We start from the raw sequence: 72,089 nt of genomic DNA, 5'->3' as shown, positions 1-72,089 counted from the left end.
GTTGTTGTTATTGTTACTAAGGGTGAATTGAAAATTACTGATAAAACATTTTCCCCACTAAACACTGAGCTGGATTATTATTATTATTATTATTATTATTAAAGTATCAGTCTTGGTATACTTCCTCTACTGGGAACATAGTCAAATACATCTTTTGCATTTCTTCATCTGAGATTAATGTTTGGTTTTAGATCAATATCAAAATTTGTATCTTCTTGAGATACACTGTGATGTTGTAGGAAATGAGCAGATTGCATTGTGAGAGAGCTAAACTAACTGGCCAATGTACTGGGGCCACGTTTTAGCCAGGCCAGCACCCTCTATGTGACAGCCTTAAAGCGTAGGTCAGAAAGGAGATTTCAAGTGCCCTGCCCAAAAAATGTTGTAGTAAATGTTGGCAATGAAACCATTCATCTCTGAAAAATATTGTAATTACAGGCTTAGCTACATTAATATAAATTTAATCAGGATTTTCTTTAACTGTATTTTCACCTTTACACCCTGCTCACATCAAATAATAGATATTTTGATGCCAGATCTTTTCTTGAGAGAGAATTTTTGGTTTTCAATAAACTCTTTCAATGACATCCTGAGCTGTTTCTGGATGTGTAACAAGGGGATGTCTATTCCCTGAGGATCTCAGAGATTAAAAACAGGTTTGTGGAGAGAAGAAATGATGAGGTGGCTTTCTATACTATGGAGAAAGTTTACCTCTTCTTCGTATTCATGGAAAGAATAAGTAAAAAGAAGTAAATGGATTTACAGCTTCGAATTTGTAAAGTTGTTACTTGTTTTGTATTCAAGACAGTAATGTAAATTACATGATTTGTTCAGTGTGGTTACAAGAATCAGTACTTTTTTGTGAGAGGCCGATTAAACTGAATGGTTCCATTTGCCCTTAGCAATGGCTGTAATGAACAATAATAGAGTGGGCTGAGTTTGCTGTAGTTGCTGTTGGTTTTCTTTTTTTTTTTTCTTTTTTTTTTTTAATCCACTTTGTGACAAATAGTTTTGCTTGAAAAGCTTGCCTTGTTTGGTTTGATTTGTGTCCAGACTGAGTACATTAGGAAGTGATGATACTTATCTGTGTGGTTCACATGCTAATTAAATTGACTTTACCAAAGCATACAAATGTCTCCCATTATTTTCTGTTCTTTTACCTTGTGTCAATATGTTTCTATACTAAAGAAGAAAATCTTTATTTAGCAGGAAGATTGTATTTGAGAAGTGTAAAAAATGCATCCATTTTGAGGGTTTTAACTTTTTTTAGAGACTGTCTTGTAAAGACAAAAAAGTATCAGGAGAGAAAAGCTTTCCTATCCTGATTTCTTTGCTTTGGACATCATGCAAAGAAAAGATAAATTGATGGGTTACTTTTTCATAAATTGAAAATGTAGATTTATATGACAGCTTAAATGAGGTCTAGCAAAATCCACTATTAAACTCAGGTTTGTACTTTTTGAGAGCATTTTGACTAATCAAACAGAGGTGGATGTATAATGAATAATTCATGGAATACGGTTCCAGTGAAGAAGCAGGCTGTAAACACCTGGAGATGGGCTCCATTGACACCGTAATTAGTAGCCAGTGTTGACTGCTTTATGATGTCACCATTGCTCTAAGGTGTAATTATAACTTCTAACTTGCTGGTGATGTTGTCTGTATGTAGTGTTTCTCCTTGCCATTTGGCACATAGGTTTTTACAGACACAAAGGAGAGGGGGTGGCCATTCCACCCATCACCTCCCAGCCTCAGCCAATCACCCCTGGCTGCACCCCTTACTCATCCTGCATTCCCTTTTTTTTTTTCTTTTGCTTGCCATGATCTTCTTTCCTACCTCCTGATGACACCACCAAGAGAATTGTAATTGTTGCTGTTCCCACACATGATGGGAAGACACGAAGGGCCCACAGGGAAGACTAGCACTCTGCTAGGCACACTGTTGGGTGGTCTCTTCCTTCCTAATGTCCCATGAGTGAGTGGACAAGACAGCACTGTACCTTTAGAGACACGTGTTCTGCATGGTACAGAGCTGAGAAGGTGTAACAAAGGCAATTAGGACCCCTTGTTCCTCAGCTTTCCGGTGCTGTGGCTCTCTGTATGATTATGGCAGCTGTGGCACATACCAAGAATTTTTTAAGCTGCTCTTTATTTTAAGGTGCAAAACTCTACTACTAAAACTCTAGCTGTTAGCAGAAAGGTATTGGTAGTCTAGCAGAGTGAGGAGGAAATCTATCATCAAAACTGGGAATAAAAGCAGGGAAATAAGGGGAGAACATGCATCCTCCAAGGCAGCTTTCATCAGATGTCCAGCAGATCATAGAATCATAGAATATCCTGAGTTGGAAGGGACCCATAAGGATCATCAAGTCCAACTCCTGGCACCACACAGGTCAACCCAAAAATTCAGACCATGTGACTAAGTGCACAGTCCAACTGCTTCTTAAACTCCGACAGGCTTGGTGCAGTGACTACTTCCCCAGGGAGCCTTTTCCAGTGTGCGACCACCCTCTCTGTGAAGAACCTCTTCCTGATGTCTAGCCTGAACCTCTCCTGCCACAGCTTGACACCATTCATGGATCAAGTATTTTCTTCAGAAAAATGAGGTAGAGTTTAGGACAAACACAATATTTTTTCAGTCAATTGGATATTCTGGAAAGTTTTTCATTAATAATAGAAAGTCTCTTTGGTCTTCTTGCTCAACATGTGACAGAAAAAATGTTCCTGTGTAGTTCTGGAAGACCCTATAAGGGACTGCACCAGAGACTGAACATCTCTGTCTATTGCAGCATTCTTATAGCACATTCCTATTGTCCCAGTGATGTCCCCTGAGGATGCTGGTCAACACCTCTGTACTGTCAGGCAGCTGTGTATGTTTGGTCACTGTGAGAGCCCTTGATTGTATCAGGACTGGTAAATGAGATGGGCCCTGGTCTACAAAGTAGGGACTCATCTGTCTTTATACAGAATTAGAGGAAGCTCAGCAGGGGTCATGTTCTCTAATACAAAGCTAAAAGTTGGAAAAGATAGCTTTTCTTTTCTTTTCTTTTCTTTTTTTTTTTTTTTAAATAAATAAAGATGGATAAAAAACAGCCTAAAATAATTTAATCTCAACGCGTGTACATATCTATATATCTTTATATATACATAAAAGTGCAACCTTTGAATCCTTCAGAGGTAGTTTTTAAAACATCTCCAGGTAATGTAAAGTTAAGGCTTATATATATCTACTTGATATGACTGGAACCAAAATTCAGAGATACCCTTGCTTCTATAGAAAGACACACGTAAGCAAGTAGACATCTACAGCACCTTGCAGAGAGGAGCCCTGTCAGACTGCTAAGAAATCTTGCTGAGATAGCTGGTGGTGAAGAAAGCATCTGGGCTGGTAAAAACCTCATGATTCCTCTCAGAACACAGGTTTACAGATGTATATCTGTAGGCATATCCAAGTTCATTCTAAAAGGCATACGTTTTTTCTAATCATTGGGATAAAGTGAGGGAGAAAAAATATTCCCTCCTTCCCCCTGTGGATCTGCCCAGTAACTCTTGGGTTTTTCAGCCCAAAATGTCCAAAGTCCTGCATCTGGTCCAGGGCAATCCCAAGCACAAATACTGTCTGGGCAGAGAATGGATTGAGCAGCTCTGAGGAAAAGCACCTGGGGGTGCTGGTTGATGAGAAGCTCGACATGAGCTGGCAATGGGCGCTTGCAGCTCTGGAGGAGAGAAGGCTCCAGGGAGACCTTATGGTGGCCTTCCAGTATCTAACAGGGGCCTACAGGGAGGGACTCTTTATCAGGGAGGATAGTACTGGAACATGGGGTAATGGTTTTAAACTAAAAGAGGGTAGGTTTGTATTAGATATAGGAAGGAAATTCTTTACTATGAGGGTCATGAGGCACTGGAACAGGTTGCCTAGAGCATCTGTGGATGCCCCATCCCTGAAGGTGTTCAAGGCCAGGCTGGATGGGGCTTTGGGCAGTCTGATCTAGTGGGAGGTGTCCCTACCCGTGGCAGGGGAGTTGAAACTAAGTGATCTTTAAGGTCGCTTCCAACCCAAGTCATTCTATGATTCTATGAAATATCCTAATACAATTTCTTCAGGTGCAATATGAAAATTAGTGGTCAAAACTTTGTTAGTTGTTTTTTAATGAGCCATATTGCTATCTTTACTTGTGAAAGGTAAAAAGTGGATGAAGTAAAGATGAAGTGGATAAGCACAACAATTTTATCTCTCTAGCTTTAACAGAGTCATGGTAATTGGTGAACCAGCAATTTCCTTTCTCTGACTCTCAGAGGTCTTTGCACTGCAGTGAATTGCTCATGTGTGCTGTAGCAGTTTCATGCAAGGTAGTGTCCTGGTCATTATGTGCTCAGTTATGTCTTCCATAGGTGTTTGGGTTTGTATTAGTGCCGGTTAGTCTGTAATATGTCTTAATTTAGAGGTGTAAATATTGGCCAGAGTTTGGTATTTTAATTGAATGGCACTGTGGGACTGATCTCACATTTGTTCAGTCCTGCAGTGAGAATGCTGTCCATGGAGCCACAATAATGCATAGGCAAATGACAGTTTGATAAAATGGCACAAATAGAATTTTTCTGTTCAGTACATTTTTATTTTTATTTTTTTTCAATAGAGTAGGATCTGTGTGTTTATACTTAGAAAGGAATGTTAGCTATTAAAAGAGAAGAAAGGAAAGCTATTCCTCTGCCTGCCATTCTAGTATTTCTAGAGATTAAATTTTCAATAACGACATTATGTCAGGTCCTTGTTTCAAGGTTTTGAAGGGATAGGAGATCTGTTTCCTGTGTCAACAGCTCTTTTGCATTGGATCAGTGGAACACCCTGACTGGACTTTCTGAGTCAGTCAGTGCTTGAAAATAGGAAAGCAAGAAACTCTCAGACCTGGAGGAGAGAACAAAATTTGCATCTCACAGAAACTCACAAGTTACAGGACTGAGTGTAACTTTGAATTTTGTGCGGTATTGCTGAAATGCTATGGACAATTCCTCTACCACACATGTGGAAGTGTCATGCCTGATATCTGGCAAATGACACTTTGCAAGCTTAGTGCTAAAGATAGTGATGCCTCTGGCTAATGTTGACCCTGGAAAAATAATTTTTGCTAGTCATTTCCCATTTACTTTCATCCTGTAATTCAGAAGCCTTTTAGGGGCTTTTTGAGAAGTTTGACTTTATTGTTTATGCCATATTGACAAAGGATTCCAAGGAAAAGGCCTTGAAACTGGGTAATACTGCCTGTCTGCTGAAGAGATAATCTGCATTTACACAGATGCCAGGGGATCCAGACACTGTGGATCCAGAGCTCCCAAGATGGAAATCAATATTCATGTGAAGTTACTTGCTTTCATTTTCTTTGCTGGCTAAAGTTCAGTAGGTGTCTACATGTAGCATGGTAGCACAATACTGCAGAGTGCTGTAGGAGACCTGAGGGCAAGTATGGGAGGGTCCTCTCATCTCTGCTGAGATGCTAACAGGAGAATAGCTGAGCTATAGGCAGCCCTTTCCCTTGCATGAGTCCCTGGGCTGTGAAATCAGGTAGTATGTGCACAAATGAATACATGATTGCATCTGAATCTTGTACCCATTGTTGAGGAGTTGCATATTACCATTCTGTGGGCTGCAAGAGTATCTAAGACCAAGAAATAACAATCAGGCAATTCAAATGTCTGCAAATATATTTTTTATGGCAGCAATAAATGATTCTAAACAGTTTTAGTAAAGAATAAATAATAACATTTTTAAAAAAATCAGCAAACAAAATGTAGATAATCTAGCAAGATAATGAATTCTATTTTATGTGGAATCCTGTGGCTAAAAATTCACTAATTGTTTCTTTGGGGGGTAATTTTATATTGACAGAAAACAGAACTTCCTAAAATATCTAATATTTTTACCATAATGGTTTTTTTTTAATAAATCTTTATATTTAATGATCTTGCTTTTACTAACAATATTATTATCTATGTCTCAATAATTTAGCAGTTAATGCAAAATTGAATATTTTTGTTCATTTATCTTTTATAGTAATGTGTTGAAATGCTTTCTTACTTCTATGAAAAAAAATGTAGAAGATTAAAAAAAAAGATACAATCCTAGGTTTAGGAAAACCTCAGATTATCAAGCCTAAATGAATTTTATCTCTATGGAAATTTAAAGATAATGTGAAATAAGTAGGACTGATCTGGGAAACATCGTAGTTTACTAAGGAGAAAACAAAACAGAAAAACAACCGACCAACTAACCAACCAATGAACCAAAAAAAAAAAAACACCACAACACAAAAAAACACAAACTGTTTTCTCCTGAATTTCAAGTTCCTTGTAGCACAGAGGGCTGGAAGCTGGAATGTTAATTACAGAACTCAATTATCTCAAGTTAATATTCTATTAATCACAAAGGAAAGAAATAGAGTTGTCAAGGTAAAGCGGGCTAGTGTTTTAAAAAATGAAAAGTGATGGTAGAGTGGATACGCAGTGTTATCTGTGTTAGCATATTACTACCTCTTCACATAGATTTAAATAACTTTAAATAGTGAGCCGCTTTAATATTAGATTCTGCGTCTTGGATTAATTCATTTTTACAAATTATACTTATTTTTTCTGTTGTGTATAAAAACCTGTTTTTTTGAAAGAGGTAACCATGAATAAATTTATTATTGTTGTTGTTCTTATCATTATTATTGTTATTATCATTAAAGATAATTTTAATTGTTAAATAGTACTGGACTTTGCAATGAACAAATGGTGTATTACTGTCAAATTAAAATATATACCAATACCAAAACAGTCTGATTGTTGCATTTAACTTGTCTAATATGTTTCACATTTTCTAGCATATATTTGGATGCATACTCAAAGCACCAGTTGTGCCAAACTAGTTATGTTTGCTAATGACATTGTTTCCCTTTTTTCTTTAATCTTTTTATAGCTAAAAGAAGGAAAGAAAGCAATTAGGTGGATGCTTTTCTGTCTCTGCTGAATGTGCTGAAAATCTGAGCTGTTTCTTACATAAATAACTTTGCAAATAATATTTTTATTAAGGTATTGTCTAACTGGAATTTCAGAATCTATTAGTAACCTTTAGCTGCAGCAAGCAATGATTACTTAATTTATTTATTTATTTGGTTTTTTGAAGAAAACTGAACCATCAGGGAAAATGAAATATTATTATCCTGGACCTGCAGCTTGCAATGTAGGCTGTAAATGTGGCCTGGGGCCGTGTGAGTAGTTGCCATTATGGGATTGAAGGTCATAGTCTCTGGAAAAAGATTCTGACAAGATAAGGGAAGATGCACATGGCAATATTTTATCCTGTCAAGCTTTGAACTGCTGATGAGACGAAATGTACTATTTAAAAAAACAAAACAAAACAAAACAAAAAAAACCCTAATTGATCTAGGAGCTTTTTTCTAAAGTTAATGGAACCTTATTTCAGTGAACACTGATGGAAGTATGGAAGTGTGGTTGTCTGATCTATTCAGTGTTTTTGTAAATCCTATTTTTAAATGTTTTGTAAATTCGCCTCTAAGATTCTGAAGTCAGAGGCAGCTTCAGAAAGCATTAACCCAAGAAACACCCCTTCCTTAATTCCACAGGAAAGAATTTATTTATTAAGAATTATTTTTAAAGCTACTTAAATGGCTGAAAGAATTATTGTTCTGACATTTTAATAGCAATATTCTTTAAAAAAAAAAAAAAACTTGTTTACTAACTGTTTCAGGAACAATAGCTTTTGGTTTTGAACTGATCAGAGTTTGAAAACCATTTTTGAAATGTGGAAAATTGATCTGAACAATGGAATTTAGCTTTTTTTATTATTTTATTTTACCTTCTGTACTTGTCTGAATTTCTTTCTGACAGTGATGGTATCATTTATCTGTTTTTTATATTATTTCGTATATGACATGGTACTTTTTAAATGGGTGTATAAAAATTCAAAGAGACATGTAATATTTTCTGTGAGAAATCACCAATTCGGATCCTGTAGACTGAAGTTTGAAGTTATGTGTTTTAGATGGTATAAATCAAGCTAGTTACACCAAGTAAGTCTCTTCCTAATTCATTTCACCTGTTCATGCAGATCTTCTGTTAACAGTTTCCCCTGGAGCTAGCTACTTTCCTCCCCTTTCCATCTATCTAGGAATTTCAAATCCTACTTTCTTGGTCTCTAAAGAAAATCAGCACAAACAATTTGTTATGAAAGTGATGACAGGCATTTAAAACGAGGGAAGGTTTTTCTTTCTGAGAACTGGAGCTTGATAGTGAACAAGATGCATTTGCAATTGTGGCTGAAATTCATTAATTCTTTCATTATGCAAGATTTTGCAGGATACCAAGATGTTTTTGGAGAAACCACTCTAGTATCTTAGAGCCAGCTCTGATTTTAAGAAGCAGTCACATCATATGTAGAGATGTGGAAGCTATTTATTATTTACTGGGAATACAATAACAAGAAAGGATACAACAAGAAAGAAAGAAAGAAAGAAAGAGAGAGAGAGAGAGAGAAAGAAAAAGAGAGAGAAAGAAAGAGAGAAAGAGAGAAAGAAAAGAAAGAAAGAAAGAAAGAAAGAAAGAAAGAGAAAGAAAAAGAAAGAAAGAAAGAAAGAAAGAAAGAAAGAGAAAGAAAGAAAGAGAAAGAAAGAAAGAAAGAAAGAAAGAAAGAAAGAAAGAAAGAAAGAAAGAAAGAAAGAAAGAAAGAAAGAAAGAAAGAAAGAAAGGAAAAGAAGAAAGAAAGGAAGGAAGGAAGGAAGAGGAAGGAAGGAAGGAGGGAAGGAAGGAAGGAGGGAAGGAAGGAAGAGGAAGGAAGGAAGGAGGGAAGGAAGGAGGGAAGGAGGGAAGGAGGGAGGGAAGGAAGGAAGGAAAGAAGGAAGGAAAGGAAGGAAGGAAGGAAAGAAGGAAGGAAGGAAGAGAGAAAGAGAAAGAGAGAGAGAAAGAAAGAGAAAAAGAAAAAGAAAGAAAGAAAAGAAAGAAAGAAAGAAAGAAAGAAAGAAAGAAAGAAAGAAAGAAAGAAAGAAAGAAAGAAAAAGAAAAAAAGAAAAAGAAAAGAAAAAAGAAAAAAAGAAAAAGAAAAAGAAAAGAAAAAAGAAAAAGAAGAAAGAAAAAGAAAGAAGAAGAAGAAGAAGAAGAAGAAGAAGAAGAAGAAGAAGAAGAAGAAAAAGAAAAAGAAAGGGAGGGAGGGAGGGAGGGAGGAAGGAAAGGAAGGAAGGAAGGAAGGAAGGAAGGAAGGAAGGAAGGAAGGAAGGAAGGAAGGAAGGAAGGAAGGGTATTTACTTCCAAAATGATAAGATGTCCCCTCTCTCCTGGGTAACCACTCATGCTTGTCCAGCAGTGAAGGAAGGGGTTAAGTTGGAAACAAGCAAACAAACAAATTTATTTCTTAAAACTTTCCCCTGAGCTCTTGTTTTCCTTTTAAATTCCAAGTACACTTGCGTTCCACTCAAATACACTCTTCATACCTATTGCGTACCCTTTCCTATGTACTCATTTCTCACTTCAGTGCTGTCAGGAGGCAACGCTAATTTACTTCTATTTCTTTGTAATTATTCCTCCCTGATTGATATTACTTATTATCAGAATGTTCAGAATGACTTCTTTCTTCGTTTCAGCTGAGAGACACAATCAGATACAACTGATAGGAGAAATTAGCTTTTTTCTTGATTGGCAAAATATTGCAATCCTGAGGTTTAAATTTTGCTTACCAATTAGAATTCATTCCACAGGAGGTAAAAGTATATTTCTGAATATATTCAGCTCACAATATTATTACATACTGAGTTATCTGAGAATGCTTTAATGAGTCAGAAATAGAGATGGTAAGGTCGTCTAATCCAGGACAGACAATATAGATCAGACAAGCATAATATCATCACTGAACAGCTTTGCAGATCTGTTAGTTATGAGATTTGTGGAAGGCATGAGAAAGGAAAGTCCCCCAGGAATCACTGCCATGTTATATTATTTTACTAAAAGCAAACTATGAGCTGAATACAAATCTTGTTTTGGAATTCTAAGTGTTTCTATTGAGTCCAGATCTCATGTAAATCTTGAGTTTAATTTTGTTACATTTTCTTTCTTATCCAGTAGTTTGTTAGGCAAGTATTTCAGTTGTCCTTGTTAATCTTTGACACTACTTATTCTAATTTTATGATGTTATCACTCATTCCCCTGAGATGGTCTCTTATGGCCTTAGTCAGAAAGGAATGACTGTATCACTGGCTATATCTGAAGAACAAAAGGCTGTATCTCCATCTCGGTGGTCACTGATCAGAAATGGATTTCAGGAAAATGTATATGGGAATAGAGTCATAACAATAAAACATACTAGCTTTGATTATCTATGCTTACCTTACTTTCAATGTGTTTTGAAACATTAGCTACTTAATCTTCTATAAAACACATATTATAAAACCACACATTAGCTCTGAAGGTAATAGCAGTGTAATTTTGCAAGAGGATAGGTATAGCTTCAGGAACTGAGATATGACTGGGAGAGTGTTTAGAGAGACATCTAGCACTAATTGTCTTGGGGAGAAAACCCAGTCTGTCTCATATTTCTGGCCACAGCTTACAGCCAGAACAGGCAGCACCTTGCTTTTCCCCACCAGAAAGAAGGACCGTCAGTAAAGACAGGCAATGAAAGCCATGGCCAGCCTGGGCAGACCCACTGCATCAGTTGGACATAGTAGAAGTGTTAATTAAGCACAGTGCAGCAATCTGCACTCAGGACCACATTACCCACACATCCTCCTGAGGATCAGGTCTGCAGCAGTGAGTGTTGAAGATGGCTCCTACTTTCCTATCTTTCCTGGACTCTTCTCTGGAGATGTCAAATACCTAAACTCACTTAGGAATCTTGGTTCAGGGAAACCCCCAGAGCTTATTTGGGTGCTGTTTTCACTTCTAATCCAACTGTTATTTGTATAACAAGAATTAAATTGCTCAACTAAGATGTGGGATGACCAACTTCAACACTCACCTCTGTTAGAAAAAAATTAAATCTAAAAAAATATTAATTTTCCAGGGATGTCTCATACATTCTACATTATATGTCTTACTGGTAGGGAAACCTCCATCCTTCCTATTGGAGCAGCACAACAGAGCAGAAAAGAGTGCAGTAAGGACAAAAAATGCTTGAAAAGAGCCTGATCAATTGCTTTAATTTTTTATTTTTATTTTTTTTTTCCAATGTATGTTTTGAGATCTGAGCAATAACGAGGCATTTCTGTGAGCACTTCTATATTAGGAGTTTTATTATATGCACGTAGATGTTCATGGCCAGAAGGGACAATAATAAGGATCTATTTCACTCCCTCTACAACACAGGCTGTAAAAATACTCCAGTGATTCCTGCATTAAGAATACTGGTTAGGATAAAGCTAGAAACTCCTTTCAGAAGATTGCTTGTTTGTCCCCTGATTGTTTGTACCTCTGAGCTGATTTTTTGCACTGGTTCTTCAGGTAACCTATTCCACTTTACACCACCAGAAAATGCAGACATGAAACTTTGTAATTTTATCAAACAGCTTAGCAAAACACAGTCATGTGTGACAGCACGGGAATGTCTGTATTTTTTGGAAACTGGACAGATTTATTTTTTATTTTGTTTTATTTCAAAAGTCATTCCCAGAAAAGCTTCATTACCCCAGACCTAAGCAAATACGGATATTAATGTCAATATCTTAAGTCATATATATTAATGTACAGAAAAGTTCCAGTCAGGCAGCTGAGAGCATTCGTAGTGATAGAAAACATTTTGGCTTCATTTTGCTAATGCTTCTACTAGGAAACTTATACAAAATATTGTTACTACTTTGCTATTATTATTTTTATTATTATATTGAGAGATGCCAGCTAAGATTGTATCTGTCTCTTATGCCAAGTAATATACTTGAAAATAGTATAAATTATACAGAAAATGGTATATGGACTCTGTCCATATACGTCTCTTTAAGAGTCAAACCCAGCTCACAGAATCATAAAAGATTCATATTTTCCTGCTTTGTAGTGAAAGTGCTTGTCTAAATGTTGTGAAATCCCATCTCAGATCAGGGATGGGATTAAGAACAACAGCTTTCCACACAAAAATGGTTGGGTCGGCTAGCTCTGTGGTGCTCCTGGGAATAGAAAAAGTTATCTCTGTTGAGATGTTCATGCTTCAAGTGCATGTTTGTGCAACTTGAATCATTATGCACAGTTTCCTGTTTGCTTTATTATTCCAAGAGTCTTTTATCTGAGAAAAAATCCAAAGCGTGTTCACCACTGAATAAGACATACAGCTACGGAAGCAGGTGGGAATGTAAGGGAAGGAAGAATAGCTTTCAAGTGGAGATGAGTGAAACATCTTTCATACTGAAAGACAGAAAAAGAAATAACATTTGGGACACAATCTGGGACACCAGCAGGATGCCCTGCTACAAGGAAAAGATAATCAAGTTAAAATACATTAACTTAAAAGCTATGCTAATCATAAGTAATTTTCATCCGTAATACTGCTATACTATAGTTGCTATTGTACCCGGTTAAACGAGATATAAACTTTGTTAACAGGGTTTAAAAACAATGAACTGCTGATGTTTTGGGGGAGTGCTACACTGATGACACTGAGCTATGCCTCACTTGACCAGTCCAATATCTGAAAAAAGTTAAGCTGTAGTAGCAAGCACTGATCTATCGGTCTTAGTAAAAACTGTCAGCCTTTATATTTCAAAATATAACTTGGCCAACCTCTGAAGACGAGGAGACATTTCCACTCCTAAGATTCAGTTGGACAATAGGCCAGATAGACCCTCTTTGTCTCAAGACACCAGTGGTTGAATGCTGCAGTGCTCCCTGGATGCCTGCAACAGCTTGCAAACAACAGGGCTCAGACCAAAGACCACCATGGCTGCCTGGCTCAGCTATTTAGGGGTTGTCTGTGTAAACATGAACAAGGCTGAGGTACATGTGGGTCTTGCCATGGAGTGGTGCTGTCAAGTGCCACCCTTCCCGTTTTCACGTAACCTGTGAAATCCATATGAATCTGTGAAAGCTTTGAGTCGTGAGGGAAGGAGGGTTTAGCTTCGTGTATGACAGCTCCCCAGGAGCTTTCTGATCAGTTTGTTTCCACTGCACGTAAACCATGCTCCATCTGATATTCTCCTGTTTAATCCCCCCATTGTACATGTGTACATTGGAGCCTGATATCTGATGTGTATGCAAGGGAGAACTCTGCTGCACCACAGACACCATAAATAACTATTTCACATCAGAGGTAAAGCGTATTGCTGGTGTGTCTCATAATGTTAAGACTGAGTACTAATGTCCTGCCCTTTATCTTAATTAGAGTTGCTTTCAATTAGAAGTAAGCCATTCACTTTGGAATAAAAGAAGTGACCCACACCTCTTCCCCAAATTTGAATTATCCCCACAATTAAGTGCTAAGTATCTGACTTAACATCTACAGGACCTTTATCACCATCATTTCTGAGTGGCTGGCAGTGAACTTCAACATTCATTCACCCACCCATTCCATACATTTTTCATTTCAAATACTAAAGATGTCTTCTGTGATGCATTTCAACACAGCTTTTTATGTGCTTTACAAGGGACTGACAAATTTCTCTTATAACCTGCCACATCCTTTGTACTTACTCTTTACTCTTTTAACAAGTTTCAGAAATCAATAATTTTATGATCCTGGGTTCCAAGCAACTCATTTGCATTGCCTTGTACTGCCTTTTAGTAGCACTTTTTGTGAAGATCCTGCTTAGATTTGAGTGGAAGGGTCGCAGTTACCTGAAGGGGAAAAAAAATGGAAGAGAGATCTGGAACAAAGATTTTCTATGTTAAGTATGTAAAGTAACATATATTACATGTTTATCCCTCTGTCTGTGCATCTGAAAAATACTGAAATAGCAGCCAGAATATTTTGTTTTGAACATTTTATCCAAAAGGACCTTCAATTTAAATGTGAATTTCTCAGTCTGCCCCAGTTATCTGCTGTAACTGTAATATCAGCTGTTAACTCCATAATAGGAAGGCTTTTGGTCTTTAATATTCTCCATCCCATCTGTATGTGTGATGTTTTCTTTGGAGAATCATCAATATACAGTGGCTTTTCTTTTAAATACATCTTCTATGCAACTGTAGTTTCTTAAAATGCAACCATTTATACAGTAGCAACAGATTGTAGTGATCTGGGGTAATTGTCCTGTTAGATTGAGCTAAGCAGATTCTGAGGTCCTAAAGTATCTTCCTGGAGAGGAAGATTATGGGAATTGTAGGGTACTGTGAATTCACTGAGTGGATACTAATCAATCCTTTCTAATGGACATGCAACAGGGAAGAATACAGGTCATCTATTCAAGAATCTGATTGACAATCCTATCAGCAACCACTGGGAGACGTTTTAGGGTTTAAATACTTGGGAATGGACAGAGCAGTGATGAGGGCATCACCAAATGTGGGATCATGAATAACACGTCCCAGTCAGTTTGACTTCATTCTACAGCTTTGTGTTTCTAGATGACCCAATGGGCTAGAAACTTCTGGAAATGTTCTTTGGTAAAGTGTAGAGAACTGCCAGGAAAGGAAAGTGTCACAAATGAACCATGTTTGTACTTGTCCTTGTCATACTCTGAAAGAAGGATACTTTCTAAGATCACAAGACATGCTTTATGGTTATTTACATTTCTGAACAATTGAAGGCAAAAGGGTTGACTATACAGATATGGTATGAATGTGGGTTATTTTCACAATTTCAGTCAACCTGCCTTGCCTTCTCTCTGATGTGGCAACCTGACTTCCAGATTTTTGTTATACATTTCATAAATGTATAAAGGGTCTTTACCTACAAAGTGCACATTAGTGTACGTATAAGGAAGGGTGCTTGGGAATTATGAAAATGATTCTGTACAGCAATTCCCCTGTTATGCTATATGATGTGGGAGAAAACAAACAAACAAACAAAAACACAATGAGAACTGTAACATTCTTTTATTTGAAGGTTACAAAGTAATATATGAAAAAAGCCTGCATACTTTGTTCTGGGCTCCCCAGTACAAAAAAGACAGAGATCTCCTGGAAAGAGTCCAGCGGAGGGCCACAAAGATGATATGGGGCCTGGAGCATCTTCCCTATGAGGAAAGTCTGAGAGACCTAAGTCTGTTCAGCTTTGAGAAGCAAAGACTCAGAGGGGATTTTATTAATATTTCCAAATATCTTAAGAGTGGGAGACAGAGGGATTTGGCCAACCTCTTTTCAGTCGTTTGTGGGGACAGGACAAGGAGCAATGGCCACAAAACGGAGCACAGGAAGTTCCGCACCAACATGTGAAATAACTTCTTCACAGTGAGGGTGATGGAGCACTGGAACAGGTTGCCCAGGGAGGTTGTGGGGTCTCCTTCTCTGGAGATATTCAAGGCCCGTCTGGATGCCTACCTGGGCAACCTGCTCTAGGGAACCTGCTTTGGCAGGGGGGTTGGACCCGATGATCTCTTGAGATCCCTTCCAACCCCTACAATTCTGTGATTCGGTGATACTTACAGCTGCCTTTTTATGCTTCTCCAAATGATCTCTACTTCTCAAGAAAACTGATTTTTTTATTTTTATTTTTTACTGTGTTAATCACTGATTTCTTTGTAAGGCCTGCAACAATTACAAATATTTAATTTTTTCTTTTGCTAATGTGACATTTGTTTGCATGAGACCAGATCAAGCTGATGTTGTAAATGGTCTGAAAGCTATAAGCTCTTTACATCTGCAGACATTTTCTTTTTTGTAGAGCATAACAAAAATTAAATGGACAGAGTTGCAGAACAACATAAAGAGTCAAACTGTTTCAAAACACTTTGTCTTTGGCAAGTATGGACAGACAAAACAGAATGTGCCAGAAAAGTGTTCACAATGAGCTGAGTGAGCAAAACTCTTCCTATACTGCAGCTGTTCCACTTACTTCTGGGACAAGAGGGCAAAGCAAGTCCAAATTGATCTAACAGAAAATCTTCAGGTTTAGTAAAAGCCTTGTGAAAGAGAGTCTGTGTGGTCACAAGCTGTTGTATTATACTGTACTGTACTGTTCACAGTTGAAAACTGTCCAGTACTGTCCAGATATGGACCTGGCAGTCTCGTCCTGAAACTCATTCTGCCAACAAGATGTCTTTGGAAAGCTGAAACAAATGAGAAACTAAATTCTTCACAGCTTGCCAAGATAAAAGGTTCCTGGGAATTGCTGAGTGTTAGATTCCTGCTCTAAACCCCTTAGTTTCATGCCTTTTTTTTTTTTTTTTTAACTGTACATTTGTCCATCTGGCTCCCTACCTTAGTCTCTACTGCATCCTGCTGGGTTAAATCTGATGGACAGTCTGTATGAAAACCAATCAGTTATTTTGACAGGAGACTCAGCAGAGGTCAGGGCCATCTCTCTTCAGAAACTGGTATGGTGAGCCTTCAGCTGTCAAAGCTGAAAGATGTCTCTGAGGCTCTTCTTTTGACTGGTCTGTCCTTTCTTTTTGTCCCAAACACTCAGGAATCCAGTTAGAGAAGCCATTCCAGTGCACTCATAATAATATTTATTTGATCACTACTGTGCCAACTTAGAAGAGGGAAATTGTAACTCAAGTACACTGACACACAGTGTGTTTACAACACAGTGTGTATTACAACACAGTGTGTTGTAATACCTAGCACACAAAGGAAGAAAATTCAATTTGATGTACATGTAAAGTGCTCTTTCTTTCAAAGGTAAAACTGCTGGCACATATGTGTGCTATTGTGAAACACTGTTTATATAATCTACAGCTGATATACAGTTAAATGATTATTATAGGAGTCAGTCTCGCAGGTCGTTTAACTATCTTTTTCATTTAGAATCAGAATACATTGAGGCTTGATGTTTAAAAGTAGTTTCATTAAAAACAGGTTTATGTTTAGTATGCAAAGAGATTTACTACCTATAGTTAAGGAATATATATATATTTTTCACATTCTCAAAAATGTAAACAAATTAATTTAGTTTAAAATTACAGTCCGTAGCAATATGTCCCAATCTAACAACAGATCAACACTTTTTAACACTTTTTTTTTCCAATAATTAATAGTTCTAAAAGGACTATATTTTTGTCAAGCATGGGTGTTCTAATCCAGGTGTTTAATATAACTAAGTTATTTAATTATGTTATTATTTGATTACAACTACTCTTGTTCACCACTGCATTACCTATAAAGAGGTACAATCTACATTATGCTTGCACAGAAAGAGAAGGAGAGAAGGAGAGGAGAAACCATTCCCAGTTTGATGTTCTATAAACGTTTCTATAAAGGTTTTAACAACAGCTATGTTCTGTACCTCTGATGACTTATGAGATTTCACATTTTTTGAGAAAATATTAATTCCATTCAGTTTTGTAACCTGAAGTTACATTAGGAAATATGAGAAAGATCTAGGGCTTTGCTAATTTTCAAAGTAGGGCTACAAAGATAGTGAAGGGTCTGGAAGGGCAAGATGTAATAGGAGCGGCTGAGGTCCCTTGGTTTGTTCAGCCCAGAGCAGAGCAGGCTGAGGGGAGGCCTCATGGCGGCCTGCAGCTCCCTCACGAGGGGAGCGGAGGGGCAGGCGCTGAGCTCTGCTCTCTGGGGACAGCGACAGGACCCGAGGGAACGGCATGGAGCTGGGACAGGGGAGGGTCAGGCTGGGTGTTAGGGAAAGGTTCTGCACCCAGAGGGTGGTTGGGCACTGGGACAGGCTCCCCAGGGAAATAAATGGTCATGGCACTGAGCCTGCTGGAGTTCAGGAAGAGTTTTGACAACACTCTCAGACAAACTGTCTGATTTGTGGGTAGTCCTCTGTGGAGCCAGGAGTTGGACTCGATGATCTTTGTTGGTCCCTTCCAACTTGGGATATTCTATGATTCAATGATTTTCTAGCAATTCAGGTGATGGAGAGTTTCCAGAAGTGTTCAGATGCTCACAGCTTGTCAAATCATTTTCATTTTTGATATACACACAAAGAGCATGTAGAAAAATTGACCAAAATTACTTCTGATGATTTGGACAAATTGTGCCAGATAAAATTGAACAAAAGCTTGTTAAACCTCAGATTTCAACAGTAGGACAGAACAGACCTACACTCTCAACCTATCGAAATGTTGCATATATTTTACTAGAATTTTGCTGATCTTTTTCTTCTGAAGGATGTGTGCTGTTGGCTATACATGCCCATAGAAAGTAGTCAGAGTTGGTATGTGAAGAATGATGTATTTATTCAGTGTTTTATTGAAACAGTATGAGAAATGCTCAGTCAGCATGGTTTGTCACCACAGCTAGTAACTGGAAATGAACCTAATTTTGTAGTCCATAAATTCAACATTCTTAATACAATATTAATTGTGGTCATTATATCAGATCAGTGTTGAACCATACATGCACCAATTCTTTATCAAGAAACTCAAACAATGAAACTAGGAAAATGATCTAATCGTAACTCCCTAATTTAATTTTGTCTTATTGAAACATATATCATTCAAAGAACTTCAAGGCTTTTCTAATTTATTGGAACCATCGAGGAATGACACAGGTAATGCAATGGCAGCATATACAGGAAGAATGATAGTAGGCATCAACTCACTAGTTTAATTAGGGAAAACATATCTAACTTACAACTTTGTTGTAGGGCTAATTGAGTTTTCCCTAGCTAATGGCTATATAAAACAGTGGACACAGGGGATGGAGTTGCTTGTGATGGTGATTATGATGGTGAACATGAATCAATTCATGACAGCAGCTAAAATGCATTTGTTCACCTCAAAAGAATTGTAGTGCCTTCCAGAAAAGTATGGGTCTAAAGTATTTTGTAGAAACAACATCAGGTCATAATAGCTGGCCAGAAGATAAATCCATACAAATGGAAAATAAGGAATAACTGTCCTTGATCCAGATCATCCTAGATCAGAGCCAGGGCTAGACAGAGTTACCTGTATAGGGGCCTCAGCTGATATCTGAGACACCCCTTAGTATTCTTCCTGGCCTTCAGCTGCTTCACCAGAAGGGCCTGGACTGCCCCAGGTGCCTGGTCATATCTGCCAGATTTGTGTGTGTGTCTCAGATGCCCTAGGGCACCTCAGGTGATCCAGGTTCTTATGCCTGGAATTGAGCCCCAAAGATCACTTCATCCATCAGTCTGTTTTTATCAAGACATTTAGATCAGTTCTAACTTTTTTTTTTTAAGAATCTTTTGTACATTATTCATTAGTATAAGTCAGTTGCATTCAATATATTGAATTATCATGATCACAGATGTACAAATAGCACGATACACATTCAGTCTAGTAAATGACTGTCATAGTTTATTGAAGGATCAGGAGAACAGGTTCTTTTGCATCGTTGGTGATAAATGCGCTGTCTGCAAAGCATGTGCAAATACCAAAAATATGACAACCACAACTAACTACACATGTGCTAACTTATGAAACAACTCTATAGAGAATGTTAGGTTTCCCAGGGAAGCACTTGGTATAATCAAAAGTTTGAATCTTACCCAATAGGCGTCCCTATGGGGGAGAGAGAGAGGTTCAGCCCATCAACTGATCCCAGAAGTTAATGATGTCCTTCCAACTTGTCTGCAATGGTGTCTTCACTGACATTTTCCTCTCTTGAGACATTTTTATACTATTTTTTACTTTTAGGTGGAGCTTGAGTGACTCTAGTTATACATGTCTTCATTGTGAGTGGTGTACATCTTTATTGCTTTTGTTTTAAAGGTATAGGCTCAGAGAAATTCAGAGCACATGCACAGTGAGGGTCGGTCTCACCTTAGGGGCAGGTAACCTTTGGGATGGAGGTGTGTTTTGGCATTACAATGAGATTATAATGAGCAAAGTTCACCCAGAAGACATGATTTGGTTACCAGTTAGACTCAGGGCTGGCCATGCAATCTATCAGTTCCACAGAATCATCGGGTTCCCCAGTGACAGCACAGAGCCTGGATACATTTTCTTCACTCCACTCCACACTCCATGCTATATCTCTCTTAGAGTCAGCACACCAAGCTCCCCTGGTTTTACCAATACCTAAGGTTGCAGGCTATGTTGCTAAGGGGACCATCATAGAACAGAATCCTTGCTTATCTGCAGCATCTCACCCTGGAAGTTTCCTCAAGGTTGAACCTTCTCTTAAGATGTGGACATAGATTTAGCCTCAATAAGTCACCTCCAGCAATTATTCCACACTGTTCAAATTTAGTTTCTATTTTACCCTCCTATTCTTGAGACAAGAGAAATGAGAACTTTGTTTTTGACTTAGTGACGACAAAATATGAAGGAATGAAAGAAAAGCAGTTTTCAGGACATTTCTGTCCTGTTTATTTGTCAGAAAGGAGATTTCCTCTTTCTGTACATACACACACACATCCATAATCTGAGAAAGGATGAAACCTGTTTTGAATTAGCATCTAAACTGAAACAGAAGCCGAGGCTTCCCAATCAGTAATCCTGATAAAAATGTCATGTGATCTTGCTGGCTCTGAGATAACTACACACATAGAACAGTATAATATTTATCATGTTAAATAATGCTTGGGCTGTTTCCACGCAATTAGCAAAATTAATACAAGTATCCATTTGCAATCTGTTTTTTGATTGTTTGTTTGTTTGTTTGTTTATGATGATTCTTAATAGGCAAATTCTTTCCTCACTTAGGCACATACTATTCCTGTTGAAAGTAAAAAAAGTGATTTGAATGTCTTAGAGCAAAATCGAATCCTAAGTGTTTAATTTACGTTTTGATGTCTTCTTTACAACAGCATTAATTATACTAATACTGTTGAATGTGACAGGACTTCATGGAGTCACTATGTTGATTATAACCTGAATTTATCCATTCACTGGCTTAAAAAAATCATTTTATTTAAATGTGGCTTCTGATAATTTCTCTTGGCTGAAGAAACTGCTGGCAGTTTTTAGAGATGGTTGAAAAATAGACTTTGTCTCAGAGGGGGAATTCTGACATTCCTGAACTTGTTTTCATTCTCAGCTGGAAAAAAATAACAATAAAAATGTATGAGAAAAGAAAACTTTAAAATAATTCATACAGAAATATATATGTATAATTTCATTTCAGTCAGATAAATCCAGTTTCAGTGATGTGGAATATTGCAGTATATATATATGGGCATGTATTTCTGTGTGTGCATATGTGTGTACTGTGACATAATGCTTGTATTACAATGTATATTGTTAAAATTGAAATGAAATTAAACTCACCAGGAAATATTTGTGAAACATTATTACTTGATGAGAGCACAATTTTACTGACTTAACTGAAAGAAATTCAGAAAGACAAAATAATTATTCCATCATTTCCTTTCTGAAAATGTCATCACCCTCATGAAATGGAAATAATGAAAAAACTTCTCAAGAAGTTTATGTCCTGCTCAAACACAGAGATAAGGACCACCACTTAGATCATACTGTTTGACTTCACAAGAAAGGACTATATGGGGGTCCTTTCCACAGCAGACATTTTCTTAAATGTATCCAGTGTCTGCCTTCTTAGGTTAGTCTTACTATTAGATGTACTTCTTTGTATCTGTCAGAATCTAGCATTTTTGGTTTGATTCATTTCTTTTGACAAGGTTCATGGCTGATTTCTGAACTGAGCTGAAAATAATTGACATAGTGGTCATTTTTAAGATTTCAAATTATTTTTTTTTCTCTGCATTTCAATAAAAGAAAAGCCTTCTTAAAAGCTCTTACAAACAACTATTGTGTTAACAGGTCATGTCTGTTAGAAAATTCACCCTTTCAGAAAGTTGTGTATCTTGATGGTCTGAGAAAATCTGGGGACCATGAGTAGCCATGAGGCAGCAATGTGCCTTTGTGGCCAAGAAAGTCAAAGGTATTGTGGGGTGCAGGAATTTCCAACTGAATATGAGAAAACACTTCTTTACTGTGAGGGTGACAGAGCTCTGGCACAGGTTGCCCAGATATACTGTTGGGGTCTCCTTCTCTGGAGATATTCAAAACCCGCCTGGACGTGATCCTGTGCAACGTGTTCCATGTTTCTCTTCTTGGCAGGGGGGTTGGACCAGATGATCTCCAGAGGTCCTATCAAACCTCAGCCACTCCGTGAGTGTGTGATTCTGTTATTTGGTGTTACTATCTGAAATACTGTAAAGCAAGGAGAGTTAATTCTTGGAGGCTAGGAAATGTACAGGGAACAAATAATAAATATAATAAATATAAAAATAATAATGTTTCAGAAAAAATGCAGGGGAAGTTGTGGGCCATAGATAAAAGCTTTCTCTTTGTGAGAGAAGTAGGGATTTGGGGTGCTCTTTCAATTGGCAGGGAATTTGCCTTGCCTTAAGATGACTTTCCTAAGATGTTTCTCTGACATAGCTAAGATGGCAGGAGAACAAACCTAATGAGCCAGGAAGTCTGTACCAGTTCTATCCACTCATTTCTTTTCTCAAGAGATTTTCAGCCCTCCCATAATTGTTTTTTTTTTTTTTTCTGTGTGTTGTTCTTACACCAGTTTTCATGCTAACATGCTCTCTTTGAGTGTAAGCTCTTCAGTTAAATGCTGAAGAGTCCCATGTTCTTTCCTTGTAGGTCACTCCAAACCTTGCATAATTTTCACTGTATGTCTTTAAAGATTTCCTACGGAGAACATCCTGAAGTTCACATATAAGCTAGTTTATGACTTTTTTTTTTTAATATTTTATACATCTGGAAACCTTTGAGTTCAGTTTGTGGGGTCAGCATTTTCACCATGTTTAACTGAGCATAATTCATACTGTACAGCTCTCATACTGTAAGTCCAGATCCCATACAGCTCTTAGATTAATGTTCCAATCTGAAACCACTTTGCTGTTACTACTGTGGTACTTCTAATCTTTCTCTGGGGAGGGGGCATTCATTTCACTTAGCATTTTATAGTCAATGAGAGAAACAGATAGTTTTAGGCTATGATTCATCTAATTTTTTTAGGTGTGGGTTTTAGTCTGGATGGATGCCATAGGGTTCCTGTCACTGTAAAGTGACTATAGAGGGAGTCCCAGGTGACCAGCACAGAGGAAGATGTTTCTCTTTTGATCCAGTCAATTCTATCAGAACTATTTACCCAACTTTTTTTGTCCTTATCCCTACAGAGTATGTTCTGTTTTCCTACAAACTTCAAAAGCCTTGAAAAAGCAGTGATAAGTGGCCTGCTCAGCTGGCTGATGTACTAAAAGGGTAGCTTGATAAGAGCTGTGATATACCTGTCCCTGCTGTCCATGGCTTTCTGTGTGCTCAGGACAAGCAGAGCCACTTTTATTACATGCTTCATCTAGCCTATTTCAGATATCTGACTTAGGGTGGAATAAAAACTGCCCTAAAAAGAGCCTGATTCTTTCTAAATACAAAGGGATCCTGTAGTGGTTAAAACAGAAGCAGAGGGCTTAAGATGCATAGATGAACCCCACTCCATTGCATATTAGACTCCATATTTCACTAATATTAGGTGGCAGCAGAAAATGTGTTTTGAAGAGTAACATTTTAGGGTACAAATCTATATCTTTTGTGCATCTGATGTACACAATGGAGTAACTTTGCGTTTTTTTTTTTTTTTTTTTTTTTTGAGGGGGGTGGGTGGGAGTAGGGTGGAGTGTGTGGATTTTCTTCCTTAAGGGAAATCTGAAGGACCATCTGAAGGACCTCCTGTAAGTCTCTTTTCAATGAGGCAGTCTGAGGTGGAGGAGGTGCTTGTGGGTCTTGCACTCAAGTTTGAGTCACCTGACTACAAGCAACAAGACTCTTACGGATGCTAGGGGGATAAAAATGTCAGCTTAAGAGTGATGTGAGTGACATTAAGCTCAGAGAAAGGAAAAAAAAAAACAACCCATTTACTCAGCCCCAGGAAGGAACACGTTTTAAACTTACTTTAAATTTAGTTGCTAATAAAACATTGTTTTGATGCAGCATTTCTTCTGTGTTTCTATGCTTTTCAATAGTTTATGGTCTGTTTGGGTATGTAACCACATTTGTGCTATGTATGTAAGGTTATATTCCTTGATATAATCTCTGTCATTCAAAGGGTAGAATGAGATACATAATGCCACATATAAAGTATTAATTTATCATTTTAATGTTGTCTTTAAGAGATGTTTTTGACTAGTGTACAAAGCAGGGAAAAAGATATCAAAATAGTTTGAGTGCCAAAGCCCGAGGCCCTGAAATAGCAAGAAGTTTGCAGTTGTTGAAATGTTCCTTTTCTGCATTTGTAAAATAAAATATTCTATAATGGTTACAGAAAAAAAAAAAATAAATCTTTGTATTGCTTACTGGAGCAACCAAGCAAAAAACTATTAAAAGGTTGAAAAATGCCAAGGTATAACATTTTCATTGATCTTACTCAAATATTTTTTTTCATGGTTTTGAGATGTCAATGTTTATTCCAATGTTTCATCATTTTTCTGAAAACTATCAGGTTGCTTGTTTGTTTGTTTGTTTTCTCCCTCTCCCTCTACGCTGGGAAATAATTTCTTTCAGTTTTTACCTTTCAGGATGTCCTTATCTCCTATAACAGAGAAAAAGCTGGCTGGGAACAGTTTTCAAACAGAAAAACAGGTAATAGAGAGCTGTAGCTTTCTTCTCTCTGCATTAACACTATGTATGTGCTAGGCGGCCAGATTAAGTGTCATAGATGCATCTGCACATCCCATTTCCACTCCCATATTCATTTGGCACTTGGATCCAGTACTGAAGCATATTTTATTCTGTGCAGAATGTGGCTGAGTTTTATAAATAAGACTGGAGGACGAGGCTTAACAGCTCAGATTTGAATTCAGTGGTCAAGAAATACACGCACACACACACAATTCATGAGCTTATATCTGTCACCTCTGTCTTTATCTCCATCTGCTTCCTGACTTACCAGCCTTATGTGAGCATTTGCTCATTGAGCTATCTACCACTGGTTTTCAAATACTTCTCTTTGAACTCCTGGGCTCTGTGAGTGATAGCTAAGATAAACCAAACCCACTGTCAGCAGATTTAAATTCCCTACACAAAGTTTCCCACATCCCTATGGGATTTAAAAATAAGTAAAAAAAAAAAACAACACTATCACTGACCTAAAAATTACTGATCTAGGCTCTAAGTGATATATGCTACAGAGACAATATTTGTATTTAATCCTTAACATTTGCATTGTCAATACTATTCAATCGTTCACACACATATCACAGTGCTAGTTCCTTGAGCATTATCTAGAACAGTAATATTTGCCTGAGCCACTAACTTGGAGCCAGACTACTTGCCTAGTATCTCAGGAAGGAGAAAAGGTGCATGCTCTTCAGTCCTGTGCTCCGCATGGCATTGAAGAAGCTGTATTGAGCTTATGTGGCAAGGTTTTGGTAGAGGGGGGCTGCAGGGCTAGCCTTTGTGAGAAGAGTCCAGCAGCTGCCCCATGTTAGATAAGGGCCAGTTTCAGCCGGCTCCAAAGGGCGCTGCTGCTGGCAAGAGCCAAGCCAATAAGTGATGTTGTTTGTACCTCTGTGAGCGCAGCTTTAAGAAAGGGAAGAAAAAAAAAAAAAAAAAGCTGCTAAACAGGAGCTGAGAGAGCGAGGAGTGAAAACCAGCCCTGCAGACCCCAAGGTCAGTGCAGCAGGAGGGCAGGAGGTGCTCCAGGCATGCAGCAGAATTCCCCTGTGGCCTGTGGAGAGGCCCCTGGTGGAGCAGGCTGTCCCCCTGCAGCCCACGGGTCCCACACGGAGCAGATCTCCACGCTGCAGCCCGTGGAGGAGCCCCCGGTGGAGCAGGTGGATGTGGCCTGGAGGAGGCTGCGGCCCATGGAGAGCCCCCGCAGGAGCAGGCCCCGGGCCGGAGCTGCAGCCCGTGGAGAGGAGCCCACGCAGGAGCAGGGGTCTGGGGGGAGCTGCCGCCCGTGGGGGACCCGTGCTGGAGCAGTTTGCTCCTGGGGGATGGACCCCGTGGTACGGAGCCGTGTGGGAGCAGTTCTTGAAGAGCTGCTGCCTGTGGGCAGCCCCCGCAGGCTCAGTTTGGGCAGGACGGCATCCCGTGGGAGGGACCCCACGGGGAGCAGGGGCAGGGAGTGACCATGAAGGAGTGGCGGAGACGAAGCATTAGGAACTGACTGCAGCCCCTATTCCCCATTCTCCTGCGCTGCTGGGGGGGTGGGGTGTGGGGGAGGAGGTAAAAAAGGATGGATGGGTGCGTGAAGGTGTTTTTAATTTGTTTTAGTTTCTCGCTGCTTTAGCTTGTTAGTAATAGGTAATAAATTGTATTAATCTCCCTATGCTGAGTCTGTTTTGCCCGTTGTGATAATTGTCGAGTGATCTCCCTGACCTCATCTCAAGCCTTGAGCCCTATCCATCATATTTTCTCACCCTGTTCTTTTGAGAAGGGGAGTGAGAGAGCACTTGTGGTGGAGCTCTGCCCAGCTGAGTAAAACTGCCACAGAAGCCTGCATGGGCTTTGACTGGATGTGCCCTGGAGGGCTGGAGCACCTCTTCTGCGAAGACAGGCTGTGGGAAGACCTTATAGTCTTCCAGTACTTAAAGGGGACCTACAGGAAACATTTGGAGGGACTCTTTGTCAGGCAGTGTAGTGATAGAACAAAGGAGTAATGGTTTTAAGCTAAAATAGGGTAGGTTAGATATAAGGAAGAAATTCTTCACTGTGAGAGTGGTGAGGCACTGGCACAGGTTGCCCTGCAACAGTAAAGAAGTGCTTCCTGATGTTTAGACAGAAAAAAATAATACAAGACAATACATTAAAATAAAATAAAATAAAATAAATCCTGCATAGAATTTCAGATAGTCATTATGAACAAAATGATCCACTGCAAATTCAAGTTTTCCATAAAGATCTTCAAGGAGACTCTTCCAGGTTAATTCAAGGCTTGTACTGCTATTAAGAAATGAAAACTGGTGCTGACACAATATTTTACAAATGTTCTTATAACAGAACTTGAATAGTCTTACAGCTTCACTTCTACAGCTAATACATAGACTCACATGATAGACTTCATAAAAATGTATCTTAATTTTTACCAACAGCAGAATTGGCCAGCTGATCCTATTCAGTGCTATAGCCAGCTGAAGGTTGAAGGCTACATATTGCTGCCAGCTACATATTTTCATCAGCTGAATCTCACCGTCATGGTCAGATGCTTTTTGTGCTTTGACCTCTAAAAAATATTTTCGTTGGAGAAGGTGGAAGACCAATATCTCTGGAGACAATTACTGAAACAGCTTCAAAATCTTGACTTATCATTATAATTAAAATAATTTAATAATGTGAATTGAAGTTTGAATCATTTCAGTTACTTTTATTCTGTTAGCCAGATAACTACTGACAGGCACTGTTCTAAGTTTGTTCTTGCTGGTACCACTAAGTACAGATTCTATGTTTCCAGAAAACTATTTTATCCCTCAGGGTAGAATGATTCCTAAAGGAGAATGTTCATTGCTTTTCTTGCTGTTGTAAATTTAAGCTACCTAACATGCGACCCTTTTTTGCTTTTACCAGGGAGCCTCACAGAAAGGCTGTCGTGGCATTATATTGAATTCACTTAATCTCTGACCACATTAATTTGACCCCTCCTTCATTTTGCCTGGCTTATATCCTCCCCTTATTGGGCTGTAAAGTGACTTGGTAGAGACTGAGTCTTTATTATCACTTCATCTAGAGTTCCTCTGCTGGAGGTTCTGAACTTTACTTTATTCCCCCCAAGAAATATTCTAGGAGTACACTTTGTTTTATTAAAAAGAATGATAAGCTTATTTAACAAAACAAACACCACAAAAACAAGCAAACAAACAAACAAAACAAACAAACCAAAAAAAAGCAGGAGTTTTTGGTGGAATATGTTCTTGATAGAGGTAGAAGAACTGAGGGGAGCTGATTTTTACTTTAAAATTTTCTTCAATAAGAACATTTCCCAATAAAGTAACAGTCATATCAGGTTGTGCTAGTGAATGTATGTTAGTGTATGGGCAGGAAAATATGCTATGGTGTAACAGTTACAGACAAACCCATAAGCATCTTCTTTTGGTGTCTCCTGAAGCCTACCTATTCTCCTTCTCAATTGTTTCTCTCCTCGTATAGAAATAAATTTCTTGCCCCACTTTTCCAAGGACCTCATTGCTAATGTAGCTAGCCAGTTCACATCCTTCTAGCTTTTGAAACTTCCATCAGGTATCCACTGAAGTGGGAAGGAAGGGAGAGGAAAAAGCACAGTATTAGTCTATCATGTGGAGTTCTTTCCTTTCCCACAGTGCTGTTTTTGCCAGCTAAGGGGAATGACAACTGCAGCAGCCGCTGTTTGTAATTGTGAGAAGCAATAACAAATATAATTTGACAAGCCAGAAGTCTGAAGGTAACCAGTATCAGAGCTGACTCATCCCTGTTAAATGAGATAATTTAATGAGGTTGCTTTCGAGATGAGTTTTGACCATTACAGCTCCAATGGGTGATAGCAATTTGGGAAAAATCCAATATAATTTTCAAACATCATGAACACTTAAATCATGATGCTCTGCACAAAAACTGAAGCACTTTAGAGTCTAAAGCTGGTACTTTGGCATCCAAGCAATGATGTTAACGCCTGGAAACAAACTGGAGATCTAGATTTATAATGTCCAAGCTTGGAAACTGGCCTATGGGTTAATATTGTTTGTCAGGATGAGTTAATGAAAATGACTCTCCTGGGCAGCAGTCAGTTCAGATTACCACAGAGACCAGCTGGATAGTCACTGCCCATCGAAAGAGAAGATGTGCATCACTTGCTTCCTTCAGGCATGCTTGTTAGCTTTTAATATGTCATTTCAGTGGTTATAACAAAGAAACCACCTTAAATGGTTGCCACTAATAATTTCTGGATTGAACATTGGTTGTGCTGATAGCAAAACTCAGAAGAGCCTGCAATGTGTTCAGCTGGTTTCAGAGGGCTGGATACTGGGCTGGCTGCTGCCTGATGCTCTCATGCGTGACCTGGAAGCAAGGACTGTGAGATAGCTGAAGACACTGCTAATGAGGGCACAGAGGTTGACACCACAGCAAATAACACTGAAGACAGAGCTCTAGATGCACAAAAGAGACATCAAAGTTGCAATGCTCAGCCTGGTGAAACAGGTTAAGACCTCCCCAGACCCTTCTTTATAAAAATTTGGGGGGATTTTAACAGAGCACTTGAACGGGGCAATAAATACAGCCATTTAGCCATTCTCACCTAGGGGTTGCCAACAACCTGGGAATTAGTCCCAGCATGACAGAACAGGGATCTTAACCTGGCAGCTGCCTCCCTTCTCCATACAGACCAAGACAGGGAGAGCAGCGGGCTGTCTCATCCCCTACTACAGAGCTGGTGGGCATGGCAGGAAAGAGATGTTGATGGTGCCACACGTCCAAAGTCCCCTGTCAGTCTTCTGTGCAAGGTAAATATTCCCACCAGAGAGCAGCTGGGTTCAGTGCATCTGCACCTTTGGATAGAAGTCCTAAAGATGCTAGTGGAAAAAAAAAAAAAAAAAAAAAAGAAGAAGAGTGAGAAGGTCAAGGTTTTGAGGTTGTGTTCATAAACGTCAGCTTAATTAAGTATTTATAAATTGTAAAAATACTCAAGGAAACCTTTAGTTAGTAAAAATCAGAAGTAAATGGCCTTTAGTACTAGAAATAGTCTGTGTTCCCACCAGCAAGGATGTGTGAAACCTTACAGGGCAATGTAGCAGTCCTGCAGCAGAGCAATAATAATTTTAAGTGCTCTTCTGTGTATGTATGTATACAGAGAAAAATTCAAAGGAAAGGGTCCATTTTAATGTGTGTTTTTTTTCCACCTTTGCACAGAAATTTCTGTTTTAAAAGGGATTATTTTAATGTTTTATTTTTTGAAAAAGATGTTTGTAATTTAAATGGCTTTTATTTCAAAAGTATAATAAATTTATACTTAATGAAAAATTGAATCGAAAGATGAAGTGAGATGAAAATGAATAAAATATTTTATTGGGTCAATCTGATGTTTTTCCTGATTATCAATAAATTACAATTTTTTAAATTGTGAAGTTTTGCACCAATATGGCTAAAACTCTAAAAAATAGAACAAGAATAACTATTAAGAACTATTTATACACCTACAGATAGCAAATAGATTTAGTTATGATCCTTTAGCTAAACAAAAGATTGGTTATAAACTTCTATTTGAGTAGAAGCAAAAAAAAAAAAATCCGTCTCCAAATTAAAAGTCATGCAGGCAAGAAAAAGAGTAATGCAACAAATGGCTCTTGCTGGCATGACCTAAACCAAGGAGAGGGAAAATAAGAGCTCTGCAAAGGAAAGAATAATCTACTCATCTACCTTTATCAAATAAATTTTAGACCAGAATTATTTATTAGCTGGCTGATGAAAAAATCTGATCAGAATCTTTTTTTTTTTCCTCCATAAATTGTATCAACAACATCTAGAGAATGTTTTTCTGTTTTTCCCTTATGTTTGCTTACATGAAAATAAATTAATAAAATAAATGCATTTGCATAATTAATTATAAAGGAAGTGAATAAAAGAAAGAATTTGTCATTTTTTTCTTAATCCCTGCTGTCTTCTGTACTCTACAGGTTTGCTTTGAAGAGTCCTATTTCATTGCGGATTAAAAATCTGAATGAATAATACAACCAGCAGTGGAGAGAAGATTATTAAACCAGTAAATGAAGAAACAGCACAAAGAATTGTGCCTTTTTTTTTTTTTTTTTTTTTTCTAACAGAATTCCCTGACTCTGGAAAGGAAATGCAGCAGGTTGTTTGAGTTAGGGCATATGCACATTTTAGAGCACATGCTCAAGCATAGCAAGCAAGTGGCTTTAGTGATGAAAACTCCCACATAAAGAAACTAAAAGAATCAAATGTCATGTGTAGGTTTTAAGGAGCTTGCAAAGATACCAGTGCTATAACACGTGTAGCGGTCTTCAAACTAGTCATTTCAGGTCTGTATCCTTCAAGACATAACAACTGCAAATAACATTTCTGTTGTGACTGTTTCATTAGGTGCTAATGAAATGGGAGGGGGAGATACCAGGAGGATGGAGGAAAAGGACCAAATGCTGAAGCTGGGTGTAAAGTGAAAGGTTAGCTACCAGGCAAACGTGGTTATTGAGGCTGTTACTTAACAGGTACTGGTGCAACCATTTGCTCTTGCACTCTTTAAGCTGAAATGCTAATAAAACAAAGCTGGGAAGAAACAAAAATAATAATGCAGATGAGATGGTTTCACTTATCAGCAGAGAAATCTGTGAAATGACAAATGAGGCTGTGTAAGGAAAAGAGGGAAATGCTAAACATTTTAGTCTTTTGAGTTTATAACTGATGTGAATTGTTTTTCCCATTTAGAAAGAATTTGCAAAGAATCTGGGGTTTTGGCTAAACCCCTAAACCCCTCTGAGCTTTCTGCAAAACATGATGCTGACAAAGAATCACTGCTGTGAAAATTTTGGAGACTTGCATGTTGGGTCTTCAGTGCCTTCCATCACAAGGCTGTCATGATGAAGTCCCCAGAAATGGAGAGGGGGTGGGAGGTGAGGGGTAAAGTACTCAGGCTAAGCATCTCATTCCCAGTTTTTTGAATGATGGCATTGTGTTTAGTCTTTTTACGGCCTCTGTAAAATGCAGAGACAAAATACTTAGAATTTGAATCACATGACAGTGTACTTCGTATTTCTCATAATACAAAGCATGAGTTTTCACAAGTGTATTAATAGAAGGCTGTTACAAAGAAAAGCAGCCCAAAGCTGTGAATGTGCCATTATAGTATTATATTAGTTTATCCTTAAGGGAATGTGTGGAAGAAAACGATGTGCTTCCTTGATGGTGGTCTTATGGCTAGCAACATGGAAGAATATTTGTCCAGGAATTCAAACAACAGTAAGGCATGCTTTGATCTCCACGGCTTTTGCTAAATGTTTGAGAAGAAAAAGTGATGCCAAAAGCCATCTTAGATTATCAAGGCAAAAGATACTCCATCTTAAGAAAGAGTGGGAGATTCCAACTTAATATAAGAAACAGCGAGGTGGAATGCATTGGTACACTAAGACATTCAATAGAGGTTTTCAGTGTAAATGCTAATGTTAATTTTTTTTTTTTTAAGGTTGTTTCAATAACCCAGTGCTAGGATTTTAGGTCAGTTATTTATTTTATAACCCTTAAACGTTGTCTTGCCATAAAGCTGAGTAACCTGGCAGAGAAGGGGATATTGCTGGTGTTGAGGGTCCTTCCAGCTGCCCTACTGAGGCAGTCCAAGAGCACAGATCCCTGCCTCACTGCTCTCCGTCATTCATGGCATCTTGAGGTATGAATGGTATGGCTTGCAATGGAGTAGATCAGCCTCCAAGAGGACACAGTGCAGTCACAGCAAAAAAAAAACGAGGAAGATCCTTGATGTCCCTGAGAGCAGGAGCAATTGGTGCCTGCTGAACCACAGGAAAATAAATTGCATCTTTCCTCAGATCTACCTTACAATTTTGCAGTATTTAACATTTCCTCTTCCCTTCTGTCCAAATATTCTCTAATTAGTCTTCCTCTTTCTAATTTACATGTGCCACCCAATGTTTCTCAACTTCTATACTTCTTTATTTTGTGCTCTGAATGAGAGCAAAAGGAGGATAAGCACTTTCTAATGCTGAAAATCCAGGATGTTGGGTACTCTGGATTTTTTTACTCTGGAAACTGTTTGGTTATGCCCATCCCATTGTCAGTTTATGGTTAAGAAATAGAACAGAGTGTGGTGCCAATGCACAGCAAAAGGAAAAAGAAATGTTAGAGCATTGTGAGGAGACAAATGCAAAGTTCTTTAAAATTGTTTTTGATCTTGAGAAAACCTGCCATGCATTTACCTCTCCTAACTTCTGGAGCAGAAACTGCTAGGTAAGTTGGGTCAGATTTTTCAGCCATTACTAACACTCTGTCTAAGTCTGAGTTTAAATAGCCTTTGGGCATTTAATGAGTGACATTTGCTGGCTAAAAATCAATTCTCATCAAGATCTCCTTGGCTTATGTACTGGAATCTGTACTTTGAGGCTTGGAGGAATTATTGAGACTCTAAATGGGAGAATGGGGAAAAAGAGACCAGAGAAGAGGCTCAGAAGTCCAGAGGGAAGTTGCTTCTTTTCCCTGTCCACTAGGTATTACTGAACTACGAGAGAAATAATGAAACCAAAGGAGACCTGAGAGTAAGTTTATGGTTAAGCAAGGTGTATGACATCTGTCCACTGAGAGCCAATTTAGGTGAGGCTTCAGGCTGAATCTTTGTGACATTTTATTTACTGAATGCTGGTTTCCGACTGTCTGAAAAGAAAGTAAATCAAGCCACATCTACTGGAGATGCTGTAAGAGAGGTGAGTACATCTGGTTCTTTCCAGACAGTATCACAAGAGGAAGGTGGAGAAGCAGCAGGGGGAGGAGGTGGAATGGCACAGCTGACCACACAACCCATACAGTGCAGGTTCAAGGACAGACCCTGTCCTGATTCCCAGAGAGGTTCTCATCATTAGACCAAGTCTTTCCTCTATAATGAGGCCAGATTACAGAGGCTTTTTCAAAGGTAAAGAGATGTATAGAAAACAAAAACAGAGGTGCTGAAGTTTGCAGTCTCCCACGTGATAAGGATTCAAAAGCTTCATGACCAACATCAGATTCCGTTTTTTTTTGTTTTTTTTTTTTTTTTTTGTTTCTTTTTGTTTTTGTTTTTGTTTTTTTAAAAAAAGTCTTGAATCAACTTAGAGTTTCCTGTATCGCGGTCACCAGTAGAGCAAAAGGTCACCAGCCTAATTCTTCACTCAGGTACAGAGGATATTAAAATGCAAGCTACAGTGTGAGATATCATATGGAATAATTAGGTTATAACTGTGTTCGTATATTTTCCTGCAGATGAAATGACTTTGTCTGTGCTTCCATTGTCTGTGCTTCCACTTTAAGAAATTACAGTGGGCATTGTTCCTATGGTTACTGGGAGGTAGCATTTACAGAGACAGCTGATTTATATAAAATGAGCAAAAAAGCACTGCAACTGGAATTGTCTGCTGGTTGTAAAAGACAGTTTGCACTACATTTTTTATCAGTTATTTTGATGTTGAAGATTTTGCATCTAATCAGGTACAATGTGACTAATTAAACATTATAGATGAGTCATACAGTTAAATTAATTTTGTCAGCTTTTATTATTTCCCTCCCAAAGGTTTGAGATTTAAGATGTGTCAAAAAACATCAAGAAGATTTTAGAACAGCAAAGGACAGATTGATCTTAAACGGGGTCAGAAGAGAATAGCTAAAAATAAAATCCACTGCATGTTGGCTGTCTGTAGTACTACCATCTGATACAGATTTGAGGTGAATTTGAAAATAGTGACCTATTATAACCAACGTTCACTTACCTACTACAATCCACATTACTCTTATCTTTTTTTTTTCTTTTTCTTTTTTTCCTTTCCTTTCTTTTTCCTTTTATTTTTCATTTTGTATTTCTTTTGCTCCTTTTCTCTTTCTCTCATTTGGTTTTTCATATATGGGATAAAAGGATATTGGGAAGAATTAACATTGAGAAAGGAGTTGCTCTTCTTTTGCAAACTTAAAACATATCAGGAATAAACTTTATCAAGTTATAAATTTTCAAATTTTTTAACTCTGGTTTACAGTGTCAAAATAATTCAAAATAAAAAAGAAATGACCTTGTTTATTTGAATGAAATCTGTTGCTCAGTTCTCATGGCAATTCTGTTTCAGAGAATTCTGTTTCAGTGTTAATCCATAGCCTTTGCTATGGATTTAGAGTGGACATAGCCCAAGAGTCAACTGGATCAAATATTATCTTTTATGTATTTTCTGTGGGGTCACAGATAAAAGCATATTTATGATCATGAAGTCTGGTTCTTGTTACACAATATAAAGCATGAAGAATATTGTCTATTTATTTCTGCATCATATCTCAAACTTCTGTTAGAGCTGCAATTTATATTTTAGAAGCATATTCAGTTCTGATTTTAAAAAGAAAAAGCACATGGTAGATAAAAAAAATGTCTCCCTTTGTGCTCCTGATCAAACTGATCCTTTTTCTCTAGACTTTTACATTCTGTTTTTCACTCTGTTCTCTTTTTCGCCCCCACTGGATTATTTCTTTTTATTCTCTGTTCACTTTCCTAGTCAGGGAAAACAACAATAAAGCAAAAGAAAACAAATCACTCTTCAATGGACTGAAAAGCCAGAGTGTTAGCATTCAAGATGAAATGTCAAAATATGATATCTGAGGTTTCAAAATTAGACAAAAGTTACTTTGGCTGCTCTTCTAGCTGTGAATGGCTGATGATCTCAAAATTCATTTATTGACTAAAGCAGCAGACAGGTGAGTAGCAGTACACATTGCTCATCCCTGAGCATCGAAGACTGACTGTTCTCAGGGAGTACAGTGACATCATATTGCTTCAGTCTTGGCTACATGGCTGCATTTGGAGCCATTATATTTGGTTCATCTGTGGATTTAGAGAGTCATTCAAAGCAGACTCTTGGGTGACATTTACTGTGGATGTTGACCATGGACAGTCAGTAAAATGTTAAAACATGATGCACCAAATCTTGTCTCTAACTCATACGTTCTCATAAAATGTGAGTGTCAGAGAGCAGCAGCACTCATCAGTACAACAAAGCTCACTCCCCAGGATCTTGCAGCTGACAAGGGAAAAACAAAACAAAACAAAACAAAACAAAACAAACAAACAAAAAAACACTCTACGCAGAATCCACATGACAGCAAACTTATGCAAATGCACTAATTATGTCTTGGGAATTCAAAGATATTCACTTGAACTCTCTTATGAATTTCCTGACTTTTTTCTTTTGGTCTGAAGAACCTGTAATTCTTCATCTGTTTCAGAAAATGTCTGAGGGCATGTCTACCAGCAAAATATTGTCTGTCATAGAACAGACAGGATCATTTTTATTTTGGAGAACACTGAAATAATTAATGGAATGGATTCTGCCATCTTTCTTATATTGGACTATTCAGAAGGAAACTGATATTGCAGAGGACCTGTAGTAATCACAAGATCCTAAACAAACAGATTCTGCCACAAAGTACTTGCCTTAATTCATTTTTTCTTTCTTATAGCAAATTAGTGGGTAACCTCTGTAACTGGTGCAAACTGGTATAGTTTCACTAGTTTCAGTGAAAAAGTATAGGTACATAACAATTGCAGATATGCCCCAGAGAGGAAACTTAAAGGAGAAAATATTACAGAAGAGAGAAAAGAAGACAAAATCTGTTCTTATGTTAATGACTTTTAATTAGACATTTTCAGATAGAACCATTTGGAGAAAAGTGGAAAGGGTCATTAAGACTTAAAATATGCCTTATGTATAGTACTTATTCTGTAGTAGGAAGAATACCTTTTTTTTATTTTATTTTAAGGATAGAATTATAGAATTTCTACAACTAAGTGTTTGGTACTAGCAGAGAAGGAGCAATGGGAGGATTCCCACACTCTACAAATACGCCCAATAAGGAATGGCAAGAATATGTCATTATTCAAAATTATTGGGCTACAAGAACACATCCTGAACTAAACTGGCTTCAAAAAGGAAACTGAAAGGGCCTATAAATTCTGATTGCTCAAATGAGAGCTCAATCTGAGTGTAATGAGTTTTCTAGATAAAAGCTGGCAACTTTGTTGGATCATATGGAGTCTGAGTGTGAATTCTTTTCAGGATACAAAGATACTGTACATAGAGAGAAAACAAGCTGCTCCCTGCCACTTACTTCCACTAGAATCACTCTTGCTAAACGTGATTTACTATCTTTTCATGCATTCTGAAAAATATGTGAAGAAGGGGAAAAAAAATAATTACAAAACCCAGTGCTGAAAACGTTCCAAACCCAAGACTGGTTATTGCTCTTCTTCACCTGCCATCCATTAATATTTAATCTGCACATGGATAAAATGTCAGCTGAGCTGTCCAGAAACATCTGGATGTTATGATACCTAACAAATCTAATAGGCACAACTAATGAGCCCAAAGACGGGGAATGCATTATATGGTTGCTGTTACAGCCTTCACCCAATGAATATAAATAGGCTTTCGTTGATCTTTTGTCCTACTAAAATGTAATCCAGTTTATTGAACTGGTGAATTGCATTAACCATTTTGACATTATTTCCTTATAAATCTAACATGGTGTCCTTGTTCTGTTCTTTGTCTGTATATAACACTAACCAAACGGAAAGGACAAAATCCCACAGCAGAGGGGGTTTCCAAACCACTGATGGATGTTGCTTTAAATGGGAAATGTTTTTTAAATCCTGGAGTACCACATATCTGAAGAAAAGGGCTGGGGAGGAGGTTGGAGGAATGCATTATAAAGGACGTATTTCATACTCAGAAGGACATGTATTATGGACTTAGAGCACAACTAAATGAAGGTTTGTAAGAACTCAGGAAAGGCTTACCTGTGTGAAAGATTGCCTACTTTTCACAAGTATAGCAGTTTACTTCATATTTACAAGCTTCACTTCACAAACTGAAATCAGCATGGCTACAACAACATAGTCATGAAATGAACAACGGTTTTTAATTACAGTGGTTATTTTACTATTCCATTTTATAACATCTTAAAAATGTTTCATAAGCTAGCAGTTATGAACAAAATAATAAAAATTACCATAGTTGGGGCTGCACATTTAACACTGTCTCTGCTGTTTCTATGCAAGTGACACTGCAGTTTTTGCACAAATCACTATGTGATTATAAAACATCAGCTATATGCAGGAAAACAAACCAAGAACAAAAATCCATTTTTTTTTTTTCCTAGGCATGGAAAGGAAATCTTTTGTTAGATTACAGCTCATCTGACTAATTTTAAATGTTCTGTTCAGGGTTTGACAGATTTTGTCTTTATGATGTTTATTTATCCAGGAGATGAAGGACCAGATCACACATAGACATCTATGCTGGAAACAGCTAATATTATGTTCACTTAGTTTGCTATTTACTTCTAGACATGCATATATAAATCTATATAGGTTTATATGTTCACACACAGAGACATGGACATACGTGTCCTATATCTCTTGTGATTATTGTTTTTCTAAAATCATTTATTTGTATTTTTTATGTTATGTAGGAGAAAGGGCTGAAAGCATACAGTTGTGCACAGGAGACAAAACATAAACTTATTCTTAGTACAGCTAATTTCTTATTCATTCATCTCCCTAAGGACACCATTTTGTGAAATGCAGAATTAACTGTATTTGTGGTCTCATTATTGTTTGTTGTACATGTTAATAGAGATACAAAATAAATGTTTAAACTACCTAGATTTATAACACCCGTAAACAATATCTAGATTTTTTTTTGATTTCACCTCTTATGATTCTGAAAATTTAGAAATAAAGTCTTTCTAATGTTAAACACTTAGAATGTTTCAAAAGTAGGTACAATTCCTCCTACTGTTTTCAGTCTCGTATTGATATGTGACTCCCTTTCATTTTAAAACCATGTTTTATTTTCGGATGATGGTCACAAAACAGCCAAGGTAGAGGCAAGTTGCAGAATTCTTATCTGGTATGTTGGGAACAGGTATGGTGCACCCTGAGGAGTCAGACTGCAAGGACAGGAAATCTCCTCAAGACTCCTTTGAAAGAAAGAGGCAGCTCATCCCAAATACCTGATTCTGACTAGGTTCTTTTACCCGTGTTTTTTCTTTTCAAAAATGATTGATTGTTCCTGCAGCTCTGCAGGACATTCAGCTAAATTAATATCAAATGTAAGACTTCTGTGGTTTTCTAAGCTTACTGTGAGACCATGTTTATGGGGAGTCTGTTAAAGACTATCAGACTGTGGTTAAGAAAGAGCTATGGACAAGAGTTAGCAAGGAAATGGTAGTCCTGAAATGAATCCATAATCTTAACTAAACTCTCCCAAGAGACTGTTTTCAGTGGTGAATGTAAATGTTGTGGAATTGCTACAGCTACAGTAGAAAAAAAAAAAAGACTTTATATATATGTATGTATATAAAGATAAATGTAAACCACTACATCCACAACATGTTTCTTTGCTTTTGGGTTTTCAATTTTTAGGGAAAAAAGAAAAAAAAAAGAAAAAAAAAAGTATCATTTGGCTTAAAACCTAAATACCCTTAAAAAAAAAATCCACTGCTTTGATGAAAAAAAATAGTCTGGTTTTAGTATTATTGCAGTTTTCAATACACATGTCAATATGGATGGCAGAAATCTTTTATTATACTTTTACACTTTTTCCTGGCTTTGCAATAAAAACCAGATAGAGTTCTCCAAATGTGCAGACAACATCTCAGGCAGATGCACAGAAATCATTTGTATTTGGTCATTTATTTTGTACTTACTTAATGTTGCTGAATATCTTAAGGACTATGAAAGACTGATTGTGCAAGCAACTGTATAGCAGCAGAATGGATGCATCAGAAAAGGGACACAAAGGACACACGCAGTGAATAAGCAACATACTGCTGTGGTAAGGAAAGCAACATGGCTTAGAGGAAAAGTAGAAGAGTCTGCCTGTCTTTCAGATAACCTGAGAAGAGAAATCTGTAATTAGAATCCAAACAACTACTCTCATAATCTACTTTTGAAAATTGAAACATTTTCCATTCTCTGCTGGAATGGAAATGTAACATTCTCTGCTATTTTTGTGAGTCATCTATTCTGAAATCAGTTAGTCTTTGGGTATTGTGATGAATATTGACATCTCTGACAGCATCCCGTCTGTTATACAGGCAAAAATTTAAAGGATGAGGAGGGGTTAAAAAAAATCCCAAATGGAAAATAATGTATGGCTAAACCAGACAATGAAATCAAGTAAGATATTTTTGAGAGAACTCAAAATATTGGAATCTTCAAATTATCAACTCTTTCTTTAAGATTAGCAGTGAAAAAAAAATAAAAATGAAGAGAAAATTCAGTCTTTTGGATCAAATAAATCCTGCCCTATGAAATATTTTCACAAAAGTGAAGAACAAGTGATGAAAAAAAATATATATATATGTATTCAGTGTATTTATTCTGGATCTTCACTTTTTAGCGTTGTATGCATAATGTAGATAAAGAGAAGATTAAATCTTTTCATTTATTTTTCCCCAAATCTGTGTGAAATATTAACAATTCTAAGGAATTTTATAAAGAAAATGACAATATTTTCAAAGCCTGTCTATGTAACAACACCCTGGGTAGATAAGGGAAATAACCTTGAGCCCAGTGTTTTATACTGAACAATTTGGTGGCATTGGAATAGCTTTTACCCTTCAAAAGCGTGGAAATGACAAACATGTCTCTGTTAAAAATGACTTTGGAATAAACAAGAGATGACAGCAAAAGAGATTGTCTTCTGCTAACAATATCCTCACTGGATTCAAAGAGCTCCCGAATAAAGCTTGCTTCTCGATAGTGGCTACCATTGCTCAAAGTGAAGAACAAGAAATTATTTGCACATTCCAATATATATTTCAGAAAATGGTGATGGGAGATGTGCAGGTCAACAACTGTGTCCTGTCTTTGTTAGATGAGCATCTCCCCTTTTTGGCATTTTAAATCTTAACCAGGGGAGGTTTTTTTTTCACTAAGCAGGATAATTCAAGTGATAGAAAAGTTGTTCTCTTTCTTCAAAGCACAGAAGAAGCTTAGGCAAGTGGGTTGTGACAGAAGAATCAGGCCTTTAAGTTGTAATTTTTTTTTATTATTTTTTTAAGAGCCAACCTCCACAAGTATTATTAAAAAGTAAGAATATTAAACTCCCGTAGAGTGATGCTTTTTCAAATGTTTCTAAAATAATAGATCAAATTTGTACTTGTGTGTTTTTTTTTCCTTTCTTTTTCAAAATGATCTGTACAATATTGCAAGTAGTACATATTTATTTCCTCTGCTGCTTTTTACTAGTTTAACATTAACTTTGGGATATCTCAGAGATGCAATGTCATCTTCAGATGTTTAAATTACAGTAATTACAACACCTTCTCATTGCTTGTTACTCCTTAGTCTATTTTTTCTCCCTTTATTTTCTGTGTTGTTTACTTGAGATAGAATTTGCTCATAACACTAAAAAATACACCTTAAACAGGATAATATACATCACTTTTTCAGCCTTTCCCTGATTGCCAATTACCATTTTGGATGCAACACTCTTGTTAATTTCTGCTGTGCAACATATGGATAATTTCTTTCTATTTCCATTGCATTTACTATTGTAATAACTACTGGTGGTTCTGCCAGATAGTGTTGTCACTTGTCCCCTGAAATGCAACGATTTTCTTTGCATGCCTAATGTAACCTGGTTATTCTCTGTAGCACAGCTGATGAGATCTTTGATAAGATTTCAAGTATATAAATTGTCACATGATTTTAAGGGTTAATTACATCTTAAAACAAGTTCTATAGTTTCTAATTACAGCTAGCTTTCAGTTGTGGATAATTCCTGCTTTTATATATATGATATATGCAGTTACCTCTGTGGTGGTATGCTGCCCAATCAATCAAATACTGCATGATGCCCTGTGATATCCTGGAATCCAAAATATCCCAGATGTGATATTTCCTCTGAGCACTGTCACTGGAGGCACAGGTCAAAGTTGCTGTTGGAAGGGATTTGGGTGAAAAGGTTTTAACAGGGAGATGCAAATAATAGGGGAAATCTTGGGAGCATGGGTAACCTACAGATGAAACAAAACTGTGCTAACCCATGCCATGATTTTATAGAAGGCCAGGTAATAGTGCTTCAACCTAGAAGGATGCGCCAAAGAACATGTTGACTGGACAATCAAACACAGTCTACAGACACAAAGCCCAATGCTGGCTGCAGACATCTATCTTCATTGTAATTGTAAGCAGCCTGTGCTTTTTCCAGCTGCTCCTGAGGAAACAAATGTATACACCATAAATGCTGAAGGGAGTAATTCCAGGAGAAAACCCCTGTATAACCTCCAGTGTAGCTGGGTGGTCACAACCATACCGCATGTAAAAAGGTGTCTGCTGTATGTAAGACCAGACATTGCTGTTGTAGACAAATTCTTCCAGTGGTAGGAGAGGAACCCTCTCATCCTGATGATAATTAATATATCTGCAGACATGCTATTCCAGGATCTGATTCACCCACTTGGTGCAGCCATTAGACTGCAGGTGATATGGGTGGAAAGTTGGTGTGGCACCCCCAGCAGACCCATAAGCTGACTTCAGAACCAGGCAGTGAAGTGGGTCCCCTGGTCCATAGCCACTCTGTTCAGCACCCAACATGTCCACCACCACAAGCACCACTGCATGCCCCTTGGGTGTAGGAAAGTCACAATAAAATCCATTGAAATAATTTTCCATGGGTACGCGGGAGTTAGTTAGGGTTGTGATAGACCCTGCAGCCCCTGCGTTGGTCTCTTGGCCTAGGCACAGACATCACAAGCCCAGGCACAGCTCACAACGTCCGCACGGACCATAGGCCAGCAGGAGGTCTGTGCAGAGTCATTAGACAAACACTACGCTGCCCTCATTTCATGACAGCTCTGAAGGACCTGAGCGCATAGCAGGACAACAAGGACATACAGGCACTCATCACCATACAGACAACCACTCTTCTGCAGGTCCTGCGAAGTGTTCCCTCCCTTAAACTGCACAACCAAAGGATCATCATCCATTGCACAATGCACAGAACTTTAAAGGAGTTGGCTGGCAGATCTACATCAAAATGTCATGGAGTGAGAAAATTACAGGTGGACAGGTCCACTTTTAGGACAGACTTAAAATGAGAGACAAAGACACAAGATTCAAAGGCTCTTGCAGGCAATATTGGGAAGAGGTTGAGATCTCCTGCTATCTGGTTTTATAACTCTCATGATAACCCCCTAAGGGCATCCACAGACATAAAACTTACAAAATATTTTTTTTTCTTTGAAAATATACACCCAACAGGAACATCCCCTGCCACCAAAATCCAAACTCTGCTCTCAGTGAATTTCAAAACAAATCTCAATAAGCAAGCAAGATGTTTGGACAAGCATATCCTCCCCAAAAGCACGGATAAGAAGCATAGACAATGTCAAGAAGAAAGAGCAGCATCACGGCTTGGAGGCATTCATGGAAAAAATGGTGGCAGATGTAAGCAAGATGAAAATTTCATGGAATTTGGCCAAAAAGTCTTCCTGTATGTTACAATGGAAACTGCAGCACTTGTTCCCAGGGGAAGGACTTCGTTAAGGCAGCTTTTGAGGAGAGTGCTGTAAACATGACCTTTGCAAAATGGACACCTTTCACAGATGTAGCTTACCCCTGCCAGCTGATTATAATCCTCAGTGAAACATTTGTGTTTTCCTAACAAACAGTATGAAATTAGTCTAAATAACTTATCCAGAAGTAAATAGTGTCTCTCTCTCTCTCTCTCTTTTTTTTTTTTTCTTTTCCTACTTGCATTAATTTTCAGTTGTCTCCATGCCTATGGACACCACTCAACCTCCTTTGGAGAGAGGTGTTTGTTTGCTTATAGTTTTAGTCGGCTTTTTTCAACATTCATGATTGGTCCTCACTTCTCAGGGTTAAAACTTCCCTATTTTAAGCTTCTTTCCTCCCCCTCCATCCCCCACTTCAATTTGTCCAGTTTTGCTTGTATGGCAGTAATTTCATGGACCAAAGCCTTCCACTGGGGGTAACAGAATATATGTAGCAATTTATATTGAGTATCCATCATGTTGTACCAGTTGCCACATATGAATGAATTTAGGTTTGCAACACCCTTGTGAGGCAGCGACACATTGATTTTCTTTTCTTACAGATTGGGAAACAAAGACTTTAAGAAACAAAGCCTTGAGTCAATCACAGAGCCAACAACAGATCCCAGCTTTCCTGAAACTGGACTTGTGCTGCTGTTGTGAGGCTATTTTCCTACCTCCAAAATTTTGTCTATATATTTAGTGTTATTTTTTCAGATAAATACTTACCATGGACAATGTAGTTAATATCAGATGGCCCACAGAAACGTAAGATGAGATGTTCACATGGACAGCCTTCTAAGGTGCTTTCTATAATCTAATTTATATATCTTTTCGAAACTGCAATATTGATGACAAATTTGACATACAGTCATTTGCAGAAACTTGAGTGGAAATGCTGAAATATTTATCAATGGACTACTATTTAACTGATGGTTTGTGGTACAAAGTATTTCAACCTGTTCTTTTCTCAAAGTGGCAATTATTTCTGAACTATTCCCCTTCGTTCTTTATTATTTCCCTGGAAAGGTTTGGTAACACTGAGAACAGTATTGAGCTCCCCAGATCTCACAGAACTATGATAAGTTCTTTCTAATAACAGCAGTATTACCCCTTTTTGGCACTAGAAAAGATAATTGTGCCTGCAGTGGAACATAAAAATAAAGACAATTTTAATGCAATTTTAATAATTTTAAAGGAATTTTAATAAAATGTTTGAAAGTTAATTTCAGTCATTGAGATACAGAAGGTCAAAAAGCATTATATTTTTCTACTTACCAGACTTCTCCGCGAAAACTTTTTGACAATTTTCCCTGCAAACATTTTCTAGGAATGTTAGAAGATATAAGTGAAAAGTCAAAAGTAATTCTGTTAATTATAAAACTTTGGTTTTGGTTCTGTTCTATAATATTCCTCTTAAGAGTTAATAACATCCTGACTGAAAATCTGCAGCTGAAAAAAAATAATAATTCAGTAGTAGGTTTACACATGCCCTTGAATCAGGAGTTTTCTGAACTGCTGCAGATACTGACTATATTTAAACAGACAATGTTCAAACAAATCCTTAATATTCAAATGTTGTATTCAGAATGCTACAAAACCAAATTGAATTCAATCTAATCTCTGCATACAAGCCTGTGCTGAACTTTTACATGAAAATATGGTTTTATAATAAAATGGGGAAATAGAGACAAAAGTGAGAACAGCATTTACCCACTGAGGAATTCAGGATCCCTGTAGCACTAAGTTCAGTGCTTTGACTACAAGCTGTTTCACCATGGGGACCAGTATGATGAGAAAAACAGGGGAAAACACAAAGCAGAAAAAAAGAGACTGAGAGAAATTAGTCAAATACACATTGATTCCTGTTCTAACTTTCTGAATAAGTAAATTAAAGAACAGAGTTTTTTTTTTTTGTTTTTTTTTTTTTTTCCTTCTTTTGGGTGCAACAGAAAAAAGCTAAATGAAAATGGTTTGAGATAAATATGATTAACTACAATTTATTTTCTTTTAATGAAATAAAACAGCACTAAAAACATATGGGCCAATTTGCCATAGTCAAACTGTCACTCAAACAGCACTAGATTACTGGGTCATAATGTGCATATGTTGTCATTGCAATATTGTACTACTAAGTATGCCACCCTACATCACATAGAACACTTTAAGGTATTCACATACCTACCTAGCCATAGTCTGAAGCACAGATAGTAGCAATTTTATGTGGCTTTATTCAGAAGATAAAACCATCTGAAATACAGTACCTGTTCTATGGGTTATATGAAGAGTTCCTTCTATGCTGGGAATTAAACAAATTTAATTATATAAAATAAAATCAGTTATCAAAATCGCCTTGGAAAAAGGTACTGCGTAATAAAACTTGTCTCTACAATAAATCATACTAGTATGGTTATAGTTGCTGAACATGTTGGGAAATTAATAAGAAAATAGGTCACTGAGCTAAGTACTTGTTATAAGCAGATATTCATTAACAAGGTAGTACTTCACACTATCCCACATTTTATTATCGTACAACATGGCCATGAACTACTACATTTGAAGAACATAATTAAGCTTGCCAAATCAATCTCTCCAAAGAAGGAAAATGCCCAAATTAAAGCTGTTTTTCAGCCTTAGTATCAACTCATTCTCATTGCTTTTGCTGATACTATTATTCAGCTGCATGATCATGACCATGTTTTGGTTTCCACCAGAACTTTCCCTTATTCCTGCATAAGATGGTTAAAACTTGGCTCGACTCACTTTTTTTTTTTTGTTCTGTTAGACCCAGAATTTTTTACTGATTCTAGCTCATTCCTAAGTGAGAATTCTTCATTTGTTTTTGGCTGTGTTATGGTGCTCACCAATATGTTATCTGCAGTCACTGAAACCACATTCGCTCAGCAGCACCTTGTGTCGTTCTCAGTTGCTGATGGAAGTGATCAGAGCTGGCTCAGGCTCCTTCTGACTGTAGACCAAATTATCTGGCTCACATTGCTGTCACATAACCCTCACGTTAGGGATCAGTGGAAATTCATGTGAAGCAATGCCAAGCACTCTAATTTCCTGTCAACATTGGTATCTTCTCCCTTTTTCTGCCTCCCTGTGTATCAGCAACGGTTCATGTCAGCAGATATCTTGCCTCACTCGGTGAAGTGGGAAAAAATAGCCCTACAGTTCCAGGGAGGAGAAACCCATATCATCAGCTCAGAAAACAAATGTGCTATCTGTCCCATTCTGCTTCCCCTTTCCTGGGGTAGATGTTCCCTTATCCCACTCCCCCATATTCTCCAAAGACCATATCCCTCCTCTTCTGTTTGAGGTCAGTCATTCCCTTCTTCTGTGCCACTAGGTCTTCTCTATTCTCCATTCAGAACAGCAACATTGAATGCAAATATTTACATGCTTAACAGCAAAAGAAGCAGCTCAGAAAAAATGGGTCCATAGAGTTCAAAATACGAGAGCACAGAAAAGGAAGGGCAAAATGGATGAATGAAGTAGAAGGGATGCTTTACTAATCACCACTGATTATCAATTCAAATAATTTCTGTATTACACTTGAGGGGGAGTTTAGGGGGTCTAAAACCAAAGATTGAATGCAGTTCTCCAAGGTTGCTTCTACCTCTCAAACAAATGTTTTTCATCTGAACGTGACTTGGTTCTTCCACTGCTTATCAACTTCTGCAACAATTGAGGGATCATGCAGAGATCTGTCTCCCCTTTCTGGCTACCTTCTCACAGCAAATCCATTCTGGGCACTAGTTCATTCTGAAGATGATGAAAGAATGACTATACCTCAGTGATACTCCTTCTTTCCATCAGGATTCTAATGAAAATATCTGTGAATATGAATATGACATTTGATTTTTGAGAATACTCTACTTTTGTTGATATGATTTTCTCACTTGTTAATCTCGCATGCAAGGACATGCACTGAATGTCAACATGAAAGTTGAGATATTTTATGAGACTCAGAGTTATAAGAAATCTGCTTATTCTAGAATGAGACTATGAAAATATTCACAGAACTCTATCTGAAATGTTCATTAAGTTTTATCAAATCTTCAAATGAATGTACAAGGGTGATTTTAGCATCCACAGAATTGGTCCCTGAATTTTGGAGATTTTTTTTTTTTTTTTAATTTCTACTATATGTACTGGAAAATGGACACTTAAGGACACTTAAATCCATGTAGACTTTGGTTGACTTTAGTAGACCTTGGTTTTCGATCAGGAGATAATCAAGGTCAGTTTATGGATATTGCTATTTCCACTCCTTTCTTTGGAAACTGTATGGTGTTTCTTCCTTTAATGTATTGAGGTGCAGGGTTGTTGAGGGATAAATCTTTCTCTCATCTTGGCCCTCCAGAACAAGTTCACATTTGAGAAAACAATAGATTTAACTATCATGAAACACCACTGTAATTACAGTGTTAAAAAAAAAAAAAAAAAAGAAAAAAAAAAGGAAAGGTTTCTGAATCTCCCTTTATAAAGTATATATGCATCTCAGGTCATAGATTAGAACTGACAGTCTCACTGGGTAAGAGTCTGTAACCTAGATTCTCTTCAGAAATGTGTATGGGTGAGTGATGTGAAATACATTCTATGAGAGGAATTGAAGACTTCTCCATTTGAGACTAATCTTTCAGTCTGAAAAATAGTTTTCTACAATGAAAATGGATAGGTTTTCAGATTTGGGTTATTTATACAACATTTTTTTTACGTTCTGCAGGTTCATAGTGTTCTGAAGAGAGCCAGTAGTGCTGTAAGTTTTGAGTCTTGAGACACTTCACAATACGTTGTTGTGCATTTGTATTAAATATCTTAAAACACTGACTGCTGCATAAAAATATCTCATATATTTTTTTCTTTCTTCATTGTTTTTAACAGAAATTCTTGCCTTTCAGAGCTATCTGTATGGTGTGCAATATATTAATGCATTACACTGTCTCCTGCGTAATTATCTCTGTTACATTTTCAAAGTACAGGACAAGAGGTGCAAAACATAAAACTAAAACCATCTTTCCAGTCACATGAAGAGCTTGCAGTAGTCCTTAACATTATCCACTGGCAGTAGATAATCTGCTGCCTTATCTTCAACAGGACAAATTGTGGATCACAACTTGTCCTTTAGTTAAAACGTTCATCTGCCGGAGAGATAGCACAACTTATTTGAGAATTAAGTACATTTATTCTAAATGGGGTTTGAACACACAATGCATCTGACTAATAATAAAAAAAAAAAAAAAAGAAAAAGAAAGAAAGAATGAAATGGGAACCTTTATCCATTACTCATTGGGGGATAACTTCTAGATACATGTGCACATGCTGGGTAAATGGCATTCATTTACTGAGAGTATATGGTTTGTGGATTTCTTAAATTTGTAGATTCTCAGTCTGGAAATTACCAATTCATCATCCAGCCAGACAATCGCTCCGTTGTGGGCCCTGGAATCCAGTTACCCCTGTGCTGAGCTCAGTAACTTGAATTTATGTTGCATTACAAAAGCAGTTTCTACAAATGCATCCATTCCCTGACTCTCTCAGAACAGAAGCCATCCTTTACCATGGGTAGTTTTGTCCAGTGATTTGTCATCTCCACTGCTAAAAGCATATGCATTTCTAAATTTAGCTATGTTTCTACAATATATTACTCCCCTTTTTCCACCAATATGAATGTATTAATTTCTGATTTCTTGTCGTACACATACAGAACATTTGATGACTTTCAACAACTTACACAGGCTGCTAAATTCTAATCTTAATGAAGTTAAGACGACTTATGAACCTAAATTTAGTTCATAGCCTACTCAAGGCATGTACTAGTAAGAATTGTGCTAGAAAACTAACAATCTAACTATTGTCAGATTTTTATGCTCTCTCTCTTTTTTTTTTTTTTTTTTTTTTGTTAGCTGAATGCATTCAGTATTAAACTACTGTGCCTTCTCAGGTCACTGAAAACAGGTCAGATAATCCAAAATCAAAACCATGGCTTCAAAGGAAAAAAAAATCTAAAGCCTAAACTATCTATCTTCTTTTCTAAGCATTGAAATTAACAAAATAATAATAATAATATATATATATATGAATGAATCTTGAACTGTAACTGGGGCATTAACTTCAAACTCCCTTTTAAACATATCTTCTAATCTTTCATTCTGCATAAATCTCAGGTCCTGAGGTCTCCAAGATCCATTACTATTTGTTTATCATCTGCCATAGAGGCTGGTGATTCAGCCAAAAGCTGATATTTTAGACAATGAGTACATTTCATTTTTCTTTGGGAAAAGAAAAAAAAATCAAACAAGAAAAGCAGATATAGAAGCAATTTGTTGAGTTTAATTTATGCCATGCATTTGAGAAAAATGTGTTCTTCTGAGCTAACCCCTGCAGCTATGCAGTCAACAGGGATTTTTTTTTTTTTTTTTTTTTTTTTTATTACAGCACGTGGTTTAACACTTTTCAGCTACTCCAGATATCCAAATGCAAATCCAGCATTCAGGGATATCATGTGGAGTTTTGACATTCCCAGGGCACATATAGTCTGGAAGCTGGTGAATGGATTATAATGAGACATAAATATAGTATTTTTAACCCTGACAAATAGAAGCCAGTGCCAATAATATTTCTTATTTTACATAAGAGAAAACAGTATGCACACTGTTCCACCAAAGACTCTAAACCTTGGCAAATATAAGCAGCAATTCTTAGCAATTCTTAAAAACTTTTATCTTCACTTTCAAAAGAAAATAGGAAAATGAAATTTTCAGAACATATTCAACTTGAGCAATTTTTTAACAACTTCAGTTCAAATTGAAATTTCAAACTGTTTTTTTGAGCAAAATCAGAATAGTTTTCACTGTTTCAAAACTTAAACACCATATAGGAAAGTACATAGCAGTAATGAAATTGCTTTTATAAAATCCAAGAGTGAGTTGCAGCTCACTATGGCATGTGAACATGACATCCCTCTTTGTGAACTGAAAGGCATGTTATACAATAGCTCCTCAAAAACAATATTTCATAGAGGAAGTCACGTACTACAAACAAAGAGCTGTCATATGGAGGACCAATCAACATAAAATGCTACAATTTTTACAAAATGCTATAGTACATTTTGGTCTTGTACATTACACTACAGGACTACTCTTTTATTGTTTTAGTTGTCACAGTTGGATTAAGTAAATTTGGGGAGAAAAAAAAATATCATCTGTGTTTTTATTCTCTGAAAGCTTTTGAGACTAAGAAGCACCTAGCCAGATGACCTTCTCATAGCAATACTCACAATTTCTATGATAATTTTGGGGTAATACCCTATAAAGAGTGAAAAGATGGAGCAGATTATCTTGAGTGTCATCACGCGGCACTTACAGGGCAACCAGGTGATCAGGCCCAGTCAGCAGTGGTTTATGAAAGGCAGGCCCTGCTTGACAAACCCGATCTCCTTCTATGACAAAGTGACACGCTTAGTGGATGAGGGAAAGGCTGTGGATGTGGTCTACCTTGATTTCAGTATGGCTTTTGACACTGTTTCCCACAACATTCTCCTCAAGAAACTGGCTGCTCGGGGCTTGGACTGGCATACGCTTTGCTTTGGGTTAAAAATTGGCTGGATAGCCGGGCCCAAAGAGTTGTGGTGAATGGAGTCAAATCCAGTTGGAGGCCTGTCACTAGTGGCGTCCCCCAGGGCTCAGTACTGGGGCCAGTCCTCTTTAATATCAATGATCTGGATGAGGGGATTGAGTGTACCCTCAGTAAGTTTGCAGATGACACCAAGTTAGGTGAGTGTGTTGATCTGCTCGAGGGAAGGAAGGCTCTGCAGGAGGATCTGGATAGGCTGGACCGATGGGCTGAGGCCAACTGTATGAAGTTCAACAAGGCCAAGTGCCGGGTCCTGCACCTGGGGCACAACAACCCCAAGCAGAGCTACAGGCTGGGAGATGAGTGGTTGGAAAGCTGCCTGGCCGAGAAGGACTTGGGAGTACTGGTTGATAGTCAGCTGAATATGAGCCAGCAGTGTGCTCAGGTGACCAAGAAGGCCAACAGCATCCTGGCTTGCATAAGAAGCAGTGTGGCCAGCAGGTCTAGGGAAGTGATTGTGCCCCTGTACTCGGCTCTGGTGAGGCCGCACCTCGAGTACTGTGTTCAGTTTTGGGCCCCTTGCTACAAGAAGGACATGGAGGTGCTCAAGAGAGTCCAGAGAAGGGCAACGAAGCTGGTGAGGGGTCTGGAGAACAAGTCTTACGAGGAGCGGCTGAGGGAGCTGGGATTGTTCAGCCTGGAGAAGAGGAGGCTCAGGGGCGACCTTATCGCTCTCTACAGGTACATTAAAGGAGGCTGTAGTGAGGTGGGGATTGGTCTATTCTCCCACGTGCCTGGTGACAGGACGAGGGGGAATGGGCTAAAGTTGCATCAGGGGAGGTTTACGTTGGATATTAGGAAGAACTTCTTTACTGAAAGGGTTGTTAGGCATTGGAATGGGCTGCCCAGGGAACTGGTTGAGTCACCATCCCTGGAGGTCTTTAAAAGACGTTTAGATGTTGAGCTTAGTGATATGGTTTAGTGAAGGACTAGTTAGTGTTAGGTCAGAGGTTGGACTAGGTGATCTTGGAGGTCTCTTCCAACCTAGACGATTCTGTGATTCTGTGAAGATAGCCAGCTGTGTACTGGAAAGCTGTTAAAATATATGGACAGATACGTGATATCCTATGCTATCTAATGATTGAACAAGCATCTTGTCTGGTCATACTTATAAGATCTGGAAGGCTATCACCATGAAAATTGGTCTCTATTTCAGACAGATAGAGAGTTAGGGGCTCCCTGGGTGTCTGAAAAGAATCCTTCAGAAGAGCAGTTTACCCCTTTCACTGCTGTGATGAGGAAATGCTTGTGGGAAGAAGAAAACTGTAGTAGTCATTTCTGTGCAAAAGCTGGAAGCAGCTATCCTGTCAATGATAGCAGCTCCCTAATCAATGCAAGCAGCTATCCTAATCAATGATAATTGTTAGTGAATTTAGTCAAAGTGTAAGGGAGTCCATTAGTCCAGCTGTTATAGAGGAAGAAAGTATTACAGAGTGAGATATATTTTACAGTCTTTCATTCATCTACCTTTTTTAAATCCACAGAAATAATAAGTGACCCAGTCAGAAAACAATAAAAAGTATTAAAACTTAAGTCTAAGTGCTTTTGTAAAACATAAAGGTCCATTAAAAAAAAAAAAAAAAAATCCTAATTAGCACTCAGTACCATCAGTGTGTAAGAAATATATGGGCATTTAAATTAATTGGTAAAAACTGAGCTCTGTGCTAAATCCAAAGCCCCTTAGGTTTTCCAGATTCTGTATAACTATGACTCATCACTGAATTTGTGTCCAGCTGTATACACAGCTTTCTCTGGCTCAGAATTTCTCTAATCCTACACCTTGAGTGCATAACACATACAACTTCTAATAAAAATAATAAAAAAATATTAGCAGTGATATTATTTCACTAGCTTTGATTCACAGCTGCCTCCATTTTAGTTCTTGACTACATTGTGTTAACTGCTGTCCAAACAGTGAAAAAAAACCGACTTCTTTGCAGAGAAGTGCATTCAACTTACTTTGTAACAATATACACTGGAGTGGCAGCTGCAAATACCAGGGGGTGCAGGGGCTGAGAGACTGAAGGAACCAATAATAAACACTTACCTTTATAATGGTCATTCATCTGCATTGCTTCATGTTTCTGCATAACCTGAATGTTTTCAAAAATATAAATACACGTCCATTTTCAGTGGCCTTCTACCTACCTTTTATCAGAGGTGATTGATTTACTATAGGAAATAGGAGAGTAAGAAAGAGATACTGATCAGAATCTCATGCCTGATACATCCATCTGTTTTGTTTTGATTGATTTCTCCTTTTGTACATAACAGTGTTTTTTATGATATGAAGAGTTATTTATGATTTTCTGTTTGAAATATATATGTGGAATGAAAACAAACTCAAAACAAAAATACTTTAAAGGAATGTCTCCTGACAAAAACCCTGAAATATTCTGTTATTTTTATCTGACATGCTCATGATACAATTGATCATAAACAAGACAACCAAGGAAATTCAGTTCCAGGGTTGGGTATCTTTAATTTTTGTAGTTTTCCAGATGACAAATATATCTGTCTTTCTTTCTCTGTACAAATAACATATTGAGAATTAAAATATGAAGAAATATACTGTCTAAATGAAGAATTTGACTAAGTGCATTTACCAAATGTTAAAATCTATTGAAGTGCCATGCAGAAAAAAAAAAAAAAAAGAAAAAAAAACCACTAATCTATCATATATATTTACTTTAATATTTTTAATGATCATATTATACTAGCATGCATCTGGTGATTGGTGCTTTCTAAGCATATGAGGACAAATGTCCTGTCAGGAGAAGAGATGGATAAAAAATGGGACAAAAATGTGTGATACTCCAGCAGAATACTGAGGAAGGCTAGAAGAGATCATCTAACTTAGAAGCTTCTCTGTTTTCTCTTTTGTTTTCAGCACCGTTTCCTAAAAATAAATAACCCCCTGCTGTAATGAACAGCTACGTGTTGATTCCTGCCCAAATGTCATTTACAAACCAAACTTTACCAATTAGAAAAAACACTGTGGAGGACCCACTGACTACAAAATTCAGTGATGTGGAAAGGAATATTGTCTGGTGAATGTTTCCCACAGTTCACCAAGTCAGGAAGGTCAGGAAAGCAAGGCTTCTCAGGAATAAATTGGACAACCATCTGATACCATAGGCGATTGCTAACTCTCCAGATATCTGTTTGGAAAAAAAGTATTTAAGTATTCACGTTGATGGTACATTGCCAAACAGAAGCAAATGGGGATTTGCCTATTCTGAGGTTGGTACTATTCACTATTTTAACTTAATAACCTTGGATGGTGGAGTAGAGAACAGTTTTTTTTAGAAAGTTTTAGAAATTTTTTTTTTTTCTTTTTAGAAAAAAGTTGATAATCACTCCATGGCGGCAAAGGCTGCAAACACATTAAAGGATAGGGTTAGAACTCAAAACAATATTGACAAATTGGAGGAGTAGCCTGGGAAAATGGATGTAATTCAATAAACAAAAATGTGAAGTTTTATGCTAGATAGAAATAATCACCTGCACAAACAGAGATGGGGAACATCTGGCTAGGATGTGGGAGGTGTAGTGGATCACGGAATTAATGTGTCTAAAAGCATCATATCTTATTGGTGTATACAAATATCTACATTTTAAGTTTTGGAATCATCCTTTTATTTGGATCTAATAAGAATGCACTGTGAGAACTCTGTAAAACAAGATACAGTTGGAGGAAAACAACAAGAACAAGAATTACCAGAGATCTAAACAGTGTGATTTTTGAAGAAAGTCTAAAGGAGGTGAGTTATCTACTTTAAGAAGTCATGACAGCAGACTTTGAATACATGGAAGGTTAGTTTTAAAGATGATGATGATAAACTGTCTTGTCATATTCACTTTAGCTAGAATAAGGAGCAATAGGCTTAATTTGCAAAATGATTAGGGATTAGGAAATGCATTATAGCATGCAGAATAGTTAAATAGTAAAAGCCTGTCTGGGGAAGTACAAACACACACTCCATTGAAAGATGTATAGAACAAGTTAGGTGACTTTCTAAGGCTTAGCAAGAAGTAGACTGCTGTGGTCTTTCTGCAGATTAGATGATCTCTTGATTTCTTTTCCAAGCCTATTTTCAATTATTCTGTCTTTAGCCAATGTAATCATACATTCAGTATCATGGCTGATTGTAAAATGTGTTGATAGAGACTGTACTGTTTCTCAGGTTATGAAGTGGAAACATCACCAGGGCCAGCAGAGCAGAACCAGAGCACAACTCTGTCTTCAGCCCCATTGTTAGCTGGAGACTGATGGGAAAGTGCAGAGGGGAAAATGATCAGAGGAGCACAACAAATGTGCAGATGGACTCCATGCCTCTAGGAAGGAATCCTAGTACAGTTAGGGGTCCTAACTCTCCTTTTAGAAAATATCACTTTTCTACTAAGACTAGATAGTAGGCACACAGTCCGTTGTATACCTGTCTTTACATTAATAGATAGAAAAACGTGTGTGTGGAAGGAGGAGGTGCGTACAGGCATGTTCGTTTGCTTGTATGTAGGAACAAGGAGCAACAGGACATTCTTCTGCCACTGGAAGATATGATTACCTGTTTGTGTCTTCTTACATGAACAGTTTGCAGAAAATCTAATGAACAAAAAGCTTATCTCTTGCCCTCAGCTGGTTAACCCATTCCAGTCTTTACTCACAAGTTACAGGGAGAAACTTATTCTATTGAGGCTGCAAATGACTAGGAATTTTTCAAGAAGATGTTTTCCCATAAAAAGGAAAATTCACCAGAAATAAAATTATTTGAAAGTATTTAGTGGAAAATCCAAGTTACCATGAATTTACTTCAGGTCCAGGATTAGTGTTTTGTTAATTTGTTTGTTTTTAAGTCAGAGAGACAGAAGAAGGACAACATATACAATAATGGTAATTTAGGTGTGGCATCTCTATGAAAGATTGCTTTATTTGTGTTCTTGCTTTCTGTTCTTCCACATTGCACAGTAGTGCCCTAACTGCAGCCCATGGCATGCTCTAATGCAGCCTTTCTTTGTTCTGTCCTGTTACAGATACAATGGAATGGCCTTCCTCTGACTATAGGGGAGGCCTTGAGCCTCATTTTCCAGGTGACACTCAGTATCTTTTTTTCCCCAAAATTTCAGGATATCACTGTGTCAAAAAAAGAGAGGGAAAAAAAAAAAAAAAAAAGAAAGAAAAAATTATAAAACCTTGCCCTCTAGCATTCTGGTCAATGTCTCCACTTATATCACCTATTACGGGAAACAGGAATGCCAGAGATTTTTATATTTACTGCTTCATTTCCTTCTGACCATGTATTTTCAAACGAAAATAATTAGTTGATCAGATATGTAATAAATATGTATCTCTTATACATCTGTATTTTTATTCAAAATCCAAAATAGTAGAAACCAACATGATTTTCCTTTTCTTTTACTTACATTAATTCTGTTCTCACAGTCTGCATTTCTCTGGACTCTTTCCTTCTATTTTTTTTTTTTTCTTAATATATATTTTGGTTCAGTGATTTATCTTGTGTTTAATTAACCTTATTCTAATGCCTTCCTTTACTGAAGCCCCAAATGACCAGAGGCCCACTTCTGTTCTTATTTAAGTACATGGCAGCATTCATATTGACTTCAGTGGTGCAGGATCAAATCTCCTATGGCTCCCAAGCACCAGAGTTACACTTTGATCCATTTCTTACTAATACACTAATACTCTTTCTTCAGCAAATTTAAAGGTAAACCAGTCCACATGGATAGTGGTAAGATGTCATTTGAAACTAAGTTCTTATATGTCACAGCTGAGTGGAATAATAAACAAGATAAAAAATAGTGCTGTGGTTGTATTGTTATAAGACTGAAAGGATGCAGAAAAGTGGTGATTATTCACATGGCAGAAACACTACATGCATATTCCTACTTCATTTCATACACAGAGCTGAAAAATATTGCACATTTTTGCTTTCCGCCTGTACACTGACAAAAAGAATGTGAAAGACTGGAGAAAAAGGCAGGTAATATGTATCTAAACCTGTTCATCATAGTACCAACCTTTTATTATCGTTTTTTTTTTTTTTCCTCCAGCTTTTCAGAGATACAAAGCACTCTAGTGCATTTATAAAACTACAGTGTTGAAAAGCTGCATTTAGCAGTGAAAGTATATGAGGATATTGGAATGAACAAACCAGAGCCTGATTTAAACAGATGTGACTCACCAAGGCCTCATATTCAAAGAGAGCTGCTGGGATTGCCACTTATTTACTAAAAAGTAGCTGGGGTTACAGTTGTGTGTGTGGTCAAAATACACCCCAGACATGAAAGTCTGGAAGGTGGTTGTCTACACTGAAGCTAGTCACCCTGGGTATGAGATTGTTATTTTTTCTAATAAACATGGAACACTAAGAAAGATACAAAAGATAGTACAGAGGTTCTTCTGGAACTGTTATTCTTCCTTGACTATAAAGTAACTTACAGATGCTTGAGATGAGGTAACACTGAGCTCAGATGCCTGGAAACTCTCTCCATCCCTTATCACTTTCCCTGCTTGCCCCAAGTCAAGAAAAGGAAGCTGTGTCCCAGCTCTATCTCCGTCTGCTCTATTCCTGCTCTTCTTCAGCTCTTCCTCCCTCTGCCTCCCTAGTTACATATCAAACACCTCATGTATTCAGCATAAGATGTATATTATGGTTCCAGCCTTCTGCTTTTTCATTGTGGAGACTCATCCCACATGTATACAGCACAAAAATTTGGTGTCTCTTCTGCTCTGGCCAGCAGTGCCAGTAGCAACCACAGGCAGTTTACGAGACTGCAGAGCAGTAACAAGGCTGCAGAGTTGTATTTCATCAGGGACTGCACCTTTGACACAGTCTGCCACTGGAAAAACTCCCACTAATAGGCACATTTGCGGGGATTTATGCTACAATTGGCAGGCCTGTGGCAGATGCACAGGCATGGCTGGCCTCACATGCAAGTTCACATGCTTTGACTGAGGGTTCAGCTTAGAGGTGGTCAGGTATTCCTGCAACTGCCATCAAAATTTTTTTTTTTTCCAATAGAACACATTTTTTCTAGTTGCATTAAATATTAAGAGCATACAGCAATACCACATTGTAGAGCAAAATTGCTTTTCTAGAACATACTGGAAAAAAAATACAACAGCTGAATTACCATATAATTAGGAGAAGAGAGAAGCAAGGTACCTGCTGGCTCTAAGAAAATCCCCAACAACAAAACCCCAGGTTTGCTTCAGAAGGTCACTCTTTCAGTGTCACAACTCATCTATGTGCTGAGCAATACCAATAAATCTATTTCAGACTTATGTTTCTGTCACAGCAAATCACATTTGTCCCTTTTCCCCTCGGCTCTTTCTCTCCATTTGTTGAGCTAGAACCGCATGGCAGATAAGATGAATCTGACCTTCCTCTTGTCCCAGTATGTAAAATTTTTTCTTTCTTATCACTCTTCATATACAGCTACAATAAATGTCAGGAACTGACTAGCAGTAAAACAATTTGTTCTCTTCCAGCTCTTGTGCAAGTAAAAAGAGCAAAAATTTGGTCTAGTGGTCTTGTGGGATATGCCTTTCTTCCCAAGAGACTCTTGTAAAGTATAACATGCTCTGATGATACTAGATTCAAATTAAAATAGAATAAAGCTCCATCTCTCGCAGCTGAAGTTATCACTTAATGTGATACTTCCCTCACCAAAAGTCACTAATAAGTATTTTGACCCCTAATGTCATTCAAATGGTTTAATTGTTTTCTCAGACAGCTGAGCAGAAATTATAAAAAATTAATCGGCCAACAGAAGGAAAGACAGCTCACTATCATTTTAAAGACAGATATTTTTATACAATGTTTTGTGAAACAAGTGGCACCACTTGTCACATCATTTCTTTTTGGGTGAAATCCAAACACTAAGTGAGTAGCACTCTTCTGAATTTCGGAAATTAAGAAGTGCTGCCTTTTGGTGCCTTCAGCAAGTCACTTCCATCCTACCCATTCCAGACAGGCCTTCCAGACTGGTCAACTCCTCAGCTCTCCTTCAGAGCTCATTCTCATTAGAATACAACGCCCCTCACGTTTCAAAGACTGTTTTCTAAAATGTCCTTTTTTTCAAAATAAGAGTATTTTTTAAATGTCATATTACATTTTACTTCAACAAAACAGAAAACAAGCTTTATTTTTTTACTGGTGTTACTTCAATAGAGTCTTTTTAGGGTAAGTACTGTTTTTCTATCACAAGTTTATTCTATCAAACTTTTAACCCAAGAGCAAATATAACAATTCATATAGACTTAATAAATTATGAATAGCTCTTTCAATAAATCTTTAGTCAGTTGTTATAAATCCCGGCAGGATGTTAGATTACTTATCACTCTACTTTATAACCTTGAAGTGGTAGGTTTATAGCTGTCTATAGCAAGTGTTGTTTATGCCTATAGCTATTAATTAGTTATTAACCCCTCATTATGACTGTGCAGTTGTTAGGAAGTGCTACACAATCTTTTTTTCTTATCACTCTCTACCTGTTGAGCTCTTGCATTCATGGAATGGGTAGAATACCAGATATTGCTTCCTGCCCCCAAGGACCCCATGGTTCACCTGCAACAATCTTGGGATTTTTTCACAAAGTTTTTCCTCTAAGTGAGAGGTTTTTGTAAAACGACTGGGACAGAGAAGGGGCAGTGAATGAAAGTAGTTCACTGTTTTGGTTCCTAGGGCTTTAATGACATCCCATCAACATTTTAAAAATATTTCTTCAATGTAACTTCCTTTTCCACTTCCCACCTTTGACTTGATTCAGTGAGGCTAAAAATAAAATAGAAAGTTACATAGAGGGTATGATGAGCCCTTCTTGTATATTGTTTGTGAAATATTAATTGGTTGAAGGAATAGTATCCTCCTCAGGTGCACAACAAAGGTGTAGCCACTGAAAAGGCTTCCTGAATAAACTCTTGCACCTGTACCTCCCCTTCCACTTTACCAGATCAGTGCTGTGCTGTTGAATAGAGTATTTTAAACAGAATGAACAAACTCTTCAAATGAGGAAAATCAAGATGAGAAACAAACCTGAAAGCAAATCTCTCCAACTAGGGCTGATAGTGTAGGCTCAGGTGTACTTTCTCCTGATGCAGCTGTATATAATAAACTACTTGCACAATTTGACACAATTGTTTCTGTCTGCTTGTATTCACTTTTCTTTCTCTACTCATTAATGCGTAAATGCTGATTGCCTGATGGATGTGCTGATTTGGTGTAAATCTACCTAAACTTAAACATATGGTGTTTTTGTTGTTGTTGTTTTATAATTATTATCTTATTCTTAATACCATTCCTCTTTCTTCTCCATCCAATCCTCCAAAGCTTCACTTTGCTATATAACCTCTGTTTTGGAAACGCATAGGGTCTATCAGAGCCTTCATTATGGAACAGTTATTTGGTAGTGGTGGGCTGAATGACTAGCTGAGAAGCTGGAATTTAAAAGAAAGAGCAAGGCCAAAGAGACTGAGCAATTTGCTTGTCAGAATAATGGGATTAAAGGGAATAATGGGGATGAAGGGCCATAGATCCTGGACAACTCGCTACAGGGAACTCACCAGGCAGGTCAAGTATTACACAATACAGAAAGACCTTGTCTCAAAAGAAAAGTAGAGATTTTCAAAGCAAGGGCTAGTCAATTACTGTAGAGTTAGGGAAGGAAAAAGAGGAAAGTTTTCCAGTTTTCCTCACTGAAAGACTGAAAGATCCTCTAAAACCTGTGCTCATGGAAGTATAAAGAAATGAGAGATTTTTTTTTTTTGGGGGGGGGGGGAGGGGAGGAGATAGGTGTTGTGTTTCTTTTGTCCCTTAAGACAAAGCTCTTTACCTAACTTTGTAGGAATAAAATGAGAAAGGGAGCTTTTGCTGCCAAGTTACCTTTTTGCAACGTACCCAAGAAATGCACAGCTTTCTGCAGCATACAAAGCACAGGTACAGCAGCAGTGGCTAGACTAAGAAGCTCCCAGCTCTGGTATTCTAGCATCACAAGATCTACCACTGCAGTAGCTCTACAAATTGTGATTGTTTGTGTTTGTTTTTAAAGCTAGGAACTGAGACCAATTTCTGCAATCTGAACCAAGATTTTGAAAGCCCATGCAGTCCTCCAGCTGACTCAACTCATGGCAGAACAGCAGCTAGCCAGCAGTGGATGAAACCTGACCGTCCTAACTGAGTTTATTCAATCCATTTCATACCACTAAAACACAATCCACCTGAAGGTAATGCAGTAAATAAAGCTTGGCTCCAGATCTTTGTCTTTAATTTCTCAACTATCTTTTATTTATATATTTACAACAAACATAGAATATAAATAACAGTACTTGAAAAAAATCATATTGATAGATTCATTCAGTAGGTCACAATGAAATTTTTAATGTTTTGCATTTAATTTGTAAAACATCATGAAATATTGTCATGTTTAAATAGTTTTAATTTGAACACAAAATATTCAGGGATGTAACAAGTGCCCCAAAATTGACATAAACTGAGATACAGATTAGTATATCAATGGAATACATGAATCCTAATGTGACTTAAATTTAAATGTAAACAAGCAAAAAGCTATTAATAAGGAATTTAGACATACTATGGAGGAAAAATGTGCCAAAGAAGCCTTGATCAAGTGGCAGCCTATCCTATTTCTAGTCCAGAATTTCATAATTAATTACAGAACACTAAAGAAAATAGAATTGCTACTTTCTGGAAACGACAATACAATAGATGAGATAATGTCACACAGAAATGTCACAATGATTCAATTTCCATATATTTTGGGGGTATAGCATTTTGCCTGAGACCATAGACAAAGGCACAACTCCATTATCCTCAGTTCACATCTCACATCCATCTTTAATGTCACCTAGCTGACATCTGACACAACTTTGATTTCATAATCTTCACGTCACTTCTGCATGCACATGTATCAGCAATTATGCCCAAAGGACGACCAGAATTGTCTTAGTGATTCCTCTGACAAAACTCTTGTTCATGGTTCAACTGCACTTGAGCTTCGTTGCTGCAGTTCCCAATCTGTCTAATCCCAACTACCCAGAAGATGACATCTCATTACCTCATTCCTACATAGAATTAAGAGCATGATTCTGGACTTATTTCCATGTTACATCTATTACTGTGACATATCAAGTCTGTGAAGCCTGATCTGCTTCAGCTGAACCAGCTGTTAAAATTTTATCCATCCCTCTTTATCCAGCTCCCTCTGTATTGCAGTTCCATGGTTGTCTCACAGCTTCACTACTTGTGCTTTGCATGGCAGGCAGCTTTCCCTTATCCTTAAGGCTTAAACCATGAAGTGTGTGGTACAACAGTTTCCACTTATCTTTACTCCTTCATCCCCCTTCCCTGTCACCAGAAGATGTTAATTTGGTGCCATGACACTGTAGGCCTGAAGGCATAGATAGGATGGCCAGAAGTGGTGGCTGAGGAGGGTATTTCTTAAGGCAGATGTGACTGTTGAAAGAGGTGGATCCAAGGGCATGGGGAAGAGGACAAGACTCCGTTTCCAAATACCTCAAACCTAATATAATAATTGTGGTATTTTTTTTTCTAATACTTAAAATCAGAATTTTGGCTTCAGAACTTTTGCTGCCAGAATAAAACAGCAACTATGTATGTTGGTACTCACAATCTATAGCACACAATTTTTTCACACTTTGGTGTTTTCAGGTCACCTAGTGGTGACCTACACTTTTAACAGTAATGCATGTAGGCATATTTTATAGTCACTTGGAGACTGCTTGCTAGCTGATAGCAGGAAAGTTTATAATGTTCTTTAAGAAACAAAACCAAAAAAATTAGTTGCAATAAATCCTGAAGAGGACTGTTTCCTCTGTCTAGACTCCACTTATGCCTGTCATGGACAGACTGAGGAACTTCCACAGTCTCTATACAGTGTCACACATGAGATCTTCTTCCCCTTTTGTACTTGGAAGTGTCCCAGACTTCTCTGTCTTTTTTCTTTCTATGTTTCAGACTCCTCATCATCTACATTAATCTTTCAGATTCTCCACATTTTCTCGGCTTAATTTTCTGTGTCTCAGCTGTTTACATTCGATACATTTGAGGCTGAAGGTTTGCTAATTTGGACAAGTTTTTGTTTGTTTGTTTGTTTTTCCTGAAGAACTCTACATGTGACTCTTCTCTGTCTCTGATACAACCAGCTTTGAAATGTTATGGGCAATTCTGAAAAATGTGTTTCCTGATGAGAAGACCGCACATCTTACCTATGCATATCTCAGATGATGGGGACATGTGAAACAACTGATCCTCTGTCCTGTGAGCGGTTACTGCACAGGCAGTCCTGGAGGGACCCTTTGTACCCTGTTCTGACAGGTGTAGGTTTTGAGGGATGTTTAAATGGGACAGTGATGCAGTGATGCAGCTGGTTATGTTAAGACCTGGTAGTGAAAACCACGGCTCCTAATTACTTGAATTGAACTTAACATTTTATGTTACTCTTGATACAAATGAATGCAGTAAGGATTAGTTTCTGGGCAAAGAAATACTCCAGAACTCAGCACCGTCTTCTAAGAAGGGTGGTCCTCTTATTTGATTCAATTTTATCTGATCTGATTTTATATAATCTAATTCCGTGCATTATGAAAAGTATTTGAGCATCTGGAAACATGTACATCATTTATCAAATAGAAGTGGGTTTGCTCAGGGTGACAGCATTACATTGAGTGATACAATTTATACGACCACAATAGAAATGTTCATTTCACATTGCAGAAGTTTGAGACAAAAATAGAAATGGAGAGAGATAGTATTTGCAAAACAATGGTCTGGTTGTAAATCCTTAGGACAACAGCAATGGACAACTGAATTGATGACCTGGAAAATAAGTTCAAATTAATAAATATTAGGCTATAAGAATATTAGAGGCATAGCAACAAAATAATATATATATATGTACATACATATATATATTATGATGCATCATAAAAATGAGGAGACCGAGTCATTTTGAACTCTTTCTAGATGGTACAGCAGTGTGTTGTAACCATGAGAAACCTAATCAGGTAATGGCTTGCAGTGCTTTTAAAATGTGTGTCTGCTGGAATAGAGCATCATGTTTCTAAACTGCCACATAAATTTTAGTCTAATTTTCAGGGTTCAATACGTTTATTGAGATTGCAGTTTTTTCTCTACCAATGTCAGAAATATGTGAAAGCATTTATGATAATTAAAAGAAGAATGAAAAGTATATGACCCCAGAAGGGCCATTGCTCTGTCCTGCCAACCTGGGAGTCTATGATGGCAGACTAATGGATGCTGAATTCTTCCATGTCACATACAAATGTCATTGCATTTCTGGAAAAGGTGTGGTGTGGGAAACTGAATGGAGGACCCAGCTATATACTACTCAGTGGACTCTCTTAAAATTGGCTGAGCTTTGACATTACTCCAGTTTTACCTTAACCCCAGCAAAGGGCATTTTGTTCTGGCCTACTGGAATCCCATTCAGTCCAAAAGTCGTGTAAATCTTGCTAGTGCTTTGCTGACTGCATCAACTTTTACTGCATGCTGTTCTACTTAAAAAAAAAAAAAAAAGCCTTTTATTTATTTATTTATTTTCCCTAGAGTTGCCTGGATATAGCAGGGTGGGATCAGAGGTGATGTAGTGGTAGAGATAGGCTAAGCAGCACTCAAACCCATGCCCACTTGTGGTACAAGCCAGTATGAAGCTCAGACTTCTGAAAGAAACAACATAGGTACTGATGCATCAAAACTGCCAGCAAAAGCAAGTAAAAATAATATGACCAAAAAAAGAGGAAGAAACTAACTGATCACAAACTGAGAACACCTGTATATTACAAAAGCTAGCCTTATGCTACCAACCCTAGGTACGAATGGGCACTTATCAGTAGCCACAGGGTGCTCCAACTGGTTGCCACAACCTAACCATGAAGGGAGGTACATGGGGTCCATAGACCAAAAATAGTGAGCTTACAGTTAGTTTTAGTTTCTCCATGCTACTGTGTTTGTATGGGACTCATGATGCTAAATCAAAGTAGTATAGTGTGAATATAGTCAAACACATTATTTGGAGTGCAGAAGGGCTTGGGGATGCAAAATATGCTTCTGATTTTGGAGCCTGTTTCTGGCATGATACAACCCCCAAAATATGATTTTTCACCAGGATGTGAAAGACCTACTTTTCTCACAGTTGCAGAGGCTTCCCAAGTAGTAAGGACTGATTACTAATTGAAGGGACTATTTAATTTATACCTCTAAATACACTGAGCCTACTAAGTTTTGACACATGGCTTAAATATTAAAGGCAAAATATAGTGTTTATGATTTACTTACCTTCACAGTTGAGAAATGTTTTTATTTGGATAAATATTTTGTATAGTTTACTTCTGTGATTTTGCAAAAAGAAAACTCTTAGGGAAATAAAAAATTTCAAGATTTTTAAATTACTGTTTTCAAGAAGGCTCTTATTAACTAGGCTTAGGTTTGGGTAAGTGTATACCTGTACTGCTATTCAGTAGAAGTTAAACAAATTATTAATCATTTCTTTATGACTAGTAACATTGATGAAGTTTCATCTTCATCTTTGCAAGCAAATAAAGGCTGACTCAGAAATTTGCAGATCCAGCAAATTTTAGCTAGACATGTCAACAGATTCAAAAATTCTATATCCAGGTTATTAAAGATAGGTACTTTTAAAAAGACTCAGAACCCTTCAGTTAACTGAAATAGTTTTCATGACTACTATGGCGATTTAGCTGAAGAAAGTGATAAGCATCTCCTGTTATTCAGAACCCTGGTTCTTTAAGGCTACTAAGCTGTATATTATCAGTAGAGAAAAATAATTGCAATACCTCATCCTAGAAATAAGCTTATTTCTTCCTTGTATGAGATAGAAAGAAGCATTTTGCCGCTGCCAGATACAGATATATATACTGCAGCTGAGCCCTGATACAATGTCAGAATGAAACCCAGGCATGTACCATCCTTTCCCATACTTTCCTTTGGAAAGTATCTCTGGTGCATGGGCTGAGAGAAGACCAGTGTCCCTTAACAAGTCCCCTGGCTGCGCACCTCCAGAGTGGGCAGCTTTTAAAGAAAACCATCTTGGCAGGAATCTGAGTGCTGTGTGCAGTCTGACCTGTGATCAAATGTCTGTGTAGGGAGGCTGAGGGCAGGATATTGATCTGACCATATACGGTGGTTTCACCCTGATGGGCAGCTAAAATCCACCACAACCGCTCCCTCACTTCCCCTCCTCAAAGGAAGGGGGGGAAAAAACATAGTAAAAAAGGGTTCAAGGGCTGAGATAAGGACAGGGATATTGCTTACCAATTATCATAATTGTCAAAACAGTATCAACATAAGGAGATTAATATTGTCTGTTACTAACAGACCAGAGCGGTGGTCACTAAATGCAAACTAAAAACACCTTCCCCACTACCATCCACCCTATTCTACCTCCTCCCCCTGAGAAGCACAGGGGAATGGGGAATGGGGACTGTGGTCAGTCCCTAACACTTTGTCCCTGCTGCTCCTTCACTCTCTGCCCCTGCTCCCCGTGGGGTCCCTCCCACGGGATGCCGTCCTTCCCAAACTGAGCCTGCGGGGGCTGCCCACAGGCAGCAGCTCTTCAAGAACTGCTCCCACACGGCTCCGTACCACGGGCTCCATCCCCCAGGAGCAAACTGCTCCAGCACGGGTCCCCCACGGGCGGCAGCTCCCCCCAGACCCCTGCTCCTGCGTGGGCTCCTCTCCACGGGCTGCAGCTCCGGCCCGGGGCCTGCTCCTGCGGGGGCTCTCCATGGGCCGCAGCCTCCTCCAGGCCACATCCACCTGCTCCACCGGGGGCTCCTCCACGGGCTGCAGCGTGGAGATCTGCTCCGTGTGGGACCCGTGGGCTGCAGGGGGACAGCCTGCTCCACCAGGGGCCTCTCCACAGGCCGCAGGGGAACTGCTGCTGCCTGCCTGGAGCACCTCCTGCCCTCCTGCTGCACTGACCTTGGGGTCTGCAGGGCTGTTTCTCTCTACATGTTCTCACTTCTCTCTCCAACCTGCTGTTGAGCATCAGTTTTTTTCCCTTTCTTAAATTAGATCTCCCAGAGGCCCAACCAATATTGCTCACTGGCTCGGCTCTGGCCAGTGGCAGGTCCCTTTTGGAGCCATCTGGAGCTGGCTCTGATCTGACATGGGGCAGCTGCTGGGATCTGTTTACAGAAGTTGCCCTTGCAGCTCCCCACTTCCCCCGCCCCCCCCCCCCAAAAAAAAAAAAAAAATCTTGCAAGTAAACCCAGTGCAAGTCCTATTTACTCTTAATCCACTATTTGTTACTTGGTCTTATAATTTATTATGTCTACTCCCATCATGCACTGATCTCAGACCTGTGCTTGGCCTGGACAAACACACAAACGGGAGATTCAAAATGTTATCAGTAGCACTAAGTGGATTTTGTGGCTCTGGTAATATGAATGGGAAATCCGTGCATTGTATTTTACTGAGTTTTCCTGCATGAAATGGAATCCCATTACACTACCTTCAGCAATCATCATTTTTTAGATTTTTGAACAGGCAGGACTTTTATTGCAGGTTTTTATTCCATAAGTAATGTGATACAACTCATCTGTGTTAAGCAAAATTTTCTTGGCTTAGCCCAAACCTGTGTGCTTATTATCTATTTCTTTAAACACCTTATATCTCTCTCTGCAGCTGTGTCTCTTTATAAATGATTCTTCAAGAAGAAAACAAGCCTAAGCCTATTTCTGTAGGTTCTGTAACTGCATTGACTGATGACCTGATGACTTGCAGCACATATCTACATTTGGCATTATTTTGCAACTGAACTTCTCAAAACAGAAGGACCTTGCCATTGAAGCAATACAGTTGCATTTTCTCTTACAGATTCTGCCAGTGGAGGCCTCTATCAGCCCTCATCCCCTTGCTTTCCTTGTCTGCCATTTCTTTTTAGCTGAAACTTGCATCAAACTGAATACTGAAAAGGGGCAGTTCTTGAAAGGACTGGAGGAGATGCCTGAAACTATAGAAATAGAGTTGGAAATAGATGTAAGAACCTGCCACTCTTGCAGCAGCAGAGCATCTTGCCTGTCTGTGACAGCAAGGGAATGGATGTACCCACCTCTTATCACAAAGTGTCAGCATTGCCCCTGGCCTTTCCTGTGCAGCAAGGCAAGACAAAATGGCCCATGGGTCATTCATGACATTTACTTTTGCTCTACTAAAATGCTTTTCAACACCTGTGCATATGGCTGCAATATTTCTGAGAATATTTCTGGTTACCAGTTGGTCACTGAGAGACATATGGCATCACTGTTTCCCAACAGCAGAACAAGATGGGGTGTTGGCAGTTGGGGGTGAGAAGGATGGACTTCTTTCCAAAGCCCAGAATGTGATTTTATACCACTGATACTTGAGCTGCCAGAGCATAAAAACACTTTGAGTCTAGTTCAGCTATCTTTTATTTGGTGAATGCTAACCATGTACATGTACAGTTTTTTATTCATAGGTGCTGAAAATCATTTATGGCTGCCCAAAAACAAATTCTGACAGTGCTCCGAAATGCATTTGACCTTATATTTTATATGTTTTATGTTCTCGTCTAAATCCTTCTGACATTGTCACCTTCAGCTCAGTGAAATGAGGGGAAAGATAAAAAAAAGATCATTCTAAAACCAGTAGAGTGTACAGAGTGCAGGCCAGCCACAATACAGGTACCTTCCAGCTGAATAGTAGAAAGGCCCAAGATATAAAGGTCTGTGAACTCTGTAACACCTCACTGAAACCTCCCAAGAGTAAATCAGTTCTACTGCTATTTTTTTTCCATACCTTTGATTTCTATATTCTCTGATAGAAATTGTTAACATTATATTTATATTCATAATACTGTGTCAAGTCTACCCCCCATGTCATTATATCATTTAAACTTTTGTTGTATTATTATTTTTATTTTTTAAATTGTATTAATAAGGCAAAATGCATACAGGCTTCAGATGGACTCGCTGTTGACATCAGCCTTAAACTAGCAAAACTTTCTATGTTTGACTGGGATTTTTAATGATTAGATGAGATATTAAAGTAAATACTTGTATTCATCTATGCTGAAAAATAGTTATTTCTGCACTGATTTAATTGTTTGAGGAAACAAATGAAGCAGAAGGAGCTTGTTATATAGACATTTTGACTTTGGATAGCTTTTTCTCGTCCAAAGATTGATCAGATTATTTCTAAAACCTAGGAGAATTTTCAGTGAGTTGCATATTAAACATTGGGATTTTCTTATCATGGTTTGCATGTTTCCAATTAAAGCCTTATTCTGTTGTCACTGGAGTAACTGGCAAACTCCCCATCAGCTTCAGTGACTATAAAGTGAAGCCTGAATGTTTCTACTATGTTAGATTAGTAAAGATATTTTGACATTTTTTACATTCTTAGATAAGTAACCACCTAAGAAAATGGTCCCAAAACCACTGACCATTATATATATATATATATATATATATATATATATAGTTTTAGGAAATAGTAGTAGATTATTGTTTTATTCTCCATCCTTAAAGTAAGTAGCATCTGGTGCTTCAATGACTTCATTAATTATATTTAGCCAACAGCATTATGCAATGCATGGACTGAGGCACAGAACTTTTCCTTCGTTCTTTCAATAACGAATTTATGTCTTGAAGCAAAAGATGTGATTATATTTAAGTTTAATTCACACAACAAAAATCATGTTTGTCTGTAAAACCATTTAGCACATCTAAACCTAGAGGCTAGAGAATTTGACTCCAGTCTCCTGTACCACTGACTGTCAGAGGCTGACTCTGGGCAGACTGAGGTCTTTCCTTGTTTTTCTTCCAGTCCTCTGAAGGGAACTCTGCTCTCTTCATTTACTGATAAGAACTGATGCCTAAGTAACTGGGGTGTTAGGAGAGATGTTCATCCCCATGTACCTGGCAGGTGGTTCCCCAAGAAAAGAAAACATCATGTGAATTACTTTTGTCTGCATACAATTGTGCTCAGCTGGAGGAATTCTGATGAAAGAGCTCCTTGCAGGAGGCAGGTTTCAGAGATACCAGGAGAACAAGAAGAAACTAATTATTTCATACCATCCCTACACAATCTTGGACCTCAAACTCCAACTCCCCTCAAAGCTTCCTGGATGCTGGCATAGGGCATATTGACCACACTGTGTTGCTGGTGATTGCAGCTCTTGTAATCATGGTAAGCTCCAAGCAAAATACCTCATGCTTTTTTATCATTAGTGATTAAATTTAATTTTGCTCTCTGTTTTGTGGGACCAGTGCTGTCATTGTGCTGGAAGGGAAGTCACTGGTGGGAGACAGATGGGAAAAGATAGAAAAGAAGGGAAAGAGAGGATTCAATGTCTCTGGTCCAAAGCCTAGGTTTGACATGGTATAACTGTGTAATTATAACCCACTAGCTCTGTAGGACCCTCTGTAACACCCTCTCCCTCCCCATGGTTTAGTTTAGGTCTCATATGCCCAAATGCATAACCTTGGCTGAGGCTGCTGAGAAAATTGTGAAGTTGTGCAAAAGAGCTGTGAAATGGTCTGTACAGCAGAGCCATGAGGGATAAGAAAGGTAAAACTGGAGGCAGAGCTACTGAAAAAGGGATAGGTCACAGCTCAAGGATTCAAGAAGAAAAACACACAAAAAAAATGGAAAGTAGAATATTACAGGAGAAATACAAGGGGAAGGAATATGGCAAGTCAGCAACGCTGAGAATTGACTCCACGGAGATTCAAGGGCTAGCCATATCTCTCCTGAGAGAGCTCTGTCTGGCCTCCAGAGACTTAGTGATAAGTGTACTAATGCTAAGCCTAAAAGTATCTCCTTAATACTAGCTCTATTGGATGTAGAGATCATAAATAATAATCTCATAACTAATTGCTTTATATCTTTAAGTAGAAAAAGAAAGAGATCCTGCTTATAGGGTCTTTTTGTGCATTGGTCAAGGTGCCCAAACAAAGGCACCCAAGGGGGAAGGGTTAAAAGAGAAACCTTTCAACTACAGATGCATGCATGCCATGTGCTCCATCTTTTCCCCTGGCATCACTAGCAGTCTCCTCAGTTTTCCAGGGGGCTGCTGTGGGCAAAACTTGTTACAGTATCAAACTTTGCTATCATCAGTAGTCTGCTGCCTTCAACAGCATCTGGCTCTGATTATACCTTGCATGAGCCTTGCCTCTAAGCTAGCTAATCTGCATGTTGCTGGCAATAACTAGACTGGCTATCACAAGCTAGCAGGGTTCCTTTGCATCTGTCACCATAGCTGTCCAGTAGACAATACCGGCATAATTGCATTACAACAAATGTTGCATATACTGTTCAAGTAACTTGTTGAGTAGAGGTGACATCAGGATAGGTGAGCGGGCTGCGAGCTAAGGAACCCACAGCTCCTCTCATCTCTACCTGGGTACCAAGCCTGCTGTCCTATTCTTACTGTGTTATGTTGCCATCCTCTCTCAAATATCTCAGGTAATATTTAGCATAACTATTCTTGGGCAATAGCCTTAAAAGGCTCCTTATATTTATTTGAACAGAGTTGTCATTTTATTGTCATCCTAATCATCACATACAACTCTAAACAGTCTATTTTTTACTTAACATCTGTGTGAAGGGCTGCTTCCCACACTATCTGCATGTTCACTGGTTACAGTTCCACCATACTGGGGATGCTATTCTTCCATAATTACCACCCTCAGCAGATGGTAGTTCAAAGAATGATGTTAGTTCATTAGTTATGACTTATAATGGGCCTTCACAAATTACTGAAAATCAAAGTACACATGCTAAATGACTAATAATTTTAACTTTCCATTTTAGTGGGCTCTTTGTTATTTTCCCATCAAAATGGGGAAATAGATCTATATAAGAATTGTTTACTACTGCTAAAAGAGCACACAAATTGACTGACAGCAGACTAATTTTTGCACATTCTTATTATTTCAACTCTACTGGACTACAACAGCAGAGAACAAGTAGGACAATACTCTTTTCCAGAAATTTTGGTGCCTGCTGTGTTTGGAATTGACTATGTCACTGTGAATTTAATCTTTTTAACTCAGAATCGGTACCCCTAGAAAAGATGAATACAGCAACATAGTTGTGCAAGAAAACACTTCTTTTCCATTTGCAGCCTTGAGCTTTGTAG

At 38.0% G+C, this 72,089-nt stretch overlaps 2 long non-coding RNA genes across 3 annotated transcripts; both read left to right on the top strand.

Annotated features, from left to right (window-relative positions):
• Positions 1–24,090: 24,090 nt before the first annotated feature.
• Positions 24,091–30,720, top strand: LOC310892879. The gene is made up of 3 exons (XR_014578541.1): positions 24,091–25,634; positions 29,319–29,437; positions 30,608–30,720. It is a non-coding gene; the product is annotated as an uncharacterized lncRNA (long non-coding RNA).
• A 27,996-nt stretch (positions 30,721–58,716) lies between these two features.
• Positions 58,717–61,175, top strand: LOC310889299. Of its 2 annotated transcripts, none has more exons than XR_014576504.1 (3): positions 58,717–60,471; positions 60,750–60,841; positions 60,954–61,175. It is a non-coding gene; the product is annotated as an uncharacterized lncRNA (long non-coding RNA). The 2 variants fall into 2 exon arrangements; XR_014576505.1 differs by having other exon boundaries at positions 58,717–60,475.
• The last annotated feature ends 10,914 nt before the right edge of the window (positions 61,176–72,089 follow it).

Source organism: Anser anser (assembly GCF_964211835.1).
Source record: "Anser anser genome assembly, chromosome: 1".
In the NCBI taxonomy this organism is placed as follows: Eukaryota; Metazoa; Chordata; class Aves; order Anseriformes; family Anatidae; genus Anser; species Anser anser.
The sequence above is the reverse complement of the archived record's forward strand: the minus strand, read 5'-3'. Positions and strand labels throughout refer to the sequence as shown.